This window comes from Copadichromis virginalis, linkage group LG12 (assembly GCF_057382275.1).
Source record: "Copadichromis virginalis isolate Kocher_CV1m ecotype Utaka linkage group LG12, C_Virginalis_male_GT1.1, whole genome shotgun sequence".
In the NCBI taxonomy this organism is placed as follows: domain Eukaryota; kingdom Metazoa; phylum Chordata; class Actinopteri; order Cichliformes; family Cichlidae; genus Copadichromis; species Copadichromis virginalis.
In genome coordinates, this window is record NC_140629.1 from 726,957 (window position 1) to 799,045 (window position 72,089).

Sequence of the window (72,089 nt, forward strand, 5' to 3'; positions counted from 1 at the left end):
AGCATGGAGTGTGCCTGAATGGACATACAGAACTCCAAGGTTCGGCCCAGTGTTGAGGGTTTTCCCAAAGGAGAGGGCCCGGCGGGCGGTGCCTCACAGCCCTCTGCCTCTGGGAGTGGCCCCTTTCTACTAAGGAGGCAAGAGGTGGCCAGGAGTCTGTCAGCGAGTTCTGCATGTCCTGGTGACCCTCCACCTGTTTCACAGGTGGGTGCAGCCTGATCTATCTAGTGAAAGTCTAGACAGACCAGACCAGCTCAACCACACAGACACTTCCTACCTGATTTGAGGACAAAAGCAGAGTATGCAATATGTGGGACAAACACACACACACACACACACACACACACACACACACACACAGATCAGTTGAAAGGGACAGAAGAAATGGCAAAAGTGAGAATATCTCACACACACACAACAGAGGGGGAAGAGATAGAGAAATTGGCAAATGTGAGATCATGCTAAGCAGCTTGAACTGAAAGTGACTGGAAATGTTTACGTTAGATCAGCCACCCATCCATTCTCTGCTGTGTTTCTTTTCCAGTGTCACAGGGCAGCTCGAGCCTATCCCAGCTATCTTAGGGCGAGAAGCAGGGTGCACCCTCGACAGGTCACCAGTCTGTTACAGGGCTAACACATAGACGCAGAAAACCATTCGCACCTATCGCCAATTTACACTCTTCGATTACCTGTTGCCACTAACTGCAGGTCGTTGGACTGTGGCAGGAAGCCGGAGTACAAGGAAAGAACCCACGCAAAAGCAGGAAGAACATGCAAACTCCACACAGAGCGACGGTAGAGCTGAACTCAAGACCTTCTTCCTGTGCGGTAACGGTGCTAACCACTGTGCCGCCCGCGTGTGAGCAACCGTCTCCCAGAAATTTAAAAAAGTTCAGTTACTTTCTTTCAAGCTGCTTACACTACATTAACTTTTGTTTTTACACAATCTCAGAAGAGGAGAGCCACTGAGGGAACGCCTTCCGCCCTCGGACGCCTCCACCGTGACCTCCACTTCTGAGAGGAATTGCCCACAGATCAAGCATGGAGTGTGCCTGAATGGACATACAGAACTCCAAGGTTCGGCCCAGTGTTGAGGGTTTTCCCAAAGGAGAGGGCCCGGCGGGCGGTGCCTCACAGCCCTCTGCCTCTGGGAGTGGCCCCTTTCTACTAAGGAGGCAAGAGGTGGCCAGGAGTCTGTCAGCAAGTTCTGCATGTCCTGGTGACCCTCCACCTGTTTCACAGGTGGGTGCAGCCTGATCTATCTAGTGAAAGTCTAGACAGACCAGACCAGCTCAACCACACAGACACTTCCTACCTGATTTGAGGACAAAAGCAGAGTATGCAATATGTGGGACACACACACACACACACACACACACACACACACACACACACACACACACACACACACACACACACACACACACACACACACACACACACACACACACACACACACACACACACACAGATCAGTTGAAAGGGACAGAAGAAATGGCAAAAGTGAGAATATCTCACACACACACAACAGAGGGGGAAGAGATAGAGAAATTGGCAAATGTGAGATCATGCTAAGCAGCTTGAACTGAAAGTGACTGGAAATGTTTACGTTAGATCAGCCACCCATCCATTCTCTGCTGTGTTTCTTTTCCAGTGTCACAGGGCAGCTCGAGCCTATCCCAGCTATCTTAGGGCGAGAAGCAGGGTGCACCCTCGACAGGTCACCAGTCTGTTACAGGGCTAACACATAGACGCAGAAAACCATTCGCACCTATCGCCAATTTACACTCTTCGATTACCTATTGCCACTAACTGCAGGTCGTTGGACTGTGGCAGGAAGCCGAAGTACTAGGAAAGAACCCACGCAAAAACAGGAAGAACATGCAAACTCCACACAGAGCGACGGTAGAGCTGAACTCAAGACCTTCTTCCTGTGCGGTAACGGTGCTAACCACTGTGCCGCCCGCGTGTGAGCAACCGTCTCCCAGAAATTTAAAAAAGTTCAGTTACTTTCTTTCAAGCTGCTTACACTACATTGACTTTTGTTTTTACACAATCTCAGAAGAGGAGAGCCACTGAGGGAACGCCTTCCGCCCTCGGACGCCTCCACCGTGACCTCCACTTCTGAGAGGAATTGCCCACAGATCAAGCATGGAGTGTGCCTGAATGGACATACAGAACTCCAAGGTTCGGCCCAGTGTTGAGGGTTTTCCCAAAGGAGAGGGCCCGGCGGGCGGTGCCTCACAGCCCTCTGCCTCTGGGAGTGGCCCCTTTCTACTAAGGAGGCAAGAGGTGGCCAGGAGTCTGTCAGCAAGTTCTGCATGTCCTGGTGACCCTCCACCTGTTTCACAGGTGGGTGCAGCCTGATCTATCTAGTGAAAGTCTAGACAGACCAGACCAGCTCAACCACACAGACACTTCCTACCTGATTTGAGGACAAAAGCAGAGTATGCAATATGTGGGACACACACACACACACACACACACACACACACACACACACACACACACACACACACACACACACACATCAGTTGAAAGGGACAGAAGAAATGGCAAAAGTGAGAATATCTCACACACACACAACAGAGGGGGAAGAGATAGAGAAATTGGCAAATGTGAGATCATGCTAAGCAGCTTGAACTGAAAGTGACTGGAAATGTTTACGTTTGATCAGCCACCCATCCATTCTCTGCTGTGTTTCTTTTCCAGTGTCACAGGGCAGCTCGAGCCTATCCCAGCTATCTTAGGGCGAGAAGCAGGGTGCACCCTCGACAGGTCACCAGTCTGTTACAGGGCTAACACATAGACGCAGAAAACCATTCGCACCTATCGCCAATTTACACTCTTCGATTACCTATTGCCACTAACTGCAGGTCGTTGGACTGTGGCAGGAAGCCGAAGTACTAGGAAAGAACCCACGCAAAAACAGGAAGAACATGCAAACTCCACACAGAGCGACGGTAGAGCTGAACTCAAGACCTTCTTCCTGTGCGGTAACGGTGCTAACCACTGTGCCGCCCGCGTGTGAGCAACCGTCTCCCAGAAATTTAAAAAAGTTCAGTTACTTTCTTTCAAGCTGCTTACACTACATTAACTTTTGTTTTTACAGAATCTCAGAAGAGGAGAGCCACTGAGGGAACGCCTTCCGCCCTCGGACGCCTCCACCGTGACCTCCACTTCTGAGAGGAATTGCCCACAGATCAAGCATGGAGTGTGCCTGAATGGACATACAGAACTCCAAGGTTCGGCCCAGTGTTGAGGGTTTTCCCAAAGGAGAGGGCCCGGCGGGCGGTGCCTCACAGCCCTCTGCCTCTGGGAGTGGCCCCTTTCTACTAAGGAGGCAAGAGGTGGCCAGGAGTCTGTCAGCAAGTTCTGCATGTCCTGGTGACCCTCCACCTGTTTCACAGGTGGGTGCAGCCTGATCTATCTAGTGAAAGTCTAGACAGACCAGACCAGCTCAACCACACAGACACTTCCTACCTGATTTGAGGACAAAAGCAGAGTATGCAATATGTGGGACAAACACACACACACACACACACACACACACACACACACTCACAGATCAGTTGAAAGGGACAGAAGAAATGGCAAAAGTGAGAATATCTCACACACACACACACACACACACACACACACACACACACACACACACACACAGATCAGTTTAAAGGGACAGAAGAAATGGCAAAAGTGAGAATATCTCACACACACACAACAGAGGGGGAAGAGATAGAGAAATTGGCAAATGTGAGATCATGCTAAGCAGCTTGAACTGAAAGTGACTGGAAATGTTTACGTTAGATCAGCCACCCATCCATTCTCTGCTGTGTTTCTTTTCCAGTGTCACAGGGCAGCTCGAGCCTATCCCAGCTATCTTAGGGCGAGAAGCAGGGTGCACCCTCGACAGGTCACCAGTCTGTTACAGGGCTAACACATAGACGCAGAAAACCATTCGCACCTATCGCCAATTTACACTCTTCGATTACCTGTTGCCACTAACTGCAGGTCGTTGGACTGTGGCAGGAAGCCGGAGTACAAGGAAAGAACCCACGCAAACACAGGAAGAACATGCAAACTCCACACAGAGCGACGGTAGAGCTTAACTCAAGACCTTCTTCCTGTGCGGTAACGGTGCTAACCACTGTGCCGCCCGCGTGTGAGCAACCGTCTCCCAGAAATTTAAAAAAGTTCAGTTACTTTCTTTCAAGCTGCTTACACTACATTGACTTTTGTTTTTACACAATCTCAGAAGAGGAGAGCCACTGAGGGAACGCCTTCCGCCCTCCAACGCCTCCACCGTGACCTCCACTTCTGAGAGGAATTGCCCACAGATCAAGCATGGAGTGTGCCTGAATGGACATACAGAACTCCAAGGTTCGGCCCAGTGTTGAGGGTTTTCCCAAAGGAGAGGGCCCGGCGGGCGGTGCCTCACAGCCCTCTGCCTCTGGGAGTGGCCCCTTTCTACTAAGGAGGCAAGAGGTGGCCAGGAGTCTGTCAGCGAGTTCTGCATGTCCTGGTGACCCTCCACCTGTTTCACAGGTGGGTGCAGCCTGATCTATCTAGTGAAAGTCTAGACAGACCAGACCAGCTCAACCACACAGACACTTCCTACCTGATTTGAGGACAAAAGCAGAGTATGCAATATGTGGGACAAACACACACACACACACACACACACACACACACAGATCAGTTGAAAGGGACAGAAGAAATGGCAAAAGTGAGAATATCTCACACACACACAACAGAGGGGGAAGAGATAGAGAAATTGGCAAATGTGAGATCATGCTAAGCAGCTTGAACTGAAAGTGACTGGAAATGTTTACGTTAGATCAGCCACCCATCCATTCTCTGCTGTGTTTCTTTTCCAGTGTCACAGGGCAGCTCGAGCCTATCCCAGCTATCTTAGGGCGAGAAGCAGGGTGCACCCTCGACAGGTCACCAGTCTGTTACAGGGCTAACACATAGACGCAGAAAACCATTCGCACCTATCGCCAATTTACACTCTTCGATTACCTGTTGCCACTAACTGCAGGTCGTTGGACTGTGGCAGGAAGCCGAAGTACTAGGAAAGAACCCACGCAAAAGCAGGAAGAACATGCAAACTCCACACAGAGCGACGGTAGAGCTGAACTCAAGACCTTCTTCCTGTGCGGTAACGGTGCTAACCACTGTGCCGCCCGCGTGTGAGCAACCGTCTCCCAGAAATTTAAACAAGTTCAGTTACTTTCTTTCAAGCTGCTTACACTACATTGACTTTTGTTTTTACACAATCTCAGAAGAGGAGAGCCACTGAGGGAACGCCTTCCGCCCTCGGACGCCTCCACCGTGACCTCCACTTCTGAGAGGAATTGCCCACAGATCAAGCATGGAGTGTGCCTGAATGGACATACAGAACTCCAAGGTTCGGCCCAGTGTTGAGGGTTTTCCCAAAGGAGAGGGCCCGGCGGGCGGTGCCTCACAGCCCTCTGCCTCTGGGAGTGGCCCCTTTCTACTAAGGAGGCAAGAGGTGGCCAGGAGTCTGTCAGCAAGTTCTGCATGTCCTGGTGACCCTCCACCTGTTTCACAGGTGGGTGCAGCCTGATCTATCCAGTGAAAGTCTAGACAGACCAGACCAGCTCAACCACACAGACACTTCCTACCTGATTTGAGGACAAAAGCAGAGTATGCAATATGTGGGACAAACACACACACACACACACACACACACACACACACACACACACACACACACACACACAAATCAGTTGAAAGGGACAGAAGAAATGGCAAAAGTGAGAATATCTCACACACACACAACAGAGGGGGAAGAGATAGAGAAATTGGCAAATGTGAGATCATGCTAAGCAGCTTGAACTGAAAGTGACTGGAAATGTTTACGTTTGATCAGCCACCCATCCATTCTCTGCTGTGTTTCTTTTCCAGTGTTACAGGGCAGCTCGAGCCTATCCCAGCTATCTTAGGGCGAGAAGCAGGGTGCACCCTCGACAGGTCACCAGTCTGTTACAGGGCTAACACAGATACAGACAACCCTAGACACTTAAGAGCATTTCAGAGTTTCTCCACAAACTAGGATTTTGGAAAGAGGCCGGAGCACGTGGAGTGAACCCCCACAAACACTTTGAGAACATGAGAAATCCATACAGAAAGACCTCAGCCTGATAGTGGAGTTGAACTCAGGACCTTCTTGCTGTGCGGGCAACTATATTAACCACTGTGCCACCGTGTTGCCCTTGTTTGTTCACCCGTCAATGAATTCATTTACTTCATTACTAAGCTTCTTACCTTTACACATGCACCCACACACAGGGGAAAGAGCTAGAGGAAATGGCAAATGTTAGATGATAATCTCTCTCTCACTCACACACACAAGACAAGGGGAGAGAGAAAGAAGAAATGACAAATGTGAGATCATCGCACACACACACACACACACACACACACACACACACACACACACACACACACTCACAAACACACAAGCACACAAACAGACACACACAGGGGATAGAGATAGAGGAAACGGCAAATGTGAGATCAAGCTAAGCAGGTTGAATCAAAAGTGACTGGACATATTTACGTTTGATCAACGGTCTCCAAAATGTGAGTGAAGTTGGCCCCCCCACCTTCTTCAAATCCAACAAAAGTGGTATCAAACGTTTGTGCTACGTTTGTGCTGCAAAAATTTTCGTTTGTGCCGCTATCATTTTAAAAATATTAATAAAACAACGTCTTGATGCGTGCTTAATCATCCGGGTAAGTAAATTCCAAAAGGTTGATTCTGTTCATCCGGACACTTTCAGTGGGAGAAACGTTTCGTCACTCATCCAAGTGACTTCTTCAGTCTCAGCTGACTGCAGTTTTCCCCAATCTTATAAACAGTACATTTGACCTTTACATTTTCATTAATGTCTTTGAAAACAGAAGCAGCACAAACGACAACTTTAGCAGCACAAACCAGCACAAACATAGCACAACTGATTGACACCAATTTTGTTTGATTCCATTAATATGAGGGGGCTGGTTGACCTCTGATGACCTCTAGAAATTTTTATTAATATCTTTAAAATGATAGCAGCACAAACGAAAATTTTTGCAGCACAAACGCAGCACAAACGTTTGATACCACTTTTGTTGGATTTGAAGAGTGAGTGAAGTTGGCCCCCCCGCTCACGTCTCCAAGACATTTAAATGGATGTGCTGCAGGGATTGTCATAACATAACCTGATTAACATGTTATCTGCTGACTGTTAGGGGTCGACAAGCAAAACGAGCTCCTGGTACAAAATGCCTTACTGTTTCCCATTAACACAAATGATGCAAAGGTTGCTCTCCACAAATGTGGGCATAGTGTGCTATGAGTGCGACATAAAACTGTAGAGATAGAGCTTATGTGAGATGTTTGTGTGATGCTATAACAGAGCCGCAACAAATTTTTTGAAGTGATCAGCAATAGCTGTGAAGCTATTCATTACTGAGTTCATGTTTGGAACTTTGATTTCTGTTTATTTTTCTGTTTGTTTTCAATAAATTGGATGCTCAAAAAATGCTTTTGTCCAATTTCTGCTTGTTGCATGTTGAAGCTCTACTTGGAACCTTGTTAAGATCCAACCATGCAAAATATGACTTTTTTATTTTTTTGTTGCAATTTTTCAAGAGGTCTTAAACTTTTGATCGGGACTGTATCTCTATTCAGACCAGCTTGATTGTGACATCACAGAACAGAACCTCCCTGCAGTCTGTTGTTTTTATTGTGTGTGTTTTTTTTTAAATCTGCCATTGCTTTAGATATTTCAGCCTTTTTGAAAATTATTTTCTTTTGCAGTTAGGATCCTTATTTGCTTTAAATCCATCACAGTACAGCAAACTAACCTTTTTAAACACAACCGAGTATTTTCCTGCAGCCTTTAAGTAACACAGTCTACCTAAGTTTGATTTGTAGCACGTTTCACACTATGTAAAAAACATAATGTTACCTGTACAGACCCAGTATGTGATTTAAAAACACGAGGACTTACACGTGATCTTTAAATGAGGAGTCCTTACCTTTAAATGTAACGTCTCTTCTTCCTCTCCTGTCTTGTCTTTCTAAACCTTCTTCTTGTCTCAGCTTGATTTCTTGTTTCTTCGTGTCAAACACCGCAGCCGGCGATTTGGCTACCAACGCACTGTGCTACACACTACACACAGTTTGTGTGTGCTGACATTTGTTGAGCTGATAGAAACGCTGCATTTGAAATTATCTGCCAATTAAAAAAAAAAAAAAAGTCACTCCCTTTATGCGTCTTCCTCTTCGGATAGGTAGATCCCAACGTACCGAAGCCGCAACTTAGGGACACATGCCGTTTTTCCGGTCTTGTGGCAAAAAGAAAAAGAAAAAAAGAAGAAAAAACCCCAAGTGTCCCACTCTTAACTCCTGACCTTTTCAAATGTCCACAAAGTCCGCATTGACTCTACAACTTCCTTTATCTTCGTTCCCATGGTAACGAAGGGATACACATATTTATAAAGGAGAATGCGCTTCTATCTGATTCTATCTGAAAAACCGTTGAGAAGTGCTGTGGTTTTTAGCCCCACTTATTTGCGCTCTTCCTCTCCTTCATCGGGTGCAGCTTCACCTAGGGATGGATGGACACACACACACACACCCACTGCTCCACCCCTCCCCTGATGCTGCTCAGCCACAAACCACACCCCGCCACAGGCACGTGCAGAGGGGGGGCTAGAGGGGCTTGAGCACCCGCCCCTTTCCTGATGGGTGCCCAAAGTGCCCTTTTGTTGAGGCAACTTTTTAAAAAAAATTATTTTTTTTTTATGTGTGTGTGTGTGCGTGCGGAGTCTTGTCTGTGCCCATCAACAATAATATTTAACTATTAATCACAGTTTTGCTAAATAAAAGGATCTGGCTTGCATCAGTCACATGATCACATTTAACCAATGATCGCCCTTGACGGCAGAACGCGCTGGTTACGAGCCGGGAACGAGCTCACAAAGAGCACGCGCATTTGTTGCGGTCCGGAGCTGTAGGAGAAACACAAGTTAACTCAGAGACACAGACTGATGCGACAAACCCAGTAAGTAGGTGCACAGCGTGCACTGTAGTGTATAGCACCCAGGAGTATTAGCTTATTACGTACACGTTGGTAAGTTGTCTTGTGGCAACTGACGAACTGAAACAAACGAGCGTGCTGTGTGTGCAACAGCGCGACAAACATTACCTGTCCTTTTATTAACTGCACAAGCAGTGCTGGTCACAGCTGCTGGCTACCTGTGTAAGGCTGTCATGGATCTGTAGCTCTGTCACCGTTTTAGGGAACATATTTAGTTTTAAAGTAAGTTTCCGGGCTTTTCCTGCCTTTCTGGAGGGATTATATTTCACTAAAAAACGATCTAATATGCATGTCCACATAATAATTATTATAATTATAATATATTAAAAACACACGCTGTATTTTAAAGAACATACATTAAGAAGCAGATTATATTAGATTTATATTTTAAATAAGACAAAAGTTGGATTTTACAGCAGTAAAATGATTGTATCTCTGCAGTTTAAAAATGTAATAAGCTTTGCCCCTGCACAGAGTGGATAGTGAAACAAATGGAATCATCATAAATACATTATTTCATATTTATTACTTCCCCCTCCTCATTGCGTTATTATTGTAGCTCTAGTAATAAATAATAATGTAAGGATTATGGATCAGCACCGTGATGCCCATAGTATATACAGTATTCTGAAGAAGGTCTAAAATGTCACTGTGTGTGCGTGCATGTGTGTGTTTTATTTAGATGGATTTTTTTTAAAAATATTACTCATGATATAACATTGTCCAGACATGCCTGGTAAGGACATGAGGAGGAAACAGCAGGAGCTGTGTGAGGCTACTAAAGGCAGTGCTATAACATTTTTCTGTCATCATTTTATTATAGATTAAGTGCAAGAGTTGTTAGGTGTGGATAATTAGATTATAGTTTATTGCAATAGCAAGTTGTGCCTTCAAAGGAGCTTGCAAAGACTACGATGACCTGGATGACTGAGAACCTTCACAGACAAGTTGTGCCTTGTTCTCACATAGCAAGTGGAGAGTGATATATGAAATGATGGGATGGAAGGAAGAAGAGAAGCAAAGAGTGATTCACAGGCAGAGCCTAATTTATTTCTCACAGTTTTTTGTTGCCTTATGGTTCCAAGCGCTGTCACCAATCTTTGCATTTTGTTATTATCTCATGACACTTGTTTAATCAGCTACCATCTCTCCTATGGACTTTTTAATGTCTACAGTCTCAGATCAACACAGCCCTTCTCTTCCCATATTAGATTCTTGATGAATGTGTGTTGTTGTTATTCAACCTGGTTCAATGTGCCCCTTTTTAACTTTGAGCACCCGTCCCTTTAAACCTCTCTGCACGGCCCTGCCCCGCCACAGTGCTTTTCAGATTTTTAAAATGTAGTTAATGAATTATTCAGTGTGTTTCAAACTAAACTGTTTATAAAACCAACAAAACCCCTAAAAATTAATCTTAACTACGTGTTTTGTCAGTTACTCAAAACATTTTTCTAAATGAGATAATATGTGGTTTGTGGCTCAGCTGCAGGGAGGGCTTTGGCTGGTGGGTTCAGGGTGTGGTGTCAGGGGATGCTGACCCACACGGCTGTTCTGCATCATCTGATCATGTTGGGACTGTGTGCTGCACGGGAAGAAGGTGGCTGGAAAACTGCACAAGCAGAAGAAACCAACGACAAACTGTAAATAAAAGCATCTACGTGCTTGTAACATGCATGCTTTACACCCTAACTGTTTATTAAGCATAACAAGGTTTTAATAAAATAGACATTGATTTCCTTAAACAATTTAGAAGAAAAAATAGCAGTCATCATAAAGCTAACAAAAAAAAACACGGAAAAAATGCCTGAATAGCACAAGTGATTAATGCCATCAAGCTAATGCTAAAGAAGCAGCAGACAATGACAGGTCAACATAAAATAACTAAATCTTAAGGAATGAGTAATAACATAATGTATGATTAACTATATTTCACATTTATGAATGAATTACATTTTTCAGGTTTATTATCATTATGATTCAGACATAATGCAGCTGTAAAGATCACATTTAGTAGCAAATTTCTCATCAATAGAACCCAACTGTCATGGTCCGGGTGAGCACGGGGTTTTTCCACTCCGCTGGGTTCTACCTTCAGGCAGAGACTCCAATCAGCTTCCACACCTGGTTCCAATCAAGTCACCTGCATATAAGACCAGCATTCACAACAGACCTCTGCCAGATCTTCTGCTAACCCATGTCAGTGCTAGGCTGCGAACCCCTTGTGAGAACCCTCAACTACTGCTTTTCCCTCACCGTGTTTTTCTTTGTCATAGGACCCACCTGGCAGTCACGTTTCCCGAACTACTCTCATCTCCGCCTGGACGCTGGTTCTGTCATCTGGTTTCTTCCTCTCCACCATCGGACTACACCTGCCTGCCTCCCTGCCAAGTCCCTCACTCCACGCATATTCTGGATCCTCTCTGGACACTCCTCACCCGGAACCCCCTGGACACCCCTTCCTCGCATGACACTTTAAACCTGCAACGCGTAAGCCCTAACCTCCATAGCCTAATCCTGCAGCTGTGATTCACTGGACTGCCACTGACTACTTGTCTCTTCTCATTATAGTGACTGCGTACCTCCATCCAAGCCGCTGCCCCTTTTTCCATCCGTGAAATCCAGCACCTAGCCATAGCACTCAGTTTCATGTTCACAGTTTGGCCTCACAGTTCACAGTTCATAGCATTTCATAATTCATAGCATTCATAGTCTCTTGTTGTGTAATTTCACTAGACACTTGTAAATAAAGCACTGTGTTCACGCCCGTTTGCCTCCCTCTGTGTCTGCATTTGAGTCCACACCCACAGCCGGGCCCTCTCGGCCGTAACACCAACACTAATTATATTTGATTTGGAGAGAATTAGAGAGATAGAGAATTAAAAAACACAGCATGGTACATTATTACAAATAAGGCACTCCCACATCAAAAGTAAAACTTGGAAGCTTTGTGTCTCTGTCATTATTTCTTCTGCCATACAGCTACACCGCTGGAGCATGGTACACAGAAGTCGCTTTAAAAAAATACATTTAGTATAGCTCTTCAGGCATAGAAAACATAACTTTACCTTACATCGAGGACAAACAACAAATTTACAATTCCACTTGCTGTACTCAACCAGGAGGTGAGACAGGGACGGATAGAAGGACATCCGTGGACTTCCTCCAATGAACCAAAGGTTATCTGGGCAGGTTTGTAGTGTTTTTAGTGATTTTCACAGCAGTCTTTCCAAGGCCGTGGACTCTCCCATTCCCTCAAACACTGCAAGCAGAATTCAAACGGCTGTCCATTTACTGCTGTGCACACTTTACAGAGGACATTCAAATCTGATCCATTCTCTCTTATCACAATGGATCTGCATTCGGGACACTACAGGGAGACCTCCCTTATGGGGATGCTGCTGACATATTATAAATTGTTATATCTATATTTAGCCTAATGGTAAGGAGAAATATTACTTTTTTCCACCGTCGAGATCCTTTGAGATCAAAGTGGATCAACAGCTTCACCAAATGAAGCACTATAAAAACTGCACAGGAAAAATATCCCTAACTTCACCTGTGATCACACGGTAGTTTTCTGTTGCAAAGGGAACAAAGAGAAAGACTTCACTGAGTGAAAAAGGATGAAGATACAAGCTGGTGATGATCCAGTGCACCTGGTCTCAGGACGTGAAGAAAAAGCCTGATCACCTTCTCCACAAAAACAAGGTGAGCTTAATGTTATGATTGATTTTAGCTTTTCAAGTTATGTATGTTACTTTCATAATAGTCACAGATTATATTGCAAACGCAGTGATTGCTGTTATGTGTATGATGACCAAAACTCTCTAAAAAACTGTTATTTCTTGCTGGCTTTCAATGGAAGATTATACCCATCCATTCAGTTGAATTTGTTTTGAAGTCTTTTTCTGCTTTGATTGAGCTTGAAAGTCAAAAACACCACCAACAAAAAACTTTTAAAACTGCTTTTTGTTTCCTTTTTTCCTTTGAAGAAATCCTGAGCAGGAGGAACCAAACAGCTAAGAGCATCTTGACCACAGTGGGGGAAAAGGTGTGCACTGAGGATGATTTTGAAATATTAACTTTGTTGTCACTGCTAAGGAGTTTTGGACACAGGAGTGTGTTTAAAATGTGTGCATCTTCAGTGGTGTTCAGGGAACCTGACATAATAGTTTTTGACATGTTTAAATATTTTGTGAGGTTCATCTCTGTCCTCTGTTGTGTGTGTAGGATATCTTATGGCTGAAGTCCGGCTGACTGTCGCTGGGAAGCTATTGGTGAACGACTCTGCATCTCTATCTGAATATGGGCTCAAGCCCTCGTGCGTGGTGCAGATGGTGGTGAAGGTCCACAGAGGCTGACAGAGACCAGCAATATGATACATCCAAAGGACAAAATGCATCATCTTTGCTAACTGGCACTGAACTGTGTCGTCTTTGATCTTTGGTTTTCTTCTACACTTAAACATACAGCTCAATGAAGCATTAAATGTAAGCGACTGTATAACTTACTTGTTATAATAGTCTTACAGAGTAGGCCTTGAGATGGAGAGGATAGATGCAGCTTCAGTAAAAGACATTTTCAGGGAAAGAACATTTTCCAATTCCTCTTTGGAAATTTGAATATTGTGAAAAATGACTTGAAAAAACATGTTTTTAATAAGGCTTGGAGCTAAATGTGGAAAAATGTTGCTACTAATTCCAGCATCATTCAGTTTACAAACGGCGTCCCATTGAATAACTGGAATCCCCCCTCCCCCATTTTCACATAATGTGAAGCCATCCAGTGGGATGGTTCACATTTTTGAAACTCCTGATATTGCGTGAAATCCCTTTATGCACACTTTGACTACAAGGGGTAGCCGACAAGCATTAAAAAAGGATAATGTTTTTAAAAATGGGAAGAGCAACCAAATTATAACATAACATTAAAGTGAGCATGTGCTACACACCTCCTGCATGAATCAATAAATTCAGATATATTTAATCAGTGATGCAAAATCTTACAAAACATGCTTTGGTTTTGTCTAGTGGACTCTTGCTGCCTTTAGCAGAGAGTGCTAATTCTGGGACTGGTGGATGCTTACAGCACACAGTATATGAAGAAAACTATAAAGATGTTTACATACAGCCTATAAACATGGAGTGATGGTAATACAACCACAAATTTGTTTCACAGCTGAAATTAATCAGATAAAAAAAACCCATTATTTTTTAATGCTGTGCCACTGGTATTCTATTTGTACTTGTCTAGATTTATACTCCTCTACACCTCTTTAGATGCTGTATTGCTTTAAAACATTGATGTGAAGATACCAGTGCCCATTCTGCTGGTTAAAAAAATAAGAAGGTAATCTTTAAATACACCAAATGTTCAGGTACATCCTGAAGGGTGCAATATTCCACACAGGCAGGAGGGGTCACTGTTTGAAAACAGTTGCAGGTCAGCTAAAGTACATACAATGGCATAACACTGCAAACCAGGGATACTGGTTAAATGACCATAGGGAGATTTTAAATGGAAAAAACTAACAAAAGATCAAAATACATATGTACATATTACTCACAAATCATATCAAGTTTGAACTCTTTTTTTTTTAGGGAACAGAAGTCAAATTAACCATGGGTTCAATCTGGTTACAAAAAGCTTTCTTCACATTAATAAATACATTACTCATACGTCACCTGCATGTGGGTAAATCCTAGAGTCATGCAGGAAGCAGCGGAGCCAGCTTCCTAGGCCTATACTGATATGTGTGTGAGCACATGGCTCCTGACAGTTATTTTGTATCCGTAATCATAATGCAACAATCAAAAAGAGAGGTGTTTGGATAAACTGTTATTTATTTTCAGGCTGTTTTTTCAAGATCCAGTGCATTTAACAGTGCATTGAAACATTTGATGCTGTGACGCAAAATTACCTAAACACCAATGAAAGGGTAATCAGAAACTTACAAAGTAGCCAGTAATCCTGGTGATGACTCGTGTGAACTTAAATCTTCTAGAAAAATATATGTGACCCTAGGACTTGTCATAGGATGCCAATTTAGCCTGCAGCCTGAAAATAGAGCATAAAATGTAAATCATGGATGGAAGGTTACATCGGACACCAAAAAGCATGTATTCATGCACCGCAGACGAGCTTTTCTACACTTCACCCAGACAAGCTGTATTTAAAACCACTAATGTCAGAACCAGTCATAACGTACTGCATGTAATGTGCCTAACACAGATCATCTCCTGTCTTTTGCCATGTGTGTGAAAGGGCCACAATGTCTAGCGTTCATGACAGAAAATGGCATCACACCAATCTTATATTTACCAAATTACATTCAAGCTATAATTTTTGAGAAGGTTCATGACATGTAGGTAAAATATTTTCCTCTACAAAACTCTAAATGTCCTTTGGCATCTTTGCTTTTTTTAAAAAATTAGCATACATCTTTAAATTAAATCAAAAGTAAGAAATATATGAAACTGATGTTAACGAGGCAGCTAGTGACTAGCTGAATAAAAAAAGTGCTGATGAGTCTTTGCGGTCACATGAGGCTCAGCTGAAGGAGATGGTGAGGAAAAGGTAACGGAAGGAGAGATGATGCAGAAAGGCACAGAGTAGGTTTCCTCCATTGTGTCTTCACTCCTGCAGTTTGAACTGGAAAGAACTGGTGCTCCATTTGGTTGTGTCACAGTCAAGCATGGTGCGCTCTGTGAAGATCACATTCCCTTCTGCATCTATCAGGATAATTGTATTGGTTCTGAATGGATAACAATACAGAGAAGAAAACAATTGTAAATTTAATATCTAATAAGTATGACAGTGGTTATGAAAAGTCACTTTTCAGACACTGTTTGCCGCTGCCCTGCTAAATGATGTTTTGATAGCTTTGGAAAGGACTAACCCTCTGACCTTTTGGCTACAAGAGAGTGTCTGTACCCAATAATCCAGTGTTTCATTGCTGTGGAGGATTGATTACACTGGGGATTTTTTGTGTGTGCCAAGAGTTCACTGTTCTGTGATCTTGCTGTCTAGCACAGTAGTGTAGGTGGAGTTTGGGTGCCCCCTCGAATCCAAGAAATATATTATTATTTGAGGTCTGTCAATTCAAAGCTGCTTTTTACCTGTCCATTTGGAGACAGTAAAAACTAATATTCTTAAAATTCTATTCCTAAAATTAAAATCACAATTCAATTTCAAGTTAATAATATACAATCTTTTGATTTGACTAAAGCAGAACAATATTTAAAGAAATTTAAAAGGCCTTCTGGGTTTTGTTTGTTTGTTTGTTTGTTTTTTTGCTGTATTATGCTTTTAAAAACATCAAAATCCACAGTCAGATTACAACAAAAACAAACAAGAAGCACTCTGAGAGCGCAAATTGTATTCAATTCAATTCAATTTTATTTATATAGCGCCAAATCTGCTGCGACCGGTTGGGCTGAGAGAAGGAAGACAGGATAAAAGATTGTATTTTATCTCTATTAATATTCATTGCAGATGCAGATATGGAAAGCTGGAGTCTGTGTCGGGATCGCCAAGTAGCTGTTCCTGGTTCTTGGTTCTCCGGCTGTTGTACCTGTGTAGTTGGTGCACTGTCCCACAACATCACTCATGCTCAAGATTTACACAGGGCCAGATACCTACATTCAAGCTACCTTCTCGTAACAGCACAGTGATACAGAATTTTAGGATTTGTTTTAATAATGCACAAAAGTATTACAACTTAACTCTTAAAAATGTTAATCAAGAAACTGGGTTTTATGACGTGCAGCATGTCATAGCACGTAAAGCACGTGCAGTGCTTTAATTTGCTTCTCTTGCTATCTATGCATTTTTTCTGATACCTTCACAGGTGTTGAATAAACAAATGTTTGACCCTCACACAGAGCAGCTGTGCACGTCAAATAATGAGAAGTGCCACAACTTTCAATGTGTTAATGCATCAACTTCACTTGCAGCACAGGTGGTGGACTTTAAAGAAGGGTAACAAGATTGAATTGTGCAACAATGCTGATGAAGTGAAGAAGCTTCTCGGATGAGAGGTGAAACGTCTTCAAGCAACTTAAAGAAGTCCAGACGCTTTTCTTTACAAGCTCCTTTGACTACGATGACCTGAATGACTGAGAACCTTCACAGACAACAATGCTGATTCTGTAGTTTATTGTATGACACCGTTATGTTTCCTTTACATGAACTGTGGGCAGTAGTAGCACTGATGTTGGTCGCTATGGTATTTGTAACTGTGGGTGTTCCTGTAGGGCTACGCGTGAGAATTCACAAATGTGCTGTTGCAACTTCCTCAAAAGCTGCAGTTGCTGCAGCCTCTGAGAAATGCTCACAGATTGATAGGTATGTTATGGAGCCTCGCAAGGCACATTGAAGAAAAAAAATTTGAACATGTATTTTGCGAGATGAAGATAGTGCTCAGTGGAAGGGGAAACACTCGTGGCTAGGTGTACTTTGATCTGGTGGTCTTTGTTGCATTCATTAACAACCAGCTGCAGTACTCTGTACAGCTTTACAGGTATTGATGGAAGCATGATAAATGCAAAGAAAAAAACTCTCAAGATCTTGCAAAACATTTGTGGGATCTTGCAAAAGTAAGTTTTGACAGAATTTGTTCTGTTTAGTGTGGTGCACAATAGCAATTTTCTAAGATCACACTTTAGCAATAAATTGACTTTGTGAAGTCCTTTATCATTCTTATTGTCATGGGCATATCCTATTATCTTTTTTCTATACATTAGATTTTATTTGTTGTCCCGTATACCAATTTGTCATTCTTTGTGAAATGCAGATGCATAAAACAGTTCTATGCAAAACATGCATGCTACTTTCATGCTGCACATTCTACAACAAACACTTATTTTGTGTGCATTTGTCTCTTTCAAACAGGTGCCGGTCCTCACCTCTGCAGTGCTGCCGTCTCCTGTAGCGCTGCATGGTTCTAAGCTAAGTTTCCTTTCCTTTTTCTGTTCTCTCAGATTTGTCCTCAGGTTTGAAGTGTCTGTGTTGTGCAGCTGGTCTGGTCTGTCGCTATAACGCGGCCTCGCTGTTTCGCACATTTTTTTTGTGCAAGTTTGCATGCTTTTTTTTTTTTTGCGCACAGCGCTTTGTGTTCTGCGTCCTGATTGGCTTCAGACTATTGTTGATCTCCTCCGTGCCGTCTCTCCTGTGCAGTACAGAATCGCTGATTCATTGATTCATTAATGATTCATTGATGTTGAATTATCTCTCAGCTGCTCTGTTCTCATGTGCTGGACCTGAAAACACGGTTTGATCTTTGGTTTCTGTAATACTGGACTTATTTGTCTACGAAGGTTTGAGCTTTGAGAGCTTAAACAGGAGAGAAACGTGTGAAAATGTTCATGTCGGTCTGAGTGTATAAAGTGTGTAGTGACGGGTTTTACAGCCTTAAAACATTGATAATAACTGTGAAAAATAAAGTTGGCTACTTCAGATTTCACCAATCGCAGGTTATTTTTAGAACGTAACTCCCGCGATAAACGAGGGAGCGCTGTTTACAGATACTGAGAAGTATAAAATCTGAATCCTTTCTCTCGTTTGCTCTGAGGCGCGGGGGGGAAATATCGACAAGTCGATCAACATCATCTACAGATACATTCGACATCTCGAAAAATGTAAATTGCCACTTGATTCGTCCATTTGGTTGAAAAACCCGACCGTGAACAAGGAGCGAATATCACACCGGAAACTAAGCGCTATGCGCCGGAAGTAGCATATGCTAAGGCGCACACAGGTCTAAGTTATAGGTCTAAGTTCCCCATAATGCACTGGGTGTTTCTTCTTCACTCAACATGTGTTAGTAGACCTCTCTGCATTCAGCCCGTCTGCCCCTCATCTATCGATGGATGTTTGTTAGAGGCTTTGGTTCCCACTGTCGCTCACAGACGGTCACCTAATGTTTCCCTGTGTAACTGCAGGGTCTTTGCCTTATAACATAGAAGTAGCTTGAGGTAACTGTTGTTATGATTTGATGCTGTGTGTGTGTAATAAAGCTCCCTTACTGACAGTGGGTCACCACAGCTTGTAGCTCCATGTATTTGATGTGGCACGTTTGCCCTCGCTGACACAACCCTAAAGGGATTTGTGTGTATGAATAAAGTTTATTGTTCATACAGTTCATTGCCGTATGTCTATGAAAGGCTGAATGAGGGTTGTAGCTCCCTCAGCAGCTGTGGAGCGATGGCTCGTGGTCACCTGATTCAGCCCTGGAGATGTGGTTGGTTAGACACGCTGCTTTAGTTGGACACTACAAACCACACTCACCTGTTTACACAAACACATACACACCTTTTGTGTTACAACCACCTTGTTACACTCAAACACCAGATGATGCATCTGAGCCAACTAAGGATTCACTGAGACTGAAGCTCGAGATCATAAGAATTTGAGGCTCAGCTGATACAGTATCATAGGACAATCCAACCATTGTATGTCAAGAGACTATAGGCAGTAAAAGCTCCATCTGGAGGAGGAACGACGTGGTTCAGAGCGTTGCCTCCTGCAGCTGGTGACATGTTCAGATTTCAGCTCTGTCGGTTAGAAAGTCTGTTTTTGTTTTTCATCTGTGTGTTGCTCTTTCATCCTTTTGTTCTTCCTCTTTCTTGCATCAAGCTGGCTGACTTCACCACTGATGAGGTAACCATGAGCAGTAAGCCTCGTGTCGCTCACAGTTACATTTAACATAGTGCGATAAACACACTCAGTCTTTATAAGGTACATCCTCTAAAGGTTCACATAACAGACAAACAGGATAATAAAAATAATCTGGTTCTCTGCAGCGTCCTCAGATGAACAACACACAACATTATTAGACGTCTCAGTATTTGTTACACTGAACACAAATATAAACACAACACTTTTGTTTCCATGAGCTGAACCGGATCCTGACTGGTTTTGCGACATGTGTCATTGTGCTACACATGTACGGCATATTTCAGAGTGGCCTTTTATTGTGGGCAGTCTCAGACACACCTGTGCAATATTCATGCTGTCTAATCAGCACCTTGACATGCCACACCTCACAGGTGTGGCATGTTAGACTACTTTTAATTAACTGCTTCAGCCCACTTACAATGAAAATGTAACAAAAAATCTTGTTCCTGACCTGTGCAGTATGTTAACACTATTGGAAGTAAAAATAACTCTAATTTTGAAAACACAACTTTCTTTCTTTCTTTTTTTTTTAATAAAGCTCTGACTTGTATTATGAGTCTGTGGTCTGGGAGAGAGTCTGTAACTCTGTCTGCAAAATACAGGATATAATGACCAATGTTGGGCAATTAATTATATAGTTACTTCTTCAAAAAAGTAACCGAGTTATGCAAACAAAGTTTTTTGCAGCTGTTTACCTAAAAATGTAGCCAAGGCGTTTTTTAATTAAACATTTCAAACTATTTACAGAACAATCAGCTGTTCTGCATCAAATCTGATGCCACACAAATTATTTGTGCCACTCCAAAAAATAATTTGTGTCCACTATGAGATGAAGGAGAACAACAGCCTGATACCTGCAGGACAACAGCAGATGTATCACTGCTGTAACACCTGTAACATTCAGCAGTCGCCTCATTGTTCTGACACACACAACAAAACTGCTGACTACACTACACACTCACTACATAAGATTTGCGCTAAACGTCGCAAATCTCTCACATCTCCAAGCACCGCCGTCACTCCTAAAACTTCCTCCCGTTTCTAACCCTTGCCATATAATTTTTGATTGGTCCACATGGTACATTTTTCCACCAATAGGAAAGGGTGGTGGGGTGTTGTTTTTGCTCACAGGCTTTCGAGCGTTTTCCTTATAAAACGGCGTTTTCACCGTTTCTTCCCGCAGTAAATATAAACAACGACAGTATTCAGGAAGAAAACCAAACATTGCAGATATTTTTATCATAACTCTGGTTGTACGCGGCCGATCAACACAATTTAAAAACTGGTATAAAGTCCACACTTTTCCCGTCAGTTGTTCCGTCGGTCCTGCTCACATCTCCAATGGTTGTACACGTTGTCATTAACGTGGCTTCACTCCACATCAGCCGCTTTGCTAAAACACCGGTGTCGGCGCATAAGGACGCGTCAGAGCCTGACAGCGACGTTGATTAGCTGCGTATATACGAATGTGAATCGCGTGATTGGCTGGACTACGGGATAAGGTGGCCTCGTTCTAATCCTATACGGGAGCAGCCAGTCACTGACTAACACTGCAAAACAGGATTGTTAAAGTTTTCATTTTAATTTCAATTCAGGTGAATTTTTTTTTTTTTTTTTTTTTTTTTTTGTGCGCGCAACGCAGATTTTCTGTGCAGAGACCGTGCCAGCAGTGCGCAATTGTGTACGCGCGCAGCTTAGAGGGAACATTGCTTGCGAGTGTCGGGTCTTTTGTGTTTGTAGAAAATGTTTCATATCTCTGAGTTCAGCTCATGGAAAACAGGAGCAAAAGCAAAAGTGTTGCGTTTATATTTTTGTTCAGTGTAAATGATAAAACATCAGGTTTGACCCAGAATACAGTTTGGTCCACATGGTGGCGCTGTGAAAAGTGCGCGCTGTACTGGTGGCACCAGTGTCCCCAGCCCACAGACCAGTGCTGCCACTAATCGAGTTTCATTAGCAGCATCTAAATGCTGTTTAAAGGTGGACTTCATCTGTCACACAGGAGCAGTTTGGCTTCGCTTTGCTTAAATAATGACCTGGTGTATTTCTGTATACACACCTGCTAAGGATCAGGTGACTTTTATAATAAAAGGTTAATACGTGAAACCTTAAAAATAAAAAGGGCTGTTTTTAGCAGTATTTAGGCTGCAGTCTGTGTATTATGTCCATGATATTCTACATTACAGTAAAAACAGTAATTATATAAAGAACAGATGGATCAGGATCCTGTCTGTGTCTTTACTATGATCTCAGCTGATAATGAGGCTTGAAAGAGACATGTTTGAACTTTTGCATTGATCAGACAAATAAGCCTGCATGTTTGCATGAGCTTTACCTTTAACTGTAAAACATGAAGCCTTTATTATTAAAAAAACAAAACCCTTTTGGTGTCATACAGGTAAGAAAGCAGCGAAGCGTTTTTCTCTCTAACAGACCTTTCATCTGTTTTCTCTGCCGTTGCTCTGATGGGACCTGCAGGGTGTTTTTGGTGACGTGGAGGTTTGCACAGTTGCTGCCTGTGGTGTGTGTAGAAATGTTCATGTTCTAGTCCCACTGTGAAGCACATAGACGTGTCCTGACTTCCTGTCTGTCCCACACTCTGTTGTCTCTGTTTGTTGCTGCCAACAGTACAAGTCATCTTTGCAGATTTTACTGAATTAACAAAAACATTTTTACTGAAAGACTTATTCAGTAAACACGTTTGTTACACTGAGACTGAAAAAGAGATCCCTGTTTACGCTCATAGAAAACGAGCCTCTGTTTTACTTTATTGAAATCATTTCTAATCACAGACAGGATCAGCAGCGTGCAGCTGCAGTGAGGTGTTAGTAGAGGAGCTGTGTTTGTGAGCTGTAGTCTGGATCAGGTCTCTGTGGGAGACTCGGGTTACAGTACTTCTGAATATCACACAGCACATTTCTTCAGAATCGGTTGCTGTTTGCTAACATTTGACCTTTGCCCTTTTAGGCTGCCCTTCTGGCGCCCGTCGATGAGGACTTGGGATCTGACAAGAAGCAAACTGGGGGAAGCAGCAGAGTACCAGACTTCCCTCCTCCAGCAGGCCGGGAGATCTTGTTGCGCACCTGTGTGCCGCGACCAGCAGCGTACTCCAAGGCGCTGCCTCAGCGGCTCTTCTGTGTCCTGATGAGGGAGGAGTTTAGGTTGGCCGGAGCCTTTTCCACAGACACGTCCTTCTTTTAAGTCCTGTGAACAATTCACACCTGGGATAAAGATAAGTGAAGGACACAGGGTGGAGACTTTCACATAAAACAATAAAGCTGAATTGAACTAAAGTGAATAATTTGAAAATGACTCAGTGTTTTATCAGCGACACGTTACCGCAGCCTTTTAAGATCACTGAACCTGTTACTTCAAAAAACAACATGTAATGTTGAAGGGGACAAAGAGTTAGTTCATGTTTGACACTGATGTTAATCAAAACTTCCAAGATCCAGGTTGAATAAAACAGCATTAGGTGTGTGATTTCACTCTGCTCCACACACCTGCGTGCTCCAATCAGAGACACCAGAGGAACAGGTGATGAATGTGATGGGGAAGCATACGCAGGTGTGACATACAGAGCCGTGGGAATTACAGGACATTATTACTGTTGATATATTCTCAGCGATCAGCTGTTAGTGAAGAGCATGAAAACCTTACTGCACGTCGGTCAGCTCAACTTAGCTCGCTGGATAATTTACTTGTCAGCTTGAAAACATTTAACTTTAACAAAATGTTCACCAACACGGGTCAGTGTAGGTCACTGAGTCATCCTGCACACTAGCCCTGCCCCGCCCACCTGTGTTTATACACCTCTGCAGCCCCTCCTCCTTCAGCCGGGACATTTGTTCTAGCCTTCATTCATAAACTCGGCTTTCTAACATGCAGCTAAAGTTCAGTCTGCATGCTCGACCCACATACTCCTGGTAGCTGAAGTGAAATACTGCTGTGCGTAAGGGTCGGGCGGGTGACCACGTCACCTGGTCATGGGGTAAATGCTGCGGCCGGGTTCAACTCTGACCTGAGGCCCTTTATTTCTCCCTCCCTGCTTTGCTGTCTGGTCTTCATTGTGCTATTAAATACAGACAAAAAAGTTTGTTCTCCTCCTTCCATCACCACCTTTGTTGCATGTAGAAAAGTGTCATATAGAACCAGTCGTTACTTTAATGGTCTGAACTAAACGGTCGGGTGGCGCCAACAGCGACTAAGAATTTTCTGGGCCAACAGGATTTGTGTTTCAGTCCCTGATAAACTGACCCATCCTCTAAAAAACAAAACCCAAAAACTATATTTACAAGATAAATGATCAGAAATAGTAACGACAACAAAAGCACAGGAATCATAGATCCAACGGGACAGGCTCGTTACAATGAAGGAAAACACTGAGCGACTGTTGAGGCCCTTATTAGTCCTACAAAACATAACAGAAATGTTACAATAAAACACAGAGGCCTTTATTGTCACGTCCATCGTACTGTGACTCCTCAGCACATTCATCTCCAATCAGCAGCTTCCTTCACTGACCCAATCACAGGTCTCAGGCCAGCTGTTGTACTCAGGTTTGGATTATTTGCTGAGGTTTTAGATCTCTGGACCAAAGCCTTTAAAAGGAAACAGTTTCTCAGAGGTTACATCAGTAAATATGATCTGACTGTTACAGTGATCATTCACATCTCTGATTAACCTCTGAAGAGACACATTTGGTCCTTAGCGACGCCTCTGTCACAGGCGTCTGTCAGAACAACAGCGTGTGTTTGACACAGTCCATCATGAAGAGAAGCAGTTTTTCTTCTGAATTAGTGAAATAACTGGTCTGTAAATTACAGTAACACGAGTGTCATTGTTAAAACACAGTTTATGAAACACTTAATTTGTTGTTAACTTATTGACAACGTAAACATTTGCTGGTTGCCACTGTAACTGATGACTGTGTGGTCACATGACTGAAAAGTAAACAAATATCACAAAATAAAGAAATGCCTCCAACTTGTGTTACGAGTAGTTAGTGTGCAGAAACACGGCTGCAGGGTCAGCCCTCCCTCCACAGTCGCTCATCAGGCTGGTCGCAGCGCGTTTGCCTGTCTACTGATGTCTGCATGAGCAGAAACACCAATTTGAGTGATGTTATGTAATTCAGGATTCAATCAATGTGTCAGTGTTTGTTACTTTGTTACATTAATTTTTTAACCACGTTATTTTGTTGTGGGATGAACTTCTGCAAACAACAACATATGGCAACAAAAAACAAAACTTGCAGTTGGAATCGATGGAGCTGTGAGATGATGGGATGTCGACTGGTTCACTAACCATTAACATTTGGGATATTAGGATAACAGTAGCGTGTAAACATAAGCAGTGCAAACACTTCCTATAACGACACATTTACAGTCTAGTTTGGGGAAAGCTGAGGAATTAGGGTGAAGAGACGGTGGATGTTTAACCCTCCCTTGGTTTGACAGCTCGCTCAGCCAGCGAGTTATGAATGATGTTCTTGATAGACTCCGCCCCCGCGCCTTCTAGGAAAGTGTGGTGATCTCCCTTGATGACGTGGACCGACACCTCGCCATCACAGACCTGAAGAAAGACGCAGTACACAGTTTGAACATTGGAAGGCTCAGACAGAGTTTATAGAAACACACACAAGCGCACACACGCACAGTGAAGATAAGTACTACAGACTGATGTAAATGTGCATCGGTACCTCGCTGAGCTTATAGTCAGCTCCCAGGTTTTGCTCATATTCGCTGCTGGTTTCGGCGCGCAGCAGCTTCACGCTGCCGTGGTATTTTGCAGTAGGTACATATGCATCAGCAGCCTTTAGCTTGTAGTAGAAGGCGGAGGCTGCAAAGTGCAGTGAGTCTCGGTCGATGTCCTTGTGAGCGGAGGTGATTAGGTCCACGGCCACACTGACGCGTGCATTCAGGTCTGACAGCGGGAGCAGAGTCTCCAAAAGCTGTAGGATGTAACCATGGAGACGACTGTAAGTTCATAGTAAACGTTACCGCGTGCTCGCGGAGATATTGTTGTTTTCAGAAAAGTAAGTGACACATAATTAATGAACATCACAGATCTTATGTATATGAAAATGCAAAATGAAGATGTTTTGATATTCAGGAGTTACAAATGTCAGCTTTCAGTGAGAAACTGTACGAAGGTTTGATTTAACCGCATGTTTTACTTTAGTCTCCATAACAGCTCCAAACATCACATCATTGTTGAGTCAAACCTGCACCACACACAGACTGTGCTGGAACAGCAGCTCCAGACTGTGTTACAGTCACCATCTTTACCTTACAGGCGCCGTGAGGCAAAAGCTCAGGTTGTGTGGCCTTTAACGCTGATGCCACATAAAGGAATACTTGTGTGTGAACCTGTGGGTCAGAGACAGTATACCTTGTTGTATTCAATGCCAGTGAACTGCTGGATGAAGGCACACAAGGCTTCAGTCTCAGCCTCAGACTCGTTGCCGGGTGTTAGCTTGGCTCTGTAGCTCTGCAAATCAAAAACACAGTTAAACCTGTTCACATGCAGATCATGTGACCAGAGCTCATCCTTCAAAACCAACATCACACACGCTATACAGCATATACATGAAATAAAGATGCGCGAGTGTTTCTCTGACCTGTGTGTACGCTGCCACATATGAATGTGAGCCATCAAAGAGAAACAGGAACTCCACAGGCTGATTCTGGGTCTGCAGCTGAGAGCACATTTCAAATGCTACACAGGCACCAGAAGAATATCCAGCGACTCTGTACGGGCCGTCCGGCTGCACCTGCCTGACGCAGCTCACGTAGTAGGCAGCCAGGGACTCAATGCTATCCAGAGGAGCAGCTGCAAAGGAAACACATGAGGGGAGTTAGTTTGGCTGCACAGTGACATAAACAGCTGATGCACAACATGTGAGTGACAAAGGTCTGAGAACAGAACCACAAACCTTTAAACTGTGAAACAAAGAAAACATGAAATCACATCAGGTCTTTGGTTTTCCTCAGGCCATTATGGAGGGAGCTGTATATGTACAAGTGTTTGTAGTTTCACCTTTGAACAGTCAGACTTTCAGCTTTAACACATTTTGCTGTTTAACAGTTACACACGTTTTGATACACATGATTGTGACACCTGGTGAGGACGCACACTCATCATTTGATGACAAGTAAGGACACGTAGTTTCCACGATGGTTCAAAGTGTTGATTTTGTGTTTTAAAGTTTTTCTCTGTGACTGTAAAGTCATTTTAATATGAGCCCCATTATGCTGACAAACCCACGCAGACGATGCACACAGCTCAGCAACACCAACAAGCCTGAAACTCAAATGACATGAAAAGTTATCCATGAGGCGCCAAAACACAACAACAGCTGCAGCAAAGGCTCTTTGTACTGTAAGATGAAGATCCTACAAAAGTAGAAGCCTCACAAACCACATGTAGACTGGTTGTACAAACTCCCACAGACCCTGCAGTCGAGAGGATAACAAGCTGCTCCAGTGATCATGACCAGGACACAAACTGCTTCCTCCTGAATCAGAGGCCTGACTGACAGACACACCCTGGCATAGAGGAGGCTGAGGAGTGTGACAGTTGGAGCACACGCTCAGGTCTAGGTCTTTAAACAGGGGAACCACCACCCCAGTGTGCCAGTCCAGAGGCAGCATCCCAGAGCTTCACGCAGCGCCGTGTCAGCCAGGACGGCCCTGCAACACCCAGATCCTTCTCATCAGCCTCAGGTCTGTCCTAAATCCTAGCAGGAGCTACCACGACGCGTACCACAAAATGCATCGCACTGGTTCTTCCCAGTAGTTGGAACTGGTTGTCTGCTTGCCAATGAATCCTGCTTATTGGTTCCACTTGTGCTACAATCAGGACGAATTGTAGTGGGTTAGGGTTAGCTGGATATGTGCTGGATATGTGGTGGAGGGTAACTGCAGGAGAAGAAGCTAGTGGGGGAGTAGAGCAGGGGAGGATGTGGGTCCCCGGGGCCTGCTGGAGGGCAAGGGCCATGCCCGATGTGAGTAGCAGCAGGGCCAGTGCGCCCAGGAGCACATCTTTTTCGACCGTAAGGGAGACAGGAGGCCGACTCACTGCCTCGGCTAAATGGAGAGGGAATTTCAGAAGGGCCAGGGCACAAGCATGGACCTTTTTCAGCTGTAAGGGAGGCAAGAGCAAGGTGTGATGTAGGTCCCCGGGGCCTGCTGGAGGTCCAGGTCCATGCCCGATGTGAGTAGCAGCAGGGCCAGTGCGCCCAGGAGCACATCTTTTTCGACTATAAAGGAGACAGGAGGCCGAACAGGTCTCTGACCCTTCAGCATAGACAGGTGGCTGAATGGGCCCCTTGGGCCCTCCAGCCGAGACAGACAGCTCAAACGGGTTCCTCTGACCCTTCAGCGGAGACAGACACCGAACCAGCATGTGTGGAGACCTCTGGCAGTGTGGACACTGGCTGGAGCTTAGTGGCACATTGGCTTGGCTCAGGCAGTGGTATGCAGTCCTCAGAGGGCTGAAAGTGTTCTCCAACACATCCAGCAGAGGACAGAGGACTCTACTAAAAAATCCGACTCTACTAACCTATCAGAGGCTGCTTAAGATCAGAATGCAATCATCTGCAGTTTTCTTCTTAATTAACAATAAACTTAGTGTATATGTACTCCTAAATTTGATGAAAGTGATAAATAATAGACAGCTCTCTCTCTATATATATTCTGACATTTAACTAATTCAAAAGATATTTCAATATTTATTTATCTAAAACAAAACAAGTTAGAATAGCCTTTATTGTCATTGTACAGAGTACAACGAAATTGGAGTGCCACTCCCTTGGTGCAAGTTTCAATAATAAATATAAATGTAAAATATAAAAAGTACAAAAAAACAATCGTAAGTACTCAAACAATAGTTTGTACAATATATACAGGATAGCAGCATTAATATAATGACAGTATGAATAGCAGCATAATATAATGACAGTGACGGTATGGAATAGGTTCAATTGTTTTTGTTCTTATTTACTACGGTGATAGCTCTGGGAAAGAAGCTATCCCTGAATCTGTTTGTCCTGGTTTTATGTGACCTGTACCGTCGGCCTGACGGTAATAGTTCAAACAGTTGGTTGCTGGGGTGAGAGTAGTCCTTGATGATATTGCCAGCTCTGCTGAGGTACCGAGAGTTTGCAGTGACCTCCATGCTGGGCAGAGAGCAGCCAGTGATCTTCTAGTTGCAAGTTCACTCTAAATTGATGTTTAACAGAAAAAAAAAATGTTTTTATGTTTTTTCCCTAAAGTGTATGTAAATATCTGGTTTCAGCTGTGAATATACTGCTGTGTATTGAAATTCCTCTTGTTTTGCATAGAAATATACTGAACAACATACAAAGCATAATATATAAAATAAAATCTACCTGAGTTTTTTCTTTGAAAGAAGCCACTTATGTCAATTGTTGTGTTCATCAGTACATAACTGAAACCGATTACAGTGCTTTGTTTAGCCGTGGAGGGAAACAACTGAAAATATGAAATAAACACACATGTAAGCTAAGACTCTCTAAAAAAACATCATTGTTGTTGTTCGGATTTTCATTTCCCCATTTGTTGATTCACTCCAAGAGCAAGTAACGTAATATGGGTCAAGTGATCAGTTTGATATCAATCTTTTGTGATACACCGTCATATTTACATTATTTGTACAGTATGAATGATTTGCTTTGGTACCTGGTCAAACTTAAGCTCTCCTCTGTCTGCCTGTCTACGCTTCTCCTGCAGCAGTTTCTCCCCCCTCGCTCACATGCGTAAGTGCTATGCTCAGTCACCCAGTGCCTGAGCTCAGATCATACCAAAATTAGGGTGAATTTACGACTGTGCGCTATGTGCTTCGAATATTGTGTGTAGTTTTTTGTTTTATACAGTTGGCAGTCAGGCATCAGTAACAAAATCACCAGGCTCACAGTAGACAGATTCACAAGAAATTCATTTGGGCTTAGAAGGAATAAAACAAACAGAATCCTTAATTAAGCTTGCGTTAGATTGCAAAATGGTCCCAGATGAAACAGTCTTAACAACACGAAATGCACAGTTCTTTTGTAAAGGTTCTTTTTATTTGGAAGGAAAAATAAGCACAGACAGAGTCCCCAGAAGTGTCCAAAAAGTGATTTATTAAACACACACAGTTATACAGTGTGGGAAGCCGGTCTTCGATCTTCTCTGCTCGTTACAGAAAGCTTTATAGCCTAATATGACGTCAGAACATTTCCTAGAACTCAGCTTCTCAGAAACCTAACACTTTCTCAGGCTTTATGTTCCCAGATATGGATGAGGGAAAACATCTGGTCTAAACAATTGTGTGTCCGAGTGTGCAGTTTGTGAGATTGTCTGTCCAGGCCAACAAAAGGTCGCTGTCCTCATCTGACTTTACTTTGGGCCGCCTGGAGCCACAGAGATGCTGGTGGTTTTTGCATAATAGAATATTACAGAGGAATGTGTCTTATTCTGCGTGCTCTGGAATACAAGATTAAGCAGATTTACTAAATGATAAATGATACATGATAATGGTGATGATCAACTGATACTAAGTGATGCAGACTAATGAAATAATAATGAAATAATGGCAGTGAAATTACATGTTTTTCTTGACAACTCCTCCTCTTGGGCTCGCTTGCGAGCCCAACTTACACCAGGATTTGTCTCACTCCTCCGTCCAGCCTACAATCTCCCTCAAAGGCATCATGGACTCCGGCGCAGCTGAACCTGCTGAGCCTGAGCTCAGGGCTCTCTCCAGCATCTTTACTAAAAGCCGCCGGACCAGAGGGATGAGACAACATCCAATCATCAATATGACAAGAAAAACAACAAAAGAAAACATGGCAGACATAACAACACTCTTCCATTGCCCAAAGACAGACGTGAACCAGTCTCCCGGTCCAGTGTTCACACCTGATTGCTCATGCATGGTTTTAGATAACATTTTCAGACTCTCAAGCGCCCTAGTAACCGTACCGTCTGGTGCAGTATTGTTGGGTATGAACGTGCAACACATGTCCCCAAACATGGCACAGACACCACCTTTCTCAGCCAACAACATGTCCAGGGCCATTCGATTCTGGATTCCCATTAACGACGTCGGGCCTAATTGTTCCGCAAGGCCTTCTACCGCGTCCCTAGTGAGATTAGAGAGTCTCAACACATTATAATGGACATAGTTAATGCGATGGACATTTTTATTCGGAGTTATCCATAGAAACACACTTTCAAAGCCGGCCGCTATCTGATTAACTAACTTATACTCATCTGGAACTCCCCTGGGAACTCCTATTGAGTCAATCCAGGTTGGCGAGTCCCATCTTGGGTCATATTTGTGCATACTGTTGCGAAATCGATCAACTTCAGACCAGACAAAAAACAACGGAGGCTCCGGAAAAGTGCAATCAAACGATGAGTTTTATTATCACAGGAGAACAACCAACCGTCAGCATACAGAATGGGTTGCTCTGACAAAAATACACTGGGTTCTGGTTTTATAGGATAACATATCACACCTACGTCAATACAGTTCAAAAATACAGGGTGACAGATGGACAAAAGTTCAATTCGTGCAAACAAGGGTACATCACATATACTTTTAATAACTATAAACTGACATATAACTTCTCCTTTCTTCATTACTTGCCTTTTAAGGTAATAACTTCAGGTCTTAGCATTTCTGAGAGCTAATAATTGGACCCTCGTCATTAATCACTAAGTAAAGTACTTTAGCAGCCAGTCTCAGACTGGAGTAGAAGACGCTTAGGCCTTCACTCAAACCTGACTATGTGTATTGTAAGCATGCATGCAATTAACCTGCTATGTTCTCATCTCCCCTCAACATGTATCATCTGGACACTCTCACCAGTGAAGCTTAAAACCTTCTAGACTGGAACATCAACTCTTAACCAAGCACATTTATGCATTGTGTATAAAATGAACTCAACCTATAAAATAGAAAGGTCAATGTGATGACAGACATATTCAATGCAATATAAACCCTGTAAGAAATATTACTGATAAGTGATACTGTGAAACATGTTATTAATACATTCTTCATAAGGCAAATTATATGGTAGTAATAAAAGAATCTCTGAATCCCAACATTCCCTCTTTTGACATTCCCACAGGAATGTCACCATACTTCATGTTGTATCACTCCCTGCCCCACTCTATGGGTTCCAGGTTCATCTGGTAGATGCCCTCAACCCAGCCAGGGTTCGTAACCCTCGCCACTATCTTTACCAACAATCCTCTGACACAAGGAATGATACAACAACCAGCGATGACCAATATTCCCAAAAATACAGCCAATGAGCACATCACTGATATAGCCACACCATTGTCCAAACACAGATGTCATCCAGGATGCCAGCGGGTTTTCAATACCTGGGCCCTGTGCTTCGTACGTCGCTTACTACATCCAAGATCAAATGAAACATCCAAGACCAAATCATCGCGCTAACTCTGAGCTCGCTATTCCGGTTCCCCGAACACACCTGTTGTTGACGATTAGTATAGCTGGATGAAGTAATGTGAGATCACTGGGTGGCCCAACAGGGGCTACGCATCGATAGTAGAAACATTGATCGGCAACCCTTTGATTGGTCGGCGAAAATGTCGAAGGAGCGCGCTCGGTATTTTTCGGCAGCAGAGCAAGAACTCTTGAGTGAGGGATTTCAGGAGTTTCAGAGTTTAATTAAAACGCAAGGGAACACTGCAAAGGCTGCAAAAGCAAGGAGAGAGGGCTGGCAGAAAGTTGCTGACAAATCAAACTCGTAAGTAATTCAATAATAACAATAATAATGGAGTGGATTTATATAGCGCTTTTCAAGGCACCCAAAGCGCTTTACAATGCCACTATTCAGTCACTCTCACATTCACACACTGGTGGAGGCAGCTACGGTTGTAGCCACAGCTGCCCTGGGGCAGACTGACAGAAGCCAGGCTGCCATATTGCGCCATCGGCCCCTCTGGCCAACACCAGTAGGCGGTAGGGTAGATTTATCATATCACACCATATTATCCAATATTATATTACATTATATTATATTATAATATGTTATATTATATCCCCTTTCACATTAGAGCCACAACAGGACCCACTAGAACATGGGAACAAGTAAAAGTGAAATATAAGAATATTCTACAGAATGGTAATATTTATCACTTATATTGCTTGTCGTCTCTTGGAAAGAGACCCTGGAATACTCTGTTTGTTTGTTCATAACAGCAACCAAGAAAAGGGCAGAGCAAAAAAAAAGACAGGTGGTGGTCCTGCACCCCCTCGTCAACAAGTTGGTTAAGTAAATAATACCCTCACGGGAAAATCGATATCTCTCTATGAGCACACTGTCGCGCTGAGCTAAAGGATCCTGTCTGTCCCGCAATATACGCTGAATTCTGAGGACTCTCCTTATCAATCTTGCACCTTCCGCAATGGGTTGCTCGCGTAAACGGACAGGATATGACTGCGACAGACTTCCCAAATCCACCTTCGCTTTTATAGCCGTGGTCTCTCATCTTGATTACACGAAGTAATTTACAATTACTACTCTGAAATATGAATTACATCTGTAATAATCACATACATGTAATAGAATGTTAATAGTACATTTCCCTTTTTTAGGGAATGACCTGTATGTATCTGTGTGAAATCAATAAAAGGATCAAGTGCTGCATTATCTTTAGTTACATTGATGTTATTTATTTATGGTGAAACAGTGGTGGAATATCGCTGTTGCTTTCGTATGAATGACGCGGACATACCTGCGTGGCCGCGATCTAATCCTGTTTACATAAAGTAAACCTGCTCCCCAGCAGGTTTACGCTTACGGCTCTGTTGCTATGACAGCAAGTCCCGGATGGGCTTCGGGGAACCGAACGATCCAGGATCACGCGAAATCGTCAACAATCTCATCCAGCTAACTCACTTAGCGCGGTACGAAGAACAGGCCCCTGAGTGCTCATGCATGGTTTTAGACAAAGTTTTCAGGCCCTGCAGAGCTCGGGTTACTGAGCCACCTGGGGCAGTATTATTGGGGATATACGTGCAGCACATATCTCCAAACATCGAGCACACACCTCCCCTCTCTGCCAATAACATGTCAAGCGCCATCCTATTTTGAACTCCCATCAGAGAACTTGGACCCAATTGTTCTGCGAACCCCATCATGGCGTCCCTGGTTAGGTTAGAAAGTCTCAGCAGATTGTAATGAACATAGTTAATGCGGTCAACATTCTTATTAGGTGTTACCCAAAGGAATATACTCTCAAATCCTGCAGCTATCGGATTCACCAGCTTATATTCGTCTGGAACTCCCCTAGGCGAGTTCAGGCGAGGATCATAAGCATGTGTACCTTGGGTCCCCCTTTTGACCAAAACATGTCTCAGACGTCTGGCGGCTAGAGTACGTGTGTTGCGTTGTGGAATAGCCTTTACCTGATTCCCAATCAGCATGAGTGGAGCTCCTAATCGCACCATCGCACATGTCCCTACGCTTCCTATAGGAACATGAACCAACAGAGTATTTTCCCCACAATAATAATAGAGCCCACTTCCTGCCCAGGTTCCAATTACCGTGCTAGGGCCGCTTACATTGTTGGTGGTTCGTCCCTGAAGTGTGACGGCACACCAAGTTGGATCGATCTCTCCCACCTTGTACTTTTCATTATCAGTAGAGAACTTAAAACATGCATAGTTATCTTGTTTTGGCATAAATGGTCCCACTGTTGTCTGACACTTTCCATCTACTACTGGCTCCTGTACATTTAATGACGTCACACAAATCTAACATGAATGAGCTGGTAGACCCTTAAACATAGTTCAACTCTATGCCATTATTTCTGCTGAGACATTCATCACCTTTACCTGACCCCTCGCGCTTTTGTCTTTCTAGCGATCCTGTTTTAGGACCTACAGTCTCAGGAACTGCTGGGCTGGACTGGCCTCCGTGTTCAGACAAGGGGTCCGGAGTGCCTTGCAAAATACAGACAAAAGACAACAGAGCCATGGTTACTATTATCGCATATAATACACATGTAGTTGTAAGGAACATTTTAATACGTTTCTTCCCATTACGTGTCTCTGATTCGGTTGTTTGCATCATGTTATATAAACTTTGTATTCTAGACTTGTTATATAGATTTTAGATTCTGGACTGAAACTCCCCTCTTTGTGGACCCTTTAACTTATCACTGCCCCTTTCTGATGGCGTGACGACCTTCTCCGCTGCTGCTCTTCTTTCTTCAGCCTTCCAGGTGGACTACTGAATGGCCTGTTGCACAGGTGAGAGGGTTTATTCTGCCTCTGTTTGTTGACACCTGTGTTGGTTGAAGCCTCTTCCTCAACCAAGCTCTCATGTGCTGGTGCACACTGCGACCAGTGATACCAGGTGTCGCCCTTCCCTTTCAGTTGGACTGCTGTAGTTGTCCTGGCAACGACCTCGTATGGACCAGTCCAGCGTGGCTCCTTCCACTTGCGTTTGAGCACCTTCAGCCACACCACCTTTGCCTCCGGGGTCGCCCTGTCCACAGCGTGTAATCCAGATGTGACCTGTTTGCGAAACTGGAGATTCTTGCCACCCCTGTGGTCGCTGTGTTACTGGAATGTTCTCCTGTAAAGGATAGAAAACAAAAAGCCTCTCTCTGGTACACCTCACTAATCTACTGTGTTCATCTAATGTTCCCTTAATTATTCAAAGTTGGTTCAAGATATCATGTTCTGGGCTCTATCCTTTATATTAACTTTACTTAATCTAAATGCTCTTTATGTGTGTAAAGAGTTTATCTTCTAACCAGGATTCAGTTCATTTTAATCCTTCAACTTAAACATGAAAATAACAATGTCTGCCTCAGTTTTACCATATCTAAATCATCAAACACCCCAAAAGTCCTAAAATGATCCTAAACCCATTTCAACTTAAACCTTAAATCCCCCCTTTATTTTGACACATTTCATGTGTCAAAATAATGTACAAAACTAAAAATGCTCAGTTTTCCCCACTCATGATCCAATCTATGTCATGAAAATGAACTTAAAACAGAACAGTCATCAGTCATGTGCTTAGCCTTAGTCCAGTCTTTACCTCAGTGTCCAGTTGGTCCAACCTTAGTTCAGTTCGTCCGTCCAGTCACCGTCCATTCATACGTATTCACACCAGGTATTTCCTCTTTCTTGCCGAGACAACAAGAAACTGTTCCTCTTTCACAGTTGCGAGTAAACATAACTAACCTCTCACCTATAAATGATTCTCTCTAACTAAGTGTGTGTGTGTATATGTCGTCCTCAAATGCTCTCTCATCTCACCCGTTGCACTTCTGACCTTCCACCAGACCAGAGGCTCATCAAATAGCCTCGTCTAACCTGCTCCTCAGAATAACTTAGACTCTGCTTTCATTAATGCAAACTTTCTGCAACTTAGTCTTTCTGAAAGACACACACTGTTTAAACCTCTGAATGCAATATCAATGCTGCAGATTATATTATTAATGCAATGGTGACGATGACGATTATTTAACAATAGCAGTAAAATAATTTCCCTGCTCCACACTCCCTCTCTCGACCTCTGGTACACCAGAGGTCGCAATACATTGTGTCCTCGCTCTGACCCTCTCTTGTGGTCCATCCGGCCTCGGGCCTCCAGGATCCTCACCCCCTGTGGTCGCCGAGATCTTCTGCAAAGGAAACAAAACACCTTTTCCTGCATCTCCCTAACTTATCATAGTTGGGACTCTTTAATCAAAAGCCTTATCCTAATTATGTTCTTGACTTATAGACTTGTATTTATATATATTCTTCAACGTTACTCATCATTTTACCACTCTCTTAAAACGCTGACACTAACTTCATTTTAAAACCTCACATTTCCTATGTTATAACCTGTTTTTGATATAGCCTTTTTATTTCATTTTGCTCCTTTTAATGTAACAATAAATTATAATTCTAGTTTATCAGACTTAATCAAAACCTATGCTTTCCTTCCTTTGGTCCTTCTTTAAATCAGAATATTTTGTCTTCTGAAAGTTTTATTTCTGCTTCTGCCAACATGTTTAGTTAACGAGCTCGACTGGACAGAAACAATCACAACTGCTGAACCTGCACTGTGCTCATGGTTAAAATTCCACAACATTTTGTCTTCTGAATATTGTATTTTTGCTTCAAAACTGCTTCTAGCACAACAAGAGTCAGCGGAGGCTGGAATGACAACAACAACAACAATCTTGTGCTTAACATAAAACATTTACCATTTAACATAAAACAAAAAATAACACAAGTAACAAAAATAACACAAGTAACTTAAAAAAGCTTCAGTCCACATTTCAGTTTGTTGAGCTCGCTGTTGCTCCAGAGGAGGCCCTCAGCTGGCCGGGCTGGAGCCGAGGCCCCGGGGATGCTGCTACGTGTCGCGCTGCTCTCCAGCTCCACTGGCTGGTCAAACACAGTCATTATCGAATAATTGTCCACCATGAGGCACGACGGGTCGTCCGACTGTCCAGGAACTTTACCAAGGTCATAGTTCTTCCATGTGACATTATCAGTGCACACCTGCCACGGAGAACCTCTGAGGGCAAGTGCTCTTTCAGCCTGCACGTCTGCCCATTTGCGCTCCTCACTTCTCTCCGAGTCCATCGGTGAGGAGTGTTGCATCTGGTCCAGCAGCATACTCACAGTATATATGGGCTGCTGCTGCTGCAGAGGTGTGCTGGCCTCTGAGCGCTCTGTCTGTGTGTAGATGGAGCAGAGCTGGAACAGCTTCTCTCTGGTTTCCTGAGGGGGGGGATGCTCCATGTCATCCAGGACTAGCTGGATCAGGTGAGGTGTGCTGATGCAGGGGGCATCCAGACATGCAGAGAGAAGCTGCTGCCACCTCAGCTTGATGCGGTTGATGAAAATCCTGTCCTTCATTCTGGCTTTCTTCTGCAACTTTGTCTCAAAATGATATTCAAATTTGTTGTTGTTGCAGAGGAAGACTTCTGAAATCCATGCAGAAATATAGAAACACCTGTGACCGTTGGGCTCTTTGCTGAGCAGCTTCAGTTCCACAAAGAGCTTCTCCAGGAAGAGGTGAATGAAAGACGAAGAGTTAAGCATCTTTAGCAGGGGCAGCCAAAAGCGCAGGAAGGTTTGTGGGACTCTGGGCTCAGTGGGACTGGCACTGTCAGATGTTGCACAGCCTAATGCTTCCAGCTGCTCCATGGTAGGAACAAGAAAACCGTCTTCCAGCAGCACATCAATCAACAGCTCCCTGGACCCCAGTGCAAACTGCTTGATCTCACCCAGCAAACAACTCATGTCTGCTAAGGGGGCCTGCCACAAGCTCTTCCCCTTGTCTTCAGGAGACCCATCATCAAAAGCTTGGTACTGGTCCTTCTGAAAAGAGATCAGCAGCTCCCGAGCGTTTCTGCAGGCATCCACTTCTTTCTGCCTGGCAACGAGCTGCTCATCGGGGCCTCCTCCCAGCTGTCTGGACCAAAACTCCTGCTGGAGCCACTCCAGGGCCACCTTACATCCCTTTCGGCACCATTTCAAAGAAGGAAGAGTCCCACGCATGATTTCGTGCCTCAGATCCACCATCCACTCGGGGATGTTCAAGTTTCCAGCCAGTTGCCTCAGCGGCTGGGCCTTTCTCCCCTGCTGGCGATCCGTGATAAGATTAACAAATCTTACCAGGGCCGTCCCGTACATCAGGGTCAAGTCATCTCCGGTAAGCTGTCCGGACCGGTCCCGCACCTGGCAGCGCACGAGGTCTGCTGTGCAGTCCACGGCCACGGGAAAACTATCAGCGCACCTGGCCCTCCAAGCCGATATCCTCTCTAACGCAAACCTCTGCAGAGAGGAGTCCATCGAGTAAAGGTAGTCCCGAACCTGATCCCACTCCGCTTTGTTAAGCCAGGCTACCACATGGCGTGTTTTCTCAGAGCCCTTTTTATTCATTGTGCGCGCTCCGGACCTCACGCTCAATCTCTCACTCACCGGGAAAAGCCGCTCGCCTCACGCAGAGACCACTCGCAGATTTATATGACAGAGGACCGCGTTCAGAGCTTCGAGTTTTACAGTTGCTTGTCGCACAGCAACCAGGAAATGACGCTAACGTTTTCTTCGGCTTCGTTTGTGGCTGACGTTCACCCTGCGGGCACGCTGACGCCACCTGCTGGATTGGAGGATGGAGCGATGGTTCTACAGAGCGCTTATTTACATGATGCTGGTCATAAACGAGCTTTCTTTGGCTATGGTCAATGGCGTGTCCAGCGGGGTGGCCTGGGGGGGCACAGGCCACCCCCCCAACCAGACTGGCCACCCCAGGTGCCACCCCAAAGGCAAAACAATAAAATTCAATCAAATATCAAATGTCCGATTATGTTTTCACGGTGACGCTCAGATATCCGAGTGTAAGTGAATGCAGCATCGGCTTCTGCGCTATGTGCATCACGTTAGCAAATGTAGGAGAGCCAAGCACGAAAGACGTCACTGCAGGAAACAATTTTTCGGTGAAAGAAAATGAGGACAGAATAAATGTCCCGGTAAGTAATATTAAGTTTGTTGAGTTTAGTAAACTTCGGCGAAATTAGAATACCAAGGAAAAAATAACACTTAAAGAATTATTGCAGCCGTGGAATATTTCAGACAGTATGCTACAGAGGGCAGCTAACATAAGAGTTATGAGTTATAAGATGTAATCTAAGTCGTAACATTGCTGTATGGAGCTGCAGATTTGGTTGCAGGTTAACATAGCTGGACTGGCCATCGGGCTTATTTGACTTATTTTTTATTTTTTTTGTAACGGCATGAACAATGAGAGGTGGTGGATTGGCCAGATGCAGGTCGATGTGTAGAAATAACTCCGTTGTTTGGTGGTGGCTATGGCGGGGCTTCCACAGAGGCAGCAGGTGGATGAGGGAAGGGGAGGCAGGAGGAGAGCCCCGAGGCAGCCGCCAGTCCGAGTGTCAGGTGAACTGAACTTCAGGTAAGAAGTTATGACCTGCAGTCTATCTGGGTCAGATATGAACTAAGTTTAGGTGGAGTTTATTTTCGTTGTGCTGACTTTTTACTGTCAGTTGCAATAACTCATACTGCGTTCTAGCCAGCTTGGAGTTTTTATACAGCTGTTCGGTTGCTATGATGTTACTGATAGTGAACTTTATTTTATTCATAAGGTTAGTTAGTAGAGTTGCCAACGGCTCCTTAAAAAAATGGAATGGTCCCTCAATCAGAGAAAATATTACACGTTTCGTATTGAGCTGAGAAGAGACGCAGTTTGTCCCGAACTTCAGCTAGAATGGAAAAAGACACAAAGCTGGATTTATTCTGTCTTTACGCTGCACAGCTGCCTCTTCTCTCATCCTCCCTCTCCTGTTGCTACTTCAATCATGAAACTGATCGATGATCAGCTGATCGGCTTTTCTCTCTTGTTTGTTTATCGCCCACTTTGCGCCAGAAAGACGAAACCAGCAGATGTCGCGCTAAACAACAGCAGCACGTTTAAGCTTGATCGGCTGTTGTTAGAATTTATTTAATATTAATTTCTAGTATCAGCTGATGTTTGCTGGAGCCACAGCTGTAAAGCTGCTGGTCATGATGTCGTTTGGATATCTGGTGAGAGGGAAACGTGAAGACCACCCACCAGGATCCTTTTTTATGTAGCTGACAGCTGGTAACTGTGCAGGGGCGGGTCTAGCAAAGTTTTGCCAGGGGGCCAGGTAGGGCATTAACAGGGAAAGGGGGCACAAAGAAATACTTTTCTTTCCTATTCTCATTTAAAATATCTAGCTTTTATTAAATAATTATCTAAATCTTACAACCAAAGTTTTTATCTGACGTAAAATGTATAGAAATCATACATATACCAAAAAGACTGTACATCACTGTCACAACAGGGTTTGTTTTCATTCAAAGGCTTTATGGCTTTAATACCTGGTGGGTCGGTCTGTAGTCAAAATGCCCGATTTTCTGTCCCAGTCCAGCCCTGCAGGTTATACTGGCAGTGTCACCATGCCAGCTGAATGTATTTCATCATCAGCCAGTGTTGTTCTTTATCAATATTACCAAAGTTTACCATAAGGCAGCATAGAAAGTATTTACTTGCTTTCAGGTTTTATTCAAATATTAGTCTTTTCAGTTGTTTCTCCACTTTTTTCCTGTTTCAAAATCAAACACCAGTTTGTGAGAAGATTATCTTCTTTTTTTAACAGGCAGAGAAAGTTTTGCATTGGAATGGCTAATTTGTCAATTGTTTGCTACAAATGTTCGTATTTTAATATTCAAAAATGTTTTTGCCCAAAACATATGTGCCTCAGTGCCTCTCTCCTTCTGACATTGTTAAAGAAAACACAACAAACTTATAATTATTTAGATAGTTACATGTAGGTAATGTCCTCAAGTTCTGTATAACCACTTTTTCCTCTCTCTGTGTTTGTTTCTCGTTCGTTGTTGTGTGTGTTTGTGTGCATTTGTCTCTTTCAAACAGGTGCCGGTCCTCACCTCTGCAGTGCTGCCGTCTCCTGTAGCGCTGCATGGTTCTAAGCTAAGTTTCCTTTCCTTTTTCTGTTCTCTTAGATTTGTCCTCAGGTTTACCCGATTTCCTTCTTTGTCTGCTTAAGCCTGTGCGTCCCTTTCAGTAAGTGATTTGAATCCACCTGACATTCAGAAGGTCGTGGTAGAGCATATCGTACGAAGGCAAGATGTCAAACACATCCAGTCCCAGGTTAGACTCCGTACCTTCTCCGGTAAGGTTCCCAGACCTAACAACAAAACTGATTATGACACGTGGCGCACACAAATTAACCTGCTCCAAAATGACCCCAGCATGTCCCCGCTGCAAATATCCAGAAAGATCCATGAGAGCCTGCTCCCACCAGCAGCTGATATAGTTAAAATGTGTGACTCACAGGTGCTATAGCGTACGGCCACAGCTTCACTCTGAGCTCCATCTCCATAGAGTGCAGACAGTGATATCTGATACTCCTTAAGACACAGGACAACAGTTTATTGAGATATTGTATTTTTTATTTCATAATATGTACTCCAACAACTCAATAGTTCTTCCCCACCTGCCTCAGGTCGCCTCCACTTAGGGAGATCCACTTAATGAGGTAAGAAACATCATCATCATCTGCAGCTTCCCAGCGCACCGTGATGTCACTGTCTGAGAAATTAGTTATCCTAAGGTCTGAAGGAGGAGGCACCTTCACTAGAAGAAAAGAATAATGTGTATGGGAATTTTTTAAAAATGGGAAAGCTACATCTTTATATCTTTCATTATTAATAACATTTACAGTACTGTGCAAAAGTCATGAGCCACACGCTGAAGTATTTCATTGGACATTATCTGTTTTTTCCAATCCTTTTTAATCCAGTTCTTGTACCTGACCATTTTCTGAGTAATGTTGTTTGTTTGTTTGTTTGTGTAAACACTTGTTTGTTTGTTTGTTTGTTTGTTTGTTTGTTTGTGTAAACACTTTGCACTGACCATTATTGGAGAATTAAAAAGCACCTAATTCAAGGAATATGTGTACACATAACAGAAAACTTGGGAAAGAACCAATTTGAAATCTTTAAGCACTTTGTTACTAGCGGCCTGTCACAAAAACACATTTTGTATAGTGTTTTTTTTTAATCTTGTTAATAAAATGTATACAAATGTGTGTGATTAATCACAATGTGTTAGTGTGTAATCACCCTGAGACATGCATGCCTGTCTGTAAGAGTCAGATCTAAAGCCACTTCTTTTTTTCTTTTTTTCTTTTTTTTTTGCCTGTCCCGTTTGGCTCTTTTGCCATCAGAATTGTTGTCTAAAGGCAAAGAAAGATGCCCAACGGATTTACTTTACCAAATTGACCATCCCAGCCTTGCCGTAATGGTCCATTTGATTCACCTTTTATTGTTTATTTTATTTTCACTTGCTGAATACGGGACAGACTTGACTGGGGGAAAGAAGGGGAGAAAGAAAGAGGGAAAGAGAAACAGCTGAGAAGAGGGACGGGGGAGAAGGGCAAAAAACAAAAACCAACAGAATGAGCAGAAAAAAATAAAAATAAAAAATGCATATATCGATCACCTGGATCACCTGCTGAGAAAGAAAAAAGAAAACAAGCAGAAGAGAACAAGAGTAATAGAATAAACAGCATCACAATGATATATGGGAATATGACAGTAAATACTAAATATTAAACATTATTGTGCAGCACATAAGATCAACAGAACACAGTGTGCTTTGAGGTAGGAGCCAAAAAGGGTGTAGTTTGTGGGTGTGATCACCCATGTGTACACCTGTGAGCATGGATGCGCTTGTTTTTTTTAAAAAGGTTCCTTCATGTAATGATCTGCTAGAGGGTGTGGGGGGGCCACAGCCCCGTCCTCCAGGGCATGAAGCAGGTATGGAGGAGATCAAAACTCCAGACATCCAGAGGCCCCCAGAACACAAGAGACCAAGGAAGACCAACAGAGGGGCAGCCGCGCCACTGTCCCAGAAAGAGCTGAGGAGAGTCCCAGATGAGGGCTCCCTCAGCAGCCGCGGAGCAGAAGCCAGGGGGAGTTGCAGTGACGCGCCCGTGGGCTCCGCCGGCAGCCAGCCGTGCCTGAGTGACCGAGCCCCAGGCCGAGAGGCCGGGGGCACCCCACCTCCGAAGTGGTGTAGTGACCCCAGGCTCCAGGCCCCGATAAGCGGCCGCCAAGGAGTGAGCCGGTGTGTACCTGGACGCCCATCCCCGGACACAAAGAACCACCAACGCACCGATGTCTGAGGGAGTCCGCCACTGGCAGGGGAAGTGGTGGTAGGGGGAGATAGGCCTCCAAACCTTGGAGGGCCTGAGATGTCCCCAGAGAGGTGGCGCCTGACACTCTGATAGTGCTGCACTGCATGTTTTTCCCTTGATGTCACTATTTTCAATGTGTTAAGGAGTGAATAGTGAACTTATTTTAATGGTGTGTTTAATTAATTTGATTTAATAACTTGTGACCTTTGAGTCCCTTCCTTGCAAGAATTATGGCCAATGACGGAAATGTATGTATTACATTTAAGATTGGAAAACAATGTCAATGCCACAAACGTGAGTTGTCATATACATCTGTGAGTTAATCTGCACAACCGTGTGCACATGTGCTCTGTGCATGTACACACACAAAGAATTGACCTTCGTTCCTTAAATTTGTAGCATTGCCTCTGTGCTGCCTGATGGTGCTCAGTGGCTTTTGCTTCTTGCTTTTAAATCAGATGTCACTCTCAACATAAACACAAGCTACAGCAGCCAAGCAGTCTTAGCTGAGGAAACAAAGATACATTTCCTCATTTAATGTAAAATATTGTGGTGATGTTATGTTATATTAGGCAGGCAGCTGCCCAAATAACACTGTGACAATCAAAAGTACAGGGAGTGCAGAATTATTAGGCAAATGAGTATTTTGTCCACATCATCCTCTTCATGCATGTTGTCTTACTCCAAGCTGTATAGGCTCGAAAGCCTACTACCAATTAAGCATATTAGGTGATGTGCATCTCTGTAATGAGAAGGGGTGTGGTCTAATGACATCAACACCCTATATCAGGTGTGCATAATTATTAGGCAACGTCCTTTCCTTTGGCAAAATGGGTCAAAAGAAGGACTTGACAGGCTGAAAGTGGCATTGGTTTTGGTGCCATAAATAGTCAAAAATAGTGAGATATCTTGCAGAGGGATGCAGCAGTCTCAAAATTGCAAAGCTTCTGAAGCGTGATCATCGAACAATCAAGCGTTTCATTCAAAATAGTCAACAGGGTCGGAAGAAGCGCGTGGAAAAACCAAGGCACAAAATAACTCACATTAAAATTAAATTAAAATTAACACACTAAAATACATAACATTAAATCAGCTGTGTTGGATCACGGACTCATCTAAAACCTGCAGGACACCGGCCCTCGAGGCCTGGAGTTGGACACCTCTGATTTATGCTCTCATTCACACCTGTGGGCAGTTTAGAGTCAGAGTTAACCCAACCCCACTCGCTCCATGTTCAAAGACGTGCAGTTAATAATTAGAACTAAAAGAAAGCGGTTGTAACAGTACAGAGGCGACCTTTGTGTGACAAAACCATGAAAGCAGATCTCATATAAGTGGTTCACAGAAATGTCATTAACCTCAGCTGAAGCTGACTGAGTCTGATATCTGTGCATCATGTTTCATTTTCAGGAACCTGCTCCAATGACAGAGGACCTGTTAGCAGAGCAGTCAGAGGTATTGACCAAACTGGGCACATCAGCTGAAGGTACCCACCTGCGTGCTCGGATGCAGAGTGCCTGTCTGCTATCTGACATGGAGTCCTTCAAAGTGAGTCGGACACACTCTGGGTCAGCTGTCTCCTAAGTTTCTTAGTGCTTCCTGTCTAACATCCACACTTAGACGGACACATCGGAGAGCAGCTTGGGGTTAGTATCTTGGCTATGGGGGCGATTGTGGCTCAAGAGTTGGGAGTTCGCCTTGTAATCGGAAGGTTGCCGGTTTGAGCTCCGGCTTGGACAGTCTCGGTCGTTGTGTCCTTGGGCAAGACACTTCACCCGTTGCCTACTGGTGGTGGTCAGAGGGCCCGGTGGCGCCAGTGTCCGGCAGCCTCGCCTCTGTCAGTGCGCCCCAGGGTGGCTGTGGTTACAATGTAGCTGCCATCACCAGTGTGTGAATGTGTGTGTGAATGGGTGGATGACTGGTTGTGTAAAGAGCTTTGGGGTCCTTAGGGACTAGTAAAGCACTATACAAATACAGGCCATTTACCATTTACCAAGGATACTTGGCCTGCAGACTGGAGGAACCAGGGATTGAACCACGACCTTCTGATCAGTAGATGACCTGCTAATGAGCTACAGCCACCCGTTAGCCTTCAGCATTAGCCACATGTTGTGGAAGTTTTCCATTAAATAAAGCCTGCAGACGAGCGGTAGCTAACATTCTTTAATCAAAACAAAGAACAGAAAACCAAGCTTGGTGGAGAGCATGCATGATCGCGGGGCAGACGGTCAGCAGAGTCTCCCTGAGCCTAGCATGGCTCTCTGTTAAAAACCTTCTTCAGGAACAAAAGGCAGTGCACAGCTGTTTCACACCTTAAGGTTCACACTCCCTTGCTGCCTCCCAGAGTCCTCGAAGAGACAAAAGATTCTTCCTGTGGAGTTCTGCTTCCCCCCAACTTCCTTACCAGACTCCCACCATCTGTCTAACTGCATGAGTGTGAGACATGCTACAATCCAGTGGCACCAAGGCATTATACAATAACATAATATGAATAATACATAAATAAAAGAAATTTTTATACACACATTAGCGTCAGTGTGCCCTCGAGTTGCTACATGTCTGCTAGTTTTACTGTTCAGGATGTTTTGTGTGTGTGTGTGTGTGAACTGCCTGCAGTGAACATAACTGTGCAGTCACACACACACACAGTAGTCACAGAGAGTACCGCTGTGGTAGGGTGACCATAAAGAGGACACTGGGCTGTTAAATTATAATATTATTTTATGCCATGTTATACCCCTAATTAAAGATTGTGAATTATTATGTAGTCTTAGTTGGCATTATTCTCCTGAATTAGAAGAAGCTGATAACTATTGCATTAGTTAAACTGATTTTCCCTACATTAGACTGCTGATTTATTGTGGATGAATGATATTGTTTTATGATGTTATAAGAAATACTGTTTGCAGAAAGTCATCGCCTTATTTGTCTGATTAGAAGAGAACGGAACATGCTGGAGTTTTCTGCCCCATCTCAGCAGGAGCAGATAAACGGGGAGCCAAGGTCGTAGCTTAGGCACCGTGTGAGAGAAAAGCATGTGAATGTTTAGGCTTTTATGATAAAGTGGGGGCACCAGAGGCTATAAGAGTTTGATCAATGCTCCACCATTTTGAGATCTGAGGCTGTCTGCATACAGTGTCCATCTCCCACGCGCGTGACTATTAAAATCATTGTTTGACTTAACCCGGCCGGACCAGTGTTGTTATTGTGTTTTTTTTCTCTTGTCTCCATCCCCAATTTTGAACTCGTAACAGCTTGGGGGCTCGTCCTGTGGTATTGGGGTGGAAGTTAGAGGTTTGGACGGTCCGAGGTTGTCGAACGGACAGGCACAAGCCAGTGGTCTGACGTGAGTGGGCATAAGCCGGCTTATCCAAAGGTAAGGCACTACCTGTTGAATTATTTCCAAAGTGTGCCAAATTGGACATGATTAAATTAAAAGTCTACTCACTGAAATTACTGGTAGAGGGCCTGTTTTGATTTTGATGAGGATCCGCGTGTGTCTAATGCAGTTAAAGCCGGTTAAGAGTATTTAATGAAGTTGAAAAAGAAATGCTGGGTTAGAGTCTGTTAAGGTTCAAAATATTGGGGATGGAGACAAGAGAAAAAACCACAATAACAACACTGGTCCGGCCGGGTTGAGTCAAACGATGATTTTAATGATCACACGCGTGGGAGATGGACACTGATGCAGACAGCCTCAAATCTCAAAATGGTGGAGCATTGCTCAAACTTTTATAGCCTCTGGTGCCTCCACCTTATCATAAAAAGCCTAAACATTCACATGCTTTCTCTCACACAGCGCCTGAGCTACGACCTTGGCTCCCTGTTTATCTGCTCCTGCTGAAATGGGGCAGAAAACTCCAGCACACTCTGTTCTCTTCTACTCAGACAAATTAGATTTCTTATAACTCAGCAGTATAATGCATCATAAAACAATATCATTCATTCACAACAAGTCAGCAGTTTAATGTAATGCAAATCAGTTTAACTAATGTAATAGTTATCAGCTTCTTCTAATTCAGGAGAATAATGCAAACTAAAACTACATAATAATTCACAATCTTTAATTCGGGGTATAACATGGCATAAAATAATATTATAATCTAACAATTCCCCCTGATGAGGTCATTAGAATAATGACCTCACAAACACCCTTCAATCCAGTGTGGCTGGGTTCATCTCTTCTCACTCCTGAGGTCCTTTGTCCCCCTGAGGGGCGAACCATATGTGGGATGACCTCTGTGTTTGCGCAATTCAGATGCAAGAAAAACTATGATTCCAACAGTAGCAGGTCCAGATGACACTCTCCTTGTCTCCCACTGCTTTCAGCCTTTATTCTATTGCTGCAGCTACCAGTGTCGTCCAGTTGGGTGATCCTCTGCTCTTCATTCTTCAACCTTAGGGGTTAGACAACCCTTCAGTCGTGACACAGATCAGGGGATTATTCTGCCCCGATTTCAAACAACGATCTGTGTATCCTCCAGAAAAAGGAACAGGAAGGTGTCCCCTTTTTGCCCAAAAGCCTCTCGAACTTCGTTGGTCTGGTGTTCCCGGATTTCCGCCAACCCCTTCATGGTTATTGCTGTGTTTATGGGATCCATCCTTTTGTGGTGACTAGCTGGAGCCCAAACGCCATGACCCTTGGACCCAGTTGATGTCTCGGCAGTCACTGTGTCTGACTCTGCTACGGAGGATCCTCGTATATCTGTGACCTCGTCTGGTGTCTGTTCCTTTCCCTGTAAGAGACAGAAAACCAAAACACCTCTCTTCCTAACCCTAATAATCTAATGTTGTTATCTACTGACCTTCTAGTGATTCAGAATTGGTCTAAAACATTCAGAATGTCCCAGGGACTTATTCTAATCATATCTTATGTGTGTGTAAGCGTGTTTGCATTTAGCCCTCTGCACTCAAGGCGTTTCCTACACTTTATCAGTCCGGACAGTCACGCCGAACGAAGCTTCTGACCTTCAAAAGGCCGAGTGCCAACTCGTTATAAGCACATTTGCAAGGTGTGTCTGAAGATTATTGAAACCCCTCTTTTTAACAAAAGACAAAGAAATTAACAAATCTTCTAAGCGCTATTCAGTTCATTTCAATGAGTAATGATTAAACATGAAAGTGATAGTTTATGCTTTTTCACTGATTCTCTAAAAGGTCCGTCTTCTCGGACCGCTATTAGCTTAAGCTTTACCATTCCTAAGGTATTAAAGACACAAATGAAGTTATAAAATGTTCAAATAATCCTTGTTTGATGTCAAAGCTCAACCTTCCCCCCCTTTTTTGACACATTCCAATGTGTCAAATCAACGGAGCTAGAACATTCAAAAAAAAGTTAGGCAGCTACAAAGTTTCCCAGACTCTTAAGGTGATCCGCGTGTAACGTTCTGACTCAGGTATTTAATATTTTAATAAATCTCGTTTAATTAACTGCCACTATTTAAACTAACCTTAAAGACATAATTTAAGAAAAGATCACAAAGAATAACATGATATCAGTGTTTTGTAAGCGCGTGCGGCCCTCCATGCTCGAAGCCTTTTCCCTCAATAGATCAGTCAGACATTCGCGCTGACTGTAGCTTTTAACCCTTATTAACTTGAGCACAACTCTACAATGAGCAACAAGTTGCAATATGTATAAAAATGATCATGGTTACACCTGCAATGAAAAATTATATCATTATCCTAACACCTGTAAATAGAAGATTCATCAGAAGTTATAACAATCACAGGAACACAGATGTTAGTATAAGGTCAAAAGCTTCAATAAATGATCATCGATGCAATGCTTGTTGCATGATTCTCATACAATAATAATGCTGACATTAAAATAACAGTATAACACCCCCTTTTGTCCCGTTTCACTTGACACCTAAACGTTTATAAATGCCTCTTTAATTCTTGATTTTATTTCCCCCTTTTCTCCCCTTACTGACCACAGCAGGGGGATCTTAGTTTTGAATCAGCCATGAATCCAGCTCACCTGATTCATCAGTGAGCTCCACCATCACTGGCGTCTGACAGGGTGGCGCTGCATACTCTTCCTTTAATGTCACTATTTTCAACCTGTTAATTAGAGTGTTTAAACCTGAAGTCGACTACGTCCACAACAAGTCAATACAGCTGTAAATGTGGCCAATTATCAATCTATTACCAATCAATAACAACAGATAACTTCTATTTTATGCATGCTTTTAATCAACCACTCACCCAGAGGATCTCCAATCCCAGGAAATGCCTTCTCCTCCTTTAATGAGTCTGTCCTCCTTCCATGCCCTGGTAACTGGTCCATCCAGAGCCATATGATCTCAAATACACATACAACAAGCCAAACCACACCTTGGTCACACCAACCCTCCTCCTCCCCGAAGATGTCCAATGCCATCCTAGTATGGACTGTCAAATGTGGCTTTAACGCTGACTGTTCTGACAATCCATTTTATAACGTTCCTGGTCAGATTTGCCAATCTCTGCACCAGGGTTTTAAACGTTTCGCCATTTTCATTAGGTTTTATTTTTTATTTAGTTTCGACTCCAGATTTTCAATTTTTTACCAGTTGTAATTAGTTTTTACCAATTCTTTGCTAGTTTAGTTTAGTTTTTATTTTCTGAAAATCCTTAGTTTCAATTTAGTCTTATTTGTGTTTTGCAAAAAATTAAGTGTAACAAAATCTCAGTTCCATCATATCAGTCATGCTCTTCTGGTTGTCCTTGGGTGTTGAGACTAATAACTATTAATTCTTGCCGCACCGAGTGGTCCTAATTTTGGTTAAAGTTAATTGATAACCTTTTGAAGGCGATTGTTTCACACCTTTATTTAGATGTCCCAGTCCTGTTATCTCGGGATGCATCACGCTGCCTTATCTGGGGTTAGCTGTTTTCTTGGGATGCGAGTTAAGTGGGTGAGCTCTAAAAAGAGGGGGAGTGTGCTCCCCCTGATGAGGTCTTCTAGGTAAGCTAGGTTAACCTTCTTGTGTGAGCTTTTCAAGTGCACTTTAAGGTTTGTGGGATTTTTTTGTTTTATAAATGTCCCTCAAGACCCCCTGATGACCCAGTAATTCATTTTTTGCGCACTGTAGTACACATTTAGTTTTTGCTTGTAGCTCGCATACTCTACTTGCCACTCCTCTAAGTCCTGATGTTTCTTAGAGAGGGCAACAGTACCTTTAAAATTATGTCACATGTGTGGGGGTGTGGCCTTGCCAATTGTTTTTCCCACCTTTTCAAAATGGCTGGCGTGCCCACAAGCACATTTTATGGAAGAAAGAAAGGTAAGCTTGATATTTACAATTAAAATGTTTTGTTAAACTCAGATTTTTATTTTATTCAAAAAATAAACATCTAGTAAATAATTTCAGGGGTCTTTAAGAATTAGGCTCATTTACTTTCACAGGGAACATGACTAATTTATTAATGTGTGCTCTACACATTGGGACTTTATATTTATTTCACTTTTTCCTATTACACAACTTTTGACAAAGGCGAAGAGAATTCTTAACACAATTATTAAGGGAGATTCAAACATAGATTTTTCAAAATATGAGAGGGTCAGGACCCACTAAAAGCCACACAAAGATTATCGAGATGCAGTGGCAGATGTAATAGAGAAAGACACAGGGCCACCTGAAATCTGTCGTCCTATCTGGTGCAAAACCAACATGTAGTAGAATCTGGAATTTTGATTTTGAGTTAAAAATAAAATATGGGTAAAATGCAGAAATGTTTTCCAGTAAAGTAAAAAATAAGAGTCGCAATTATAGTTGAATCCATAACACCTAATTGTTTCTACAAGATCACGTCGTTGCTGAAAGTTATCAGTGATCTCAATGTGTGAAAGGAACTCACAGTGTCTGGAGTTTAAGCTCCTCTTGGCTGAGAAACCTGGGACAAACATGTGAACAAGACCTGAATAATACCAGTAATGAAGACTTCTCTCCAAAGATCAATAAAGGGAAGCCCCAATCTGATGAGAGTCTAGCAAAATATAGTTCACTCCACTTGCCTGAAATGGTTAGCAGTCCAAGGCATTTCAGTTGTAGAATGATTGGGTGCAACAATGAAACAGATGTGAGATGAGGGAAGTGCCAAATGTTCCTTTGTGTCTCCAAATAAAATCAGTACTTCCTCAGATTTCCTAAATAAATTGACTTTTGTGAAGTAGAAAGTTCAGTGCCATCACTTATTCCTGAACCAATAGTTTACAGCTAGTGAAGTGTCAGTGACTTCTGGGTTGGTCCCTGATCTTCATCTTATGAGATTGTTATTTTAATAACACTTGATTTATTTAAAAGAAAAAAGAAAAAAAAGAAAAAACGAAAACATTTCTCCCTGTTTTTTCTTCTCTGGGTCTCAGGAGGACATTATGTCCCTCTCCACTACAAGACTCTTGTTATGTCTACAAAACAGTCATATTAAAATCATCCTCAATTCTATTCTGGCGCTGTTTCCCGACTTTTCCTGACCTGATTCTGCGCGTGGACGAAGCAGCAACACAGACGACTCGACTAACGTACTACCTTAATTTCACTATAGCAGGGCACACACACATCAATGCAACCAAACACGTTTTGCTATAAATCTAGTTAATTTCAGTTAGTTTTGTGAACATTCAGTACAGTTTTAGTTAGTATTTCTTTTTGTTTTGATTTTATTACCGTTAACGCAAAATTTTTTCCCACTTCTAGTTTTCGTTATTTCATTTGTTGTCTTTAATAATAATAATCTCCTCTGCACCCTTGAATAAACATCATTAACATGATCAACCTTTTGCTGCTTGTTATTTCACCATCTTATTGAATCAAATACTTCATCCTTATGTGGTTTACAACATTATATTTATCTAAATCTCCACTTTGTGTCTAAATGTTTGAAGAATTTTTGAGGGTCAAATTTCGAGAATTTGACCCTAAGTGAAAGTTATGGCGTTATCACCCCCTTTGGGGATTACCTTTTTCCAGTTTTGATGATATTCCTCCCCGTTCTTTATTCTTTGCAAGTACCCCTCCTCGGTGGCGAGAACCATTGGTGTGATCAAGCGGGTGCTGTAAAAACAAAAGGTCAGGACAGAGCAGTCACCAGTCATGTACTTCATTCAAAATTAACAAATATCAAGCTTCATATTGATCCTCTGAGTGTAATGGTACATTTTAATTTCCACTTCTCAAAACTAAAAACAATATTTTCTTTATTTTACTCTTGTTCTTGTGCAGCACCACCCCTCAGCACATGCCCCTGTTATTTTATCTTACTTTTAAAATGTTGACTACTTCAAGAGCGCGCCCAAAAGACGGGGACCAGTGTTTATCATTACATATCTCCATTTTGAGTGTGGCTGTCTATCATTCCCCTCTTATTCATAGACCTCGGTGGAGGGTTTTTTGTTTGTTTTTTCTTTATTTCTCTAAAATTAATTCACTCTCTACATTGACCCACTATGGTTAATAATAACATGCTCAGTCATGAGTGGGATCAAACCTTTTCTTCACTTTAGCATTTAACATTCCCAACAATATAATGTGATACATTAATTAAAACACAGCTACTAAAACACAATTTTCTTAATGCAAACATCAGTAACTCAAAATTAGCAACCAAGGGGTTCAGCCTGCAGTTCACACTCCTGTGAAGCTACAGCTCTTTAGTCTCTGTCATCCTTCTGTTCTTGCAGACAAAACAAAGCAAAAGAAAACATCCACCCTTCTTTTACAGGCTGGGTGAATTGTCTGTGGACATTTAATAATCCTAAAGTCGGCACCGTTTTTGTCTCAGTACCAAGTCAGTTAAAACTTTTAGTCGTCAGTCCGTCACAGTCCAGTCACATGCATACATTCACACACATTCGTACCAGAAGTTGCTGATAATGGAGTCTCACGCGCAGCCTATTCGAGGCTCCATCACCAGCAAGATGACGTCATCATTTTAAAGGAAACAGCTCCTTGTTTGTTTTTCCTTCTTTGGACTGGATTGACTCGGTGCAATCCTTTTAGGCTTCAGGATCAGTGTCCCATATAAGTGAATTTTTCTCCCAAGCTCATTATAATCATGGAGAAAAAAAATACTTTGCGACTGTTTTCAGTAAGAATATTTTATAGCGCTTTAAAGTTCAATCTCTCAGGCCTGGATTAAAGAGCTGATTTGTTAAATCAGGAACTCACAAAATACCAAAATATCACCACCGGTGGGTCACACCTCTCAGATGTTCTTATCTCAGTGCACTGTAACAAAAGCAAAAACAAACGTAAACAATAAAACACTCATATAATAACAGATACTGGGGCCCATTGCAAACATGTCCAAAGTTCAAACCATCTTTCTCTCTCTTAGAGAAAGAGAACAATCCAAACCTCACTGATAGAATCAACCTAGTGTCAAACAAAACCCAAAAATCAACCAGAACTTCACACACTATATTGTGTAGGCATACAGTTACCATAACTCCTTTTTTTTTTTTTGCACCAACAAAAACACGTTGGATTTACTTGACTCAATAGTAGACACTGGTTACACACAAACGCTTTGCTTTGGCGGAAACTTAAACAACTGAGTCAAATCAACACAACCTTTTGATATTCTCTCCGAAATAAAACTCACATCATTCACTCATCATTTTCACTCTGTACCACTGCTCCTTATCAGGCTGTGTGAAGCACAGTACACAATTCAGTGGAGGCCTCAAGCCATAAACCGACATCACGCACAGACATTGTTTTCACAACCAAACTACTTTGAACCTTGTCCCCTAAATCTACACAGATGCCCTCTGTGTGGCATGAAATGCATTTAACCCATAAACAATCAATGGCTTCTTATTGTTGTAACCGACTCCATATTCGGATGTTTGTGTGCAGCATTTGTTAGTAAAGCATTCTTCATTGCATCAGCGTGTGTGTGGATCACTTCTCAGTGAATTGAATCAGCATTTTGATTTTTTGCACGTGTGTGTGTCATTTCTCACTCAATCAACGAGTGCATATGTTCGTATATGTTTCTCTTCATTCTGAGTCAGTGCATGTAGATGTGTATGTGTGTGTGTGTGTTTGTGTTCATCACTTTCCTGTTCTGGTGTTCTGAGTAAACCGCGGCCTGAAGCATGCCCTGGGTCCTGCCCTCCTCCATTTCAGTCTGTTTGCGTCCATTGGTGATGCTGATTAAAGTTCTGTCCATACTGGTTCTGGCCCCAATTGAGGCAGTGCTTTTCTCCAGTGTCCTGCATCTTCTCCTTATTCCACTCCTCCTTAGCTTGACCCTTTTGCTTCTGTAGCTCCTTCAGGGTTTTGATACGCAGCTCAATCGTCTGGATGTCAGTGTCAAGCTCCAGTCTACGCTGCTGCTCCAGCTCTTCCTCTGTTTCTCCCAGCCAAGTCAAGATTTTGTTCAGGTCAAAGTTCAGCTGCTGTCACTGCTGCTCGTTCTGCTTTGTTCTCATCTCCTTGCTGAGGTCCTGAGCCTGCAGAAGCTCCCAGTGCTCCATCCCTCCTGAAGTCTGGGGGTCTGAGCTGCTGGGATCTGCCAGTCCAGACACCGTATCCTCTTCCTCCTCACCGTGTCAATACCTCCACGACACTCGCCCCTCAGTCGCAGATATCACATGTATGAGGAGTCCGTTTCTATGCCTGTACAATTGCAGCTGCTGTCCATTTGTTGCAGGCAGAAACGGCTGACATCCAGAGGGTGTAAATGAGAGTCTGCAGCAGCAACTTCACCAGTGGAAGACCTCAGTGTTTGTTCTGTTAGCTTAACAAAGGCCTCAAGGACGTTTCTGGGATGCTCATCTGGCCCCGGCAAGCTCCGGCCTGACTTCACGTCCAGCGTCTGGGACTGCAAGTCTGATGGGTTCCATTATCAGCCAGCTCCTCTTGAGCCATGCTCAGTTTCTGCTCTGATGTCTTGAGCTCTCACTGAGGACATAAACCTCAGTCTTTTCCGTACACATCAGATTGAAGTCCATTGATGTTTCCCTTGCCTTGCTCCACGGCCTTCTACGGCTCTGCTGTTCGGCTCTTCTCAGAGGTCAGCTCCTGGCCGAGCCCCGACACCTGTGCCTTCAGCTTATTTTCTCCTGGTGTTTTGTCCATTCTGAGGTGCCTCCTGACCTCAGTTACTCCTCCTGTCTCTAGCACGCCCTTCTTGCTGCCCGATGGTCATTGTTGGTCCGTCACTGTCCTGCACAGTTTTAATGCAGAGTGGTTAAGGTCAGCATGGTTTTGCTCGGCCTCTCTTTTCATCTGGGCTTAATGGGCGTCTCGTCACAGCTCTGTCAGCTGACGCTGTCTTTTTCCATATGGCAAGAGTGTGAAGAGTGTGTGAGAGGGGTGTGTCCGATCAGGCACAATGCTGGTGGCTTTGCGAGTGCCTCGTTTTCCAAATCCAGATGTTTATTTGTCACGTACACAGCAACAGAGAGAACAGTCTGTTGTTGGGATGGCTGAGGTCTTTCACGATCTTCCTGGTCTTGGTCCAGCACCGCCTTCTGTAGATTGAGTGCAGGTCAGGAAGCTCGGAGCGAATGGTGCGCTCAGCTGATTGCACAACCCTCTGTAGTGCTTGTCTGTCCGGCATGGTGCTGTTCCCGAACCAGACAGTGATATAGCTGCTCAGGATGCTCTCAATAATTCCTTTATATAAGGTGGTCAGAATCGGTGGTGGGAGCCGGGCCTTTCTCAGTCTTCTCAGAAAGAAAAGACGCTGACAGAAATCTCCCCGTGTAGTGAAACGGGCCTTGGATTACCGCTCTCCGTCTCTGCTGCATGAGATCATTTTCCTGCAGCACTGTTGACATTTTCAAGTTGTTGTTGTGGGTCCAGCTGCTTTAGCATTTGGTCAGGGTCACATCAAAGATGGTGGAGGAGAGAGCAAAGATGGTAGAGGGGAGAGCAGGAGTCCAGGGTCAGCTTCGGCTTCCCGGGCCGACAAAGCAGCCTGTAATCAAGCATAAAGAGAAAAAACAAAACAAAACAAAACAAAACAAAAACAAACGAACAGGAAAATGATGTTGTATTGGCTGTGTTATTCAGAGGGGGAGAAACAACGGGACCAGGCCCTGTGTCAGCCTTCTCTCCCCCTTTTTTTGTTTTTTCTCTCCATATAATCCACTCATGACCCGCCAAGCTGACAGGACAACACAGGTACATGTTAAAATTCTTAAGATCATGTTTAAAGCACAAAAATGGAATTTTCTTTCATTAGGGGTATAACATGGCATAAAATAATATTATAATCTAACAAGTCCCAAGGAATTGAGTTAAAGGCTCAAGTAGTTTGGTAGGGAATTGGCTAGGTATATTTTAGAAATTAGGCCAGAGGCTGTTCCAGAAGTAACAGATACTGGGATTGGCTGCAAAAAAGTTATCTTTCTTCGGTTGGACCCGTTATGGTAAAATTTGTCGAAATTTGTTAGGTGCTAAATCTGTCAGGCCTTGCAGTGATTGTAAATATAAGACGTCTTTGTAATATAAAATAACAGAGGTTTGTGTGACCCTGTGTGTGACGTGCAGCTGCAGCGCTGCGAGCTATTTTTAGACGGTGTGTGAACATGCAAATGAGGTGGCTGCTGTGAAGCGCACAGAGGATTTTTGCTTGCTGTTTAGCGTGTTTTTGAGTTTTATAATTATGATTTGCAAACAATGATACATGCCTGTAATTAAAACGCTGATTTTGCTGATTATAATATTACAAATAAGGTTTTGAATGACTACGCTGAATGTTTGATGTTTGGCTGGGTTTTGATATAGAAGAGACAAATCGTGCATGATTTAGACTGGCACTTCAGTCGGCAGAGTAACATAGTGATGAAAATGATATTAAATAAATCTCTTAGTGTGTTGATACAGGTGGCTACGGGCCTGGGCCAACTGCCCCCACAAGCACAGCGGCCGAAGCAAAATTATAGTAATGGAAACCACACTCAGCAAGAATCAGCAGCTGTGGAAAAGACAGCAGCTAGGAAAGAATTAGAGGAGAAATTAAGAGAAGTTTTTAACTCATAAAATTGAGGCCACCAGACTTGTGGAAGTTGGGAAGGCGTCCGGAGCATCACAACAAAAAGGTGAAACAAAAACACACACAAGCAGAGTAATGTGAGAGAGAGGCACGTGCTAGAGGAATTCCTCGTTTGAGGAAAAAAAGTTCAATTCACCCACCTACAAACGCACACACACGCAATGAAGAAACAGCTTACATTCATGAACACGTGAAGATTTTCCAGCAAGTTTAAAGTAGCGAAACTTAACATACACCTGCTGTTAAATAATAAAGTTTATCCACTACTAACAAATAAACTCTCTGGGTTGCAGGACAACAACTTAACTTCAAAAAGACACTGGTCTGACCAACCAGTGAAGACACAACAAATTTAGTGGTTAAAAGATTCAAATTGTGACATGTTTTCTGCTGATTGATTAATACAAGTGATTACTGAGTGAAAGAAATGTCCATTTTTGGGCTTTTAAACATGATCTTAAGAATTTTAACATGTACCTGTGTTGTCCTGTCAGCTTGGCGGGTCATGAGTGGATTATATGGAGAGAAAAAACAAAAAAAGGGGGGAGAGAAGGCTGACACAGGGCCTGGTCCCGTTGTTTCTCCCCTCTCTGAATAATGCAGCCAAAATAACATCATTTTCCTGTTCGCTCGTTTTTGTTTTGTGTTTGTTTTGTTTTTTCTCTTTATGCTTGATTACAGGCTGCTTTGTCGGCCCGTTTCACTACACGGGGGAGATTTCTAGACAGCTTCAGCTGACAGAGCTGTGATGAGACGCCCATTAAGCCCGGAGGAAAAGTGAGGCCGAGCAAGACAATGCTGACCTTAACAACTCTGCATTAAAACTTCATACTTGCCTAAAGAACAAGCATGAATGATGCCTGAGTGGACACACACAACTCACAAGTTCCTGGCTCTGTCAGCTCCTCTGCAGAGGGTTTCCCTAAGAAGGTGGACCTAGCAGGGTCACCGGGAGACGGGGAGCTGTGCCTCACGGCCCTCACTTCGTCGGAGAAACCCTCATGCAGAGTTCAGAAACTTCTGTGTTGAGTATGTCGCTGTGAGCCTCCACCATTTAACTAGTGGGTGCAGCCTGAACTGTCTAGAGACAGACCAGACCAGCTGCACAACACAGACACTTCCAACCTGAGGACAAATCTAAGAGAACAGAAAAAGGAAAGGAAACTTAGCTTAGAACCATGCAGCGCTACAGGAGACGGCAGCACTGCAGAGGTGAGGACCGGCACCTGTTTGAAAGAGACAAATGCACACAAAATAAGTGTTTGTTGTAGAATGTGCAGCATGAAAGTAGCATGCATGTTTTGCATAGAACTGTTTTATGCATCTGCATTTCACAAAGAATGACAAATTGGTATACGGGACAACAAATAAAATCTAATGTATAGAAAAAAGATAATAGGATATGCCCATGACAATAAGAATGATAAAGGACTTCACAAAGTCAATTTATTGCTAAAGTGTGATCTTAGAAAATTGCTATTGTGCACCACACTAAACAGAACAAATTCTGTCAAAACTTACTTTTGCAAGATCCCACAAATGTTTTGCAAGATCTTGAGAGTTTTTTTCTTTGCATTTATCATGCTTCCATCAATACCTGTAAAGCTGTACAGAGTACTGCAGCTGGTTGTTAATGAATGCAACAAAGACCACCAGATCAAAGTACACCTAGCCACGAGTGTTTCCCCTTCCACTGAGCACTATCTTCATCTCGCAAAATACATGTTCAAATTTTTTTTCTTCAATGTGCCTTGCGAGGCTCCATAACATACCTATCAATCTGTGAGCATTTCTCAGAGGCTGCAGCAACTGCAGCTTTTGAGGAAGTTGCAACAGCACATTTGTGAATTCTCACGCGTAGCCCTACAGGAACACCCACAGTTACAAATACCATAGCGACCAACATCAGTGCTACTACTGCCCACAGTTCATGTAAAGGAAACATAACGGTGTCATACAATAAACTACAGAATCAGCATTGTTGTCTGTGAAGGTTCTCAGTCATTCAGGTCATCGTAGTCAAAGGAGCTTGTAAAGAAAAGCGTCTGGACTTCTTTAAGTTGCTTGAAGACGTTTCACCTCTCATCCGAGAAGCTTCTTCACTTCATCAGCATTGTTGCACAACCGTGTATTCAATCTTGTTACCCTTCTTTAAAGTCCACCACCTGTGCTGCAAGTGAAGTTGAGGGCAACTGTGGCTCAGGGAGTTGGGAAGCACATCTGTAACCGGAAGGTTGCCGGTTCGATCCCTGGGCTCTCTGTCCTGGTCGTTGTGTCCTTGGGCAAGACACTTTACCCTACCGCCTACTGGTGATGGCGCGATATGGCAGCCTCGCTTCTGTCAGTCTGCCCCAGGGCAGCTGTGGCTACAACCGTAGTTGCCTTCACCAGTGACTGAAATGGAATGGAATCAAACAAAATTAGTGTCAATCAGTTGTGCTATGTTTGTGCTGGTTTGTGCTGCTAAAGTTGTCGTTTGTGCTGCTTCTGTTTTCAAAGACATTAATGAAAATGTAAAGGTCAAATGTACTGTTTATAAGATTGGGGAAAACTGCAGTCAGCTGAGACTGAAGAAGTCACTTGGATGAGTGACGAAACGTTTCTCCCACTGAAAGTGTCCGGATGAACAGAATCAACCTTTTGGAATTTACTTACCCGGATGATTAAGCACGCATCAAGACGTTGTTTTATTAATATTTTTAAAATGATAGCGGCTCAAACAACAATTTTAGGAGCACAAACCAGCACAAACATAGCACAACTGATTGACACCAATTTTGTTTGATTCCATTAATATGAGGGGGCTGGTTGACCTCTGATGACCTCTAGAAATTTTTATTAATATCTTTAAAATGATAGCAGCACAAACGAAAATTTTTGCAGCACAAACGTAGCACAAACGTTTGATACCACTTTTGTTGGATTTGAAGAAGGTGGGGGGGCCAACTTCACTCACATTTTGGAGACCGTTGATCAAACGTAAATATGTCCAGTCACTTTTGATTCAACCTGCTTAGCTTGATCTCACATTTGCCGTTTCCTCTATCTCTATCCCCTGTGTGTGTCTGTTTGTGTGCTTGTGTGTTTGTGAGTGTGTGTGTGTGCGTGCGATGATCTCACATTTGTCATTTCTTCTTTCTCTCTCCCCTTGTCTTGTGTGTGTGAGTGAGAGAGAGATTATCATCTAACATTTGCCATTTCCTCTAGCTCTTTCCCCTATGTGTGGGTGCATGTGTAAAGGTAAGAAGCTTAGTAATGAAGTAAATGAATTCATTGACGGGTGAACAAACAAGGGCAACACGGTGGCACAGTGGTTAATATAGTTGCCCGCACAGCAAGAAGGTCCTGAGTTCAACTCCACTATCAGGCTGAGGTCTTTCTGTATGGATTTCTCATGTTCTCAAAGTGTTTGTGGGGGTTCACTCCACGTGCTCCGGCCTCTTTCCAAAATCCTAGTTTGTGGAGAAACTCTGAAATGCTCTTAAGTGTCTAGGGTTGTCTGTATCTGTGTTAGCCCTGTAACAGACTGGTGACCTGTCGAGGGTGCACCCTGCTTCTCGCCCTAAGATAGCTGGGATAGGCTCGAGCTGCCCTGTGACACTGGAAAAGAAACACAGCAGAGAATGGATGGGTGGCTGATCAAACGTAAACATTTCCAGTCACTTTCAGTTCAAGCTGCTTAGCATGATCTCACATTTGCCAATTTCTCTATCTCTTCCCCCTCTGTTGTGTGTGTGTGAGATATTCTCACTTTTGCCATTTCTTCTGTCCCTTTCAACTGATTTGTGTGTGTGTGTGTGTGTGTGTGTGTGTGTGTGTGTGTGTCCCACATATTGCATACTCTGCTTTTGTCCTCAAATCAGGTAGGAAGTGTCTGTGTGGTTGAGCTGGTCTGGTCTGTCTAGACTTTCACTAGATAGATCAGGCTGCACCCACCTGTGAAACAGGTGGAGGGTCACCAGGACATGCAGAACTTGCTGACAGACTCCTGGCCACCTCTTGCCTCCTTAGTAGAAAGGGGCCACTCCCAGAGGCAGAGGGCTGTGAGGCACCGCCCGCCGGGCCCTCTCCTTTGGGAAAACCCTCAACACTGGGCCGAACCTTGGAGTTCTGTATGTCCATTCAGGCACACTCCATGCTTGATCTGTGGGCAATTCCTCTCAGAAGTGGAGGTCACGGTGGAGGCGTTGGAGGGCGGAAGGCGTTCCCTCAGTGGCTCTCCTCTTCTGAGATTGTGTAGAAACAAAAGTTAATGTAGTGTAAGCAGCTTGAAAGAAAGTAACTGAACTTTTTTAAATTTCTGGGAGACGGTTGCTCACACGCTGGCGGCACAGTGGTTAGCACCATTACCGCACAGGAAGAAGGTCTTGAGTTCAGCTCTACCGTCGCTCTGTGTGGAGTTTGCATGTTCTTCCTGTGTTTGCGTGGGTTCTTTCCTAGTACTTCGGCTTCCTGCCACAGTCCAACGACCTGCAGTTAGTGGCAATAGGTAATTGAAGAGTATAAATTGGTGATAGGTGCGAATGGTTTTCTGCGTCTATGTGTTAGCCCTGTAACAGACTGGTGACCTGTCGAGGGTGCACCCTGCTTCTCGCCCTAAGATAGCTGGCATAGGCTCGAGCTGCCCTGTGACACTGGAAAAGAAACACAGCAGAGAATGGATGGGTGGCTGATCTAACGTAAACATTTCCAGTCACTTTCAGTTCAAGCTGCTTAGCATGATCTCACATTTTCCAATTTCTCTATCTCTTCCCCCTCTGTTGTGTGTGTGTGAGATATTCTCACTTTTGCCATTTCTTCTGTCCCTTTCAACTGATCTGTGTGTGTGTGTGTGTGTGTGTGTGTGTGTGTGTGTGTGTGTGTGTGTGTGTTTGTCCCACATATTGCATACTCTGCTTTTGTCCTCAAATCAGGTAGGAAGTGTCTGTGTGGTTGAGCTGGTCTGGTCTGTCTAGACTTTCACTAGATAGATCAGGCTGCACCCACCTGTGAAACAGGTGGAGGGTCACCAGGACATGCAGAACTCGCTGACAGACTCCTGGCCACCTCTTGCCTCCTTAGTAGAAAGGGGCCACTCCCAGAGGCAGAGGGCTGTGAGGCACCGCCCGCCGGGCCCTCTCCTTTGGGAAAACCCTCAACACTGGGCCGAACCTTGGAGTTCTGTATGTCCATTCAGGCACACTCCATGCTTGATCTGTGGGCAATTCCTCTCAGAAGTGGAGGTCACGGTGGAGGCGTCGGAGGGCGGAAGGCGTTCCCTCAGTGGCTCTCCTCTTCTGAGATTGTGTAAAAACAAAAGTCAATGTAGTGTAAGCAGCTTGAAAGAAAGTAACTGAACTTGTTTAAATTTCTGGGAGACGGTTGCTCACACGCGGGCGGCACAGTGGTTAGCACCGTTACCGCACAGGAAGAAGGTCTTGAGTTCAGCTCTACCGTCGCTCTGTGTGGAGTTTGCATGTTCTTCCTGTGTTTGCGTGGGTTCTTTCCTTGTACTCCGGCTTCCTGCCACAGTCCAACGACCTGCAGTTAGTGGCAATAGGTAATCGAAGAGTGTAAATTGGCGATAGGTGCGAATGGTTTTCTGCGTCTATGTGTTAGCCCTGTAACAGACTGGTGACCTGTCGAGGGTGCACCCTGCTTCTCGCCCTAAGATAGCTGGGATAGGCTCGAGCTGCCCTGTGACACTGGAAAAGAAACACAGCACAGAATGGATGGGTGGCTGATCTAACGTAAACATTTCCAGTCACTTTCAGTTCAAGCTGCTTAGCATGATCTCACATTTGCCAATTTCTCTATCTCTTCCCCCTCTGTTGTGTGTGTGTGAGATATTCTCACTTTTGCCATTTCTTCTGTCCCTTTCAACTGATCTGTGAGTGTGTGTGTGTGTGTGTGTGTGTGTGTGTGTGTGTGTGTGTGTGTGTGTGTGTTTGTCCCACATATTGCATACTCTGCTTTTGTCCTCAAATCAGGTAGGAAGTGTCTGTGTGGTTGAGCTGGTCTGGTCTGTCTAGACTTTCACTAGATAGATCAGGCTGCACCCACCTGTGAAACAGGTGGAGGGTCACCAGGACATGCAGAACTCGCTGACAGACTCCTGGCCACCTCTTGCCTCCGTAGTAGAAAGGGGCCACTCCCAGAGGCGGAGGGCTGTGAGGCACCGCCCGCCAGGCCCTCTCCTTTGGGAAAACCCTCAACACTGGGCCGAACCTTGGAGTTCTGTATGTCCATTCAGGCACACTCCATGCTTGATCTGTAGGCAATTCCTCTCAGAAGTGGAGGTCACGGTGGAGGCGTCGGAGGGCGGAAGGCGTTCCCTCAGTGGCTCTCCTCTTCTGAGATTGTGTAAAAACAAAAGTCAATGTAGTGTAAGCAGCTTGAAAAGAAAGTAACTGAACTTGTTGAGATGGTTGATCAAACTGAAATATTACTGTCATGGTCCAGTTACGCTACATGTATATGTATTTGTTTTTGTTTCTCTCACTTTCTTTCTTGCTTCCCTGCTCACAACGCGATGCCTGGGTGGACCTAATCATGGGCTCCCGGTTGCTGTCCTCACACCTGCAAGCAATTTCTCACCTGAGGTTCATCATCCTGTTTACCAGCCACTTCTGAAGGCAGTTGCTTGGAGCCCTTTGTCGCTGGACTACTGTGTAACATTCGTTAGTGCAATTCTAGCTTTGGAAATATTTTGATTTCTCTTTGTGCTTTGCTTGGCATTTAACATTTTGTCCTTGTATATAGATTTTCCGTGCCCCGCCTTGAGACCCTGTTCGTGAGTGTGGCAGTTGCAGTGAGCCTGTGGAGCCCCCCACCCTCCATGGACCTCTGGATTCGCTGGACCCCTTCTCCCCACTTGTATATAGTGCACTCTGTGTCATGTAAATAAAAAAAAATGTTTATTGTGATTCGTAGTCTGCGCTTGAGTCCTGCTCAGCCTTGACAATTTTTAGTCACTTTCGGTTCAAGCTGCTTAGATTCCCATGATCTCACATTTGCCATTTGTGTGTGTGTGTGTTTGTTTGTCCCACATATTGCATACTCTGCTTTTGTCCTCAAATCGGGTAGGAAGTGTCTGTGTGGTTGAGCTGGTCTGGTCTGTCTAGACTTTCACTAGATAGATCAGGCTGCACCCACCTGTGAAACAGGTGGAGGGTCACCAGGACATGCAGAACTCTTGCCTCCTTAGTAGAAAGGGCCACTGCCAGAGGCGGAGGGCTGTGAGGCATCCAACCCCCATCTCATCAATAGGGGGGTATGATCTGAAATAACAATAGATTGATAATTGCAAGTTTCAATAAGTGGAAGAGGACATTTATCAGTGACAAATGAATTTATCCAATAGAACATTTTGTGGACAGGAATATAGTCGGAGCATGCCCTGGATGAGTATCCTTATTAGAGCTTCTTTCTAGGTTAGAGAGCACACAGCTTGTACCTCCAGCTAAAATGAGATTGTGTGTTGTCATATCCAGAATTCACGAGAATTAATAGACAATTAAGGTTTCATCATCCCATTTGGGGGCGTAAATGTTGGCTTAAATCAGTTCATAAAGTTGTCCATAAAGTCCATAATGTTGGCCAACCACAGTAATACGGACCCATAATAAGGACCCATAGGATCAGATAAAATGGTTGATACAGGAAATGGGACGTTTTTACCCATAAGGATGGCCACCCCTCTGTCTTAGAGTTAAAGTTGGAATGGACTATTTGGCCAACCCAACCAGTCTTCAATCTATATCGGTCTGCTATACAAAGGTGAGTCCCCTGTGGAAAAGACATATCAGATTTTTTCAGTTGTGTAAGCACCTTTTTGTGCTTAACAGGGTGATTCATAGACTTAATGATCCAACTTACAAAGTTGGCTGCATAACCCGTAAGCTTCGCCTGTATATTGACAGCAGCCATAGAGTTATCTAATCAAAGAGCAACAGTATGAACGTGTGTGTGTGTGATAGCCACTAACGTCTAATCACACTTATGTGAATTAACTTATATTTCAGCTATTTTACTTTAAATGTAAGTGATATTTTCTTTTGAAAATCCTCTAAATTAACTAGTTTTAACTATAGACCTGGTAACTAGTCTGGGATATTTGTAGCTGATGCTCCATTTTTGTACCAGTAGGTGGCAGTGTGAGACCATGGTTTGGCCTGTTGTTAGTAGTCAGAAGCATGCTTAGCACTGTTTTCTCATAATGTTACATGTACTCCCTGCCTTATCATTTCTTTCCTGCTTGCAGGCTAGTATTGTACCAGAAATAGAAAATAAAAGCAGTCACACCCGATATATTGCATAGATTAGTTATTAAGGTCAGAAACTGAAAGCACAGAAACATTGTTTAGTCTAGTAAATTCAACGTTCTGTAATGTTACTGATCGGCTCCACCTTTATAGTGTGTTGTTTTAGTTGTTTGTTTTCTGCCATAAAGTATTTACTTAAATTCAGTGCACATATCAAGATGGTAGTGATTACACCATTCTTTCGGAATCTTTCGAAATTCATGGATTATCTTTTTAGCATTCATTTTGAAGCGAGTTTCATAAGAAAATCGGCTTTGTCTATGACAGTGGAATATGTTCATTCTCTTTGTCTATCTGATAACGGAACACGTATTGAGAATATGTGAAATCCTTTCTCGCTCTTGACGGAAGCAGTTGCATCTTTTCCCTCTCCCTTCCCTTATCTTTCCTGCTTGGCTTCTCATGTCCTTGTGTATTCTCGTGTAACTTTCTAACCCTCAGAGAGTCTCTCAGTCTTGTTCTCTAAGACCTAAAGAATTATGAATTTGATCAACTGGTCCCTTAACGAAATTGACACCCTATTTTTGATGAGAAGCCTGGGCTCGGGAGAGCCTGATTGTCCTGCAGAGCCCCTTGCTGCCGGATACTTGATGGTCGGTTGCGTCGTGTGTCTGGCGACACTCTCAATAGAGGACGTTGAACGAGATCTACCCATTCGGAACCATGATAACAGAGTTCTGGCTGATCGGAGCTGGCTTGAACCTGGCTTATCGAAAACAAAGAAAGCGGTCCCACAAGGCTGGCCGACGTGATTGACGATGGGCAATCTCTGAGTACTCACACTGCGTTTATTGAACGCAATATGGATAAGATCTTAGAGAAGCTCACGGCTCTGCAATGGGAAATTGACAGATCAAGTGACCAGTGATGGACATTAGACCAACTGTGAAATTGCATGCAGTTGTTCACATTAACCCAAACAATCATCTCCTTCACTCATTTGGCTCCTGAACAAGAAATTCTCTCTGATCATATCCTTCAAGGACACCTGCGTCGGATCAGGACTGTTGACTTTGCTTAACCAGGTAAAAGGACACTCTCTCTCAAGTTGAACAGGACACACACACGTACACTGACGCAGATGTACACTCACCCCTCTCCCCCCTCCAAACGCCTCCAATGGTTGCACCCACCCGATGCAGACGGCGATTGACCGGGCCAGCATGGAATCATGCTGCTGTCTACACCGGCAACCTCTCACCCCATTTACCCATCCCTGTTGCTTGTCATGTGTTTTCATGGTGTTACAGTGTGAAGATTCATGTGCTTTTTGTGCTGAGGAATTTTTGTTTTCTGTTCTCATACTGATCCCCTACCAGGAGCTCAGTCTGAGTAGAGTTCTCTTTTTTCCTCCTCCACTCCCCTATTGTGTTGTACATTTCACTGTTTTTCTGTAAGCTCCCTGTTCTGACCTGTCTCCCCAATGTGATGTTTGTGTAATGTATGTATGGTCAGAAGGGGTCCAATTTTGCTGCAGGCAACTGCAAGTGACGAATAAAGCTTCATCATCATCATCATAATGTGAGCTATTTTTGGAAAAAGTAAATACACAGTTGTACTACTATAAAGTAACAAAAGACTGCATGAGCTTGAATTGGAATAAATAATGGAGCAACGACTAGCCACGTCTCCCTGGCTAGTAATTTCTTTCCTGGTTGCAGGAAAGTAATTTTGGAGTAATTTTTGACCAGGATATGTCCTTCAATGCACATATTAAACAAATATGTAGGACTGCTTTCTTCCATTTGTGCAATATCTCTGAAATGAGGAATATCCTGTCTCAACGTGACGCTAAAAACCTAGTTGTAACACATGATACTTTACCACTACAGAACGTAGAGGAAGTTAGGATCTTGGGTTTATGTTCTCTAGAAATCGACTAAGGAGCACGTGACACACAGCTAAAAGAACAGTTAACATTTATTTAAACAAAACCATAAATAGTCATTCAACAATTCACAATGAGAAAATTCCAATAGTCCATGTTTGTCAGCCTGTGTACTCAGTTCAGAGTTCTTTTCAGTCTTTTCTGTTCAGGTGTGTGAAGTGTGTGTGGATAGTGTTAATGTTAGTAGTACTACCCAGGCAGTGTATTGTTTTGAGATCTCATAAGCTTATCTGTCAGGAAGTAACGCGTCTGTCACTTCTAAGTAGGCTGCAAACCTTCCTCCATCGCAGCTGGGATCCTGAATCCTGGCTCGCTGCAGGTGAATTTACTGGTCTCACTCGCACAATTTCACACTCCAACAAAAAGACCAACCTGCACAGGGCAGTGAACACATTTTGCATTAATATTATAAAACAACTTAATCAACACTAGTGACCATACACCTCTCATTTTCGTAAATGACAACTTAATGCAATCGATAATAACAGAATTAAAGAACCTTAAAACGGTTTCCATAGGCACTTATCACACAAAATTAACTCACATCTCCTCTTTTGTGAACAGCAGTAACAATAATCCAGCGCTTACTGAATTGTGAGAATGCACCTCATCGATGCACGAGAGAAGTACAAAACGTGGTCGCAGTACTATTTATTCAAAGACTGGTCATATTTATTTCACTTCAGTTCATTTTTATTTCAAACATGTACATTCACCATCATTACATAATATCATTCAATTCTTTTGTTTGAAAAGGAGTAGGCAGAAGTATACACTTATTTGCCCCTACCCCCTCAAATTTTACATCTCATTCATTTAATTTTCTTTTAGTCTTAAATTAAACAAACAAACAAATGAAACAACAGCAAAACAAACAAAAAAAATGACAATATCATTTCTTTCATATAAATAAAGACAGAATATGTAAATTCGATTCACAAATAATGAAACAAACAAACCAAAACATCACTTCAATTACGGTCCTGGGTTTACCCCGTTTTCTTCATTCTTATATTTGTTTAAGATTTGTTTTTTATATTTTATTTTAAACTGGTTTATGTTAGGGGTGGGTGATATAAACGATAAACGATATAATTTTGGCCAACGATAGTGATTTTGACTATATCACTCTATCGCGATGGCGCATGTTGATGATGTCATCAAACTGCGCCTGTTTTGGTTGAAAGCATCGCAGCGGCTACAACCATTATCATCTGCAAATTATGCCGGGCGACAGTCATAGCAAAGAGATGAAGCACTTTTGAAATATGGGGAAAGCCAAAAACTGCGCTTCCTCCACTTCCGTAACATTGATTCATTAATGTTGAATTCTCTCGCAGCTGTTCTATTCTCATGTTGTTGCAGTATATTAATAACTAACCTCGTATTGTGGATGAATAATCTTAGTTGTTCTCCTGACTGAAGTTTGGCCCGTGTATAGCATCCTGCTATGCGATTGCATTTGTCCCTGACCACCAGAATCCCTCACATTAAGTTTTAATGAGTGATAAAAAAAAGTTGGCGTTCATCCTTCATCCTTCACTGTGCTAATGTTATGCTTAAATAGCTGTGTCGCTAGCAATCACGTAGCACAACATTATATACCAGGTAGTCCAACTTCAGTAACCCTACAAACGCCACTGCTGTTTAGTTTCCTGTTTTCATTTATGTTGGAAGTGGTAGCAGAGCTGTACGTTTGAATTAGTTTCAAAAATCTCTCAGTCAGAACATGGTATGTCATGTTTAGGTGTAAACTAGCGAGCTAACTTCCTGTTAACTTCTTTTTTTTTTTTTTTTTTTTTAAAATGACATCAGAAACAGCAGTATGCGACATTACGTGATGGCAGAGCTTCAGTTCATCCTTTGTCATTTTTTTTTTTTTTTTTTTTAAATAAATAGGACAGGGGGAATGAATGAGAGAAAGAGGGGGAGAGAAAGAAAGAAAACCAAAGGGGAGAAGAGACGGTGAGAAGGGGGGGGAAGAGAGAGAGAGAAAAAAGAAAAAAGAACTCCTGGGTCACCTGTATGGAGAAAAAAAACAAACAAACAAAAAAAACAAACAGAGGAGACAGCAAACAACAAAGAGCAACATAATAATAGAGAAAACAAAGCACCATCACAATAAACTAGCTAGTCATAGATATCAATATTTACTAAATAATAAACGATATTGTGCAGCACGCAAGATAGACAGCGCACAGTGTGCTTTGAGGCAGCAGCCAAGAAAGCTTTAGTCCGCGTCTGTGAATACCCATGTGTGCATACCTGTGTGGATCAGCATGCTTGCATTCCAAAGGTTTCTCCATGTAATGATCTGCTAGGGAGTGTGGGGGGGGCCACAGCCCCGTCCTCCAGGGTGTGAAGCGGGTATGGAGGAGATCAAAACTCCAGACATCCAGAGGCCCCCAGAACACAAGAGACCATGGAAGACCAACAGAGGGGCAGCCGCGCCACTGTTCCAGTAAGAGCTGAGGAGAGTCCCAGATGAGGGCTCGCCCAGCAGCCGCGGAGCAGAAGTCAGGGGGAGTTGCAGTGACGCGCCCGTGAGCTCCGCCGGCCCCCAGCTGTGCCTGAGTGACCGAGCCCCAGGCCGAGAGGCCGGGGGCACCCCACCTCCAAAGGGGCCCGAGCGAGCCCCAGGCCCCGACAAGCGGCCGCCAAGGAGTGAGCCGGTGTGTACCCGGACGCCCACCCCCAGACACAAAGAACCACCAACACACCGACACCTGAGGGAGTCCGCCACCGGCAGGGGAAGAGGTGGTGGGTGGAGATAGGCCTCCAAACCTTGGAGGGCCTGAGGTGTCCCCAGAGAGGTGGCGTCTGATACCCAACCTAACATATAGACACAGACATACAGGCACACACAGACACAAACATCCATTCCCACCCTCATGCTCTCATATGCACTCACTCCACACTCAACCAACGTGGAGACAGACATAAAGAGACGCTGTACACACAATCACACTTCCTGTTAACTTCTAACTCCGTTAAATGTAATAACTTCTGTTTTCATGGACGCATGGATGTTAAACTTAATTGTTACACCTGATAAAGCAACAACGCTGATAATTTTATTAAAGATGAAAGAATTTAGACCGTTTTTAACTCTCAGTGTTCCTTTGACTTTGGGACCTGAAGCAGACGGAGTTTTGGACCCAGATTACTCCGCGAGGCTCCTCACTACGGCAGCTGTAATGCTCTGACAATCCATCAAGCAGTGCGGCTTAACAAAGTTGTACTAAAACATTTTTTAACAGATTTCTGCACGCCAAAATCGGTTCGAGGTCCGTAAGCACAACCAGAATTCATACATAAGGCACACTCTCGATTTTTGAGAAAATTAAAGGATTTTAAGTGCCTTATAGTGCGGAAAATACGTTATACAGAAGAAAAGAATATATCGCGATATATATCGTTACTGCACATGCTTCAAATTATATCGCGATATGAATTTTAGGCCATATCGCCCAGCCCTAGTTTATGTTGTTACTTTCTTTTATTTGTTCTGTTCTGACTGTTCCGTAATTTAACTCCCGCTATTGAGATAGACATACTTTGTCGTTCTAGGACTTTGTATTTTTAAATTCCATTTTCCTCTTAAGTTATACCCCCCTTCTCTTTCTATAAACAATTTACAGATGTCTTTTGGAAGCATTTTATTTCTTGCTTTATATATTATTTGCGTTGTTTCAAACTTCACCAAGTCTTGGAATTTCATGCATTTTGATAAAGAGTGCATTTGTATGTTCCCTGTACCCTGCATTATTTATTATTCTAATGGCCCTTTTCTGCATTATAGTTATTGTTTGTGTATTACTTCTGCATGTGTTTCCCCAGACCTCTACACAATAGCTCATATATGGTAGTAGTGAAGCACAGTATAATATGTGAAGTGCTTTCTGATCCAAGATTTGCTTTGTTTTCCCCAGAACGGCAATGCCTCCTTTCCAATTTCCCCCTAACAATGATGGTGGTCAATGATCACACCAAGAAATTTTATTTCATTTACTCTTTCTAAATATACATTGTCAACACATATTTCTACTTCGATATTTTTCTTATGGTTTCCAAATAACATAAATTTGCTTTTATCTAGATTTAATGATAATTTATTTATATCAAACCACTTCTTTAATATCTTTAATCCCTGTGTGATCACCTCCAAAACCTGTGGCAATTCCACACCTGAACAAAATATATTTGTGTCATCTGCAAATATTACAAACTTTAGAATCTTCGATACTTGGCAAATATAATTTTTATACATAATAAACCTTCTGCCCCCCAGGCAGGAGGCTCAGGAGCATTAAATGCAAAACCACCAGACAGAGAAACAGCTTCA

At 43.3% G+C, this 72,089-nt stretch overlaps 2 protein-coding genes and 3 long non-coding RNA genes across 5 annotated transcripts; 2 read left to right on the forward strand and 3 right to left on the reverse strand.

Moving 5' to 3' along the window:
* Positions 1-12,055: 12,055 nt before the first annotated feature.
* Positions 12,056-14,125, forward strand: LOC146696182 (uncharacterized). The gene is made up of 3 exons (XR_014923178.1): positions 12,056-12,824; positions 13,109-13,167; positions 13,347-14,125. It is a non-coding gene; the product is annotated as an uncharacterized LOC146696182 (long non-coding RNA).
* An 863-nt stretch (positions 14,126-14,988) lies between these two features.
* Positions 14,989-18,087, reverse strand: LOC146696183 (uncharacterized). Its single transcript, XR_014923179.1, has 2 exons — positions 18,023-18,087; positions 14,989-15,870 (listed from the first exon to the last, which is right to left on the reverse strand). It is a non-coding gene; the product is annotated as an uncharacterized LOC146696183 (long non-coding RNA).
* Positions 18,088-23,147: 5,060 nt separating this feature from the next.
* On the reverse strand, positions 23,148-26,636 carry LOC146696184 (fatty acid synthase-like). Its single transcript, XM_085474274.1, has 4 exons — positions 26,416-26,636; positions 26,187-26,285; positions 25,495-25,746; positions 23,148-25,367 (listed from the first exon to the last, which is right to left on the reverse strand). Exons 1-4 carry the CDS (start codon positions 26,503-26,505, stop codon positions 25,230-25,232), a joined length of 579 nt encoding a protein of 192 aa, XP_085330400.1. The 5' UTR covers positions 26,506-26,636; the 3' UTR covers positions 23,148-25,229.
* A 10,388-nt stretch (positions 26,637-37,024) lies between these two features.
* On the reverse strand, positions 37,025-38,929 carry LOC146696185 (ribosomal biogenesis protein LAS1L-like). The gene has a single exon (XM_085474275.1). The coding sequence runs from the start codon at positions 38,736-38,738 to the stop codon at positions 37,101-37,103; it is 1,638 nt and encodes a 545-aa protein (XP_085330401.1). The 5' UTR covers positions 38,739-38,929; the 3' UTR covers positions 37,025-37,100.
* Positions 38,930-63,569: 24,640 nt separating this feature from the next.
* Positions 63,570-64,458, forward strand: LOC146696186 (uncharacterized). Its single transcript, XR_014923181.1, has 2 exons — positions 63,570-64,212; positions 64,295-64,458. It is a non-coding gene; the product is annotated as an uncharacterized LOC146696186 (long non-coding RNA).
* The last annotated feature ends 7,631 nt before the right edge of the window (positions 64,459-72,089 follow it).

Bases quoted from the DNA above. Each gene is read 5' to 3' on its own strand.
- LOC146696184 (XM_085474274.1), bottom strand. From the start codon at position 26,505: ATGTGCTCTCAGCTGCAGACCCAGAATCAGCCTGTGGAGTTCCTGTTT. The intron at 25,747-26,186 runs GTATACTGTCTC...TACATCCTACAG, and splicing joins CTGGCATTGAATACAACAAG to CTTTTGGAGACTCTGCTCCC. The intron at 25,368-25,494 runs GTACCGATGCAC...GTCTTTCTTCAG, and splicing joins CTGACTATAAGCTCAGCGAG to GTCTGTGATGGCGAGGTGTC.
- LOC146696185 (XM_085474275.1), bottom strand. From the start codon at position 38,738: ATGAATAAAAAGGGCTCTGAGAAAACACGCCATGTGGTAGCCTGGCTT.